We start from the raw sequence: 72089 nt of genomic DNA, 5'->3' as shown, positions 1-72089 counted from the left end.
TGACTAGACGATAAAGCACTAACACACAGGTGATGATGGGGGTTAAAATCCCCAAGAAGGAAGAGAGGGGAGAGTTGCTGAAGGGCAGCAGTTGGGGCAGCAGATTTATGTGCCCAGTTAGGGCAACAGATTTAGGTGGCTTGTCGGGAGGGAGAGGGAGACTGCAAACTGTGGCTGCTGAGTCCAAGTGGACACAGACTGCAAATGCTTCCAATGTACCATGAAGTGGGTCCCATGTACTAACAAAATCTTCATGGGCAAAAGTGCAAATGCCACCGAAAACCCTCAAATGGACGACACAGTTCCGACAGAAAGCATGGAACCTACAAAGAGTCGGTGAGTGAGCCTCAGAAAAATGAGATTTCTGGAGAACGACACAAGCTGCTGAGTAAAAGCAATAAGGGATTGTAACTGTTGGAGGTGACAGCAGTACCCATTACAGTTCGACTGAATAATCATGGAGTGGGTATCCAAATGGGAGGCAAAGAGGCTGGAGCCAATCACGCCACTGGGTCACCATCTATCACTAACGAGGATGGGGTGACGTTCATAAATAAGAGATCAGACTCAAGTTGTAAGGGGGAGATGGCACCTATGGAGACATTGGGCTGGGGGAGGTTGGTTGTCCTGAGACTAACGTTTCTTCTTCTTCTCCTTCATAGGTTAAGGAGGACAGGACATGAAAGGAGAGCAGGCTTCAGCAAGGTCTGGAATCGAAAGAAAGCAGGTGACCTTGAGCTCACAGTGTGCCCTGCGACTGCGCTGTGGTAGCAGGCCTCTAGCCTAGAAGACGCCGGGGGCGAGGGGTCCCAGGACGGAGCCAAAGAAAGGGGACACTTCTTCAGAACCTAGAACAGAGGTCGTGGGAACTGTAGGGGAGGGAGGGAGGAGAGGGGTATGAGTCTGGGATAAGGAAGAGGGAGGAGGGGGGAATTGATATAACAGACGCAGAAGTAGAAATCATCAACACAGGTTGAAGTCAGTCATATTTCTGACGAGCCTCAGAGCAAGATAAATGGCCCAGGGACTTCTACTCTTGTACTTATTCTTCTTTCTTATAGGCCAGGCAACCTGTTGAGCGTGGGGATTGGCGGTTGTGAAAATTAACACACATGGGTAGCGGAATGCAGGGGCTCCCCTCACAGAGTGGGTGTCCACATTCACCAAATAAAGGGTCCACCGAACATCAGGAAGACGTGTGCTCGAATTGCAACCACCAGAAGAATCACTTCATGGCTGGCAGGACGAACAGCTTCACATCATACTGATAACACAGAATCTTGGCTTTTTCTGGGAGGGTTTCTCCCTCAAAAGGCACAATAAATACACCAGTATTGGTGCAATTGTACTTACGACCTTTCTGCACACTTCAAACAATATGAATGCCCTGTCACTCCAGATTGGGCAGGAGTTCATCATCAGTTTGAAGGATGAGTTCCGTATGAAAAATGACTCCCTGAACCATATTCAAAGATGGGTGAGGAGTAATGCACACCTGATGGTCGCCAAGATGATCACAAGCATGAAGGACTCCAGATTGGGTGGCAGAAAAGATTTTCATCAACAGGAAGCCTGACCGCATCTTACTGGTCTTCGATATTTTCCACAAAAAATAACGGCTTTATGGTGGTGAATGCGTCCCCATCCATCCTAGAACAGACCAGGTAGCGGGAAAAGTGTTTCACACCAAGCCGGCGAGCCTGGCCCTCCTCACAGGGCGTTTCCAGGGAAGGGAAGGCCATGAAGTCATAAGAAGCAGCACTCAATGATCAGTTACCAACCAAAGAGACAACCATAGAGAAAAGGAAAGATTTTTGGAGCTTGATACGTTTCACACGCAATGTATCCACCCTAATACCACCCACTCCGATCAGGAGCTCTCTCCATGGGCGCCACACAGCCACAGCAAGCAGCCATGGCATGGCAGCCGTTGCCAGGATTTCCGATGCTCCACAATGATATGCAGACACTCCTAGGCATATATGGGGGACAACAGCTCATGTATCAGAAGTGTGATCCCTGTGTTGTCAGGGGGTTCAGCCTGAAGTGTACATAACAGCCCCACCACATGGAATGGCTTCATGTGCTGGTGACCTAGCAGAGAGGGGCCCGTGGTGGGAAGGGAGTGGGGAAGGAAGAGGGGAGAATAATCTACGCCATAGACGCTATGGAGAGAGTTCTTCCCCAACGGCTCACACTACGCAGAGAAAATTTAGTAATGGATGTCAAACCCCATAGGGGGACCAAAAATGCCAAAAATGAAGGATGAAAAAGAAAAGGCAAGAGGAACAAAACCGCAAGGCATGCAGGAATACAGGTGGATAGCCAGGTCGAACACCCAGAGATGGTGAGTAGGAAGCAGTGGGGAAGGAGTGTGGACTGGGAGGGAGGGACACGGGGAAGGAAATATAGCCTGGGAAGGAAGAATGGGTTGCAAAGGCTCCAGGCCCCATAGGTGCCACGCACGACTTTATGAAAGAGCCGTGAGACCCATGGAAAGGTGTGTAAGTGAATGTGATAATTATTAAAATTTCTAATAACATGCACGACTGTGCTTGTGAACGCATTCTCTGTGTACATGTGAGAGTACGAGTATCACAACAACTGTTTTGAGAGATGCTAAAATTAAAGAATGTAAAGCTTTTACTTAAAAGTATTTGCCACTTTAACACTCCTGTATTCTTGTGCCATCTATCGAACCAGTTTTTACACTATCCTCTCTCAATAGCTCTAACATCCCTCTCGTAGGGGCTAGCTGTATATTCACAATTGGTGAATACTGTTCTACACGTATCACTTTTAACTGCATAACAGAGACTATCTAACTAAGGGACGACCCTCACCACACTCAGTAAGACTCGGTATTCCAGAGGGAGGGGGCAGGTCTGTATAATTCAGAAACGTTTTTCAGTATAATTTCTTCCACTATACAAGCTGATAACCTCCAAGAATTGACGTCTTAATAGAACGTTTGTAATATTATGTTTACTTGTTTTCTGATTCATAAAACTGTAATTCTAAAGAAAATGACTAAAGTTAGCTATAAAGTAACTATTTTAAAACGAAATAATGAACTAATTTTGAACGAAAAAAAAACTTTTTCTTTTAAAGTCTTTAATAATTACTCAACTATGGTAAACTTTTAGATGTTGAATTTTCGTAAACCTGGACATGAAATTTATAAGTTCGTTCACTATTTTGGAGCCGCTGTCGTATGGAAGTGGACAAGTATTTCCATTAGCTAAGCAAAGTGGAGTAAATATTGATGAAAGTTTTTGCGCTACAAGATATACTTGCACATCTTTTAAGGCATGACTGTTCTATAGCTACTCTTCTTTGTTTATTTGGTCACAAGTAATTTAATGGCTAAAGCGTCATTTTCAACTATTCATGCTCGTTGAAACTATAAATAGGTGGTCACCGTATAGTCTCTTATATACTGAAGTCGGATCGTATCTAAGATGTGTTTCCTTACTAGTAAGACTATCTTAAGAGCCGGTCGATCGGAGTTCCTGAAGTTCCAACAAAACCTTTCTGTTGTATTGTCACTATATATCACTGAGCACTGACATATGTTTACTTCCATTTACTTATTTTAAGTAGTATACGTACACGCCTGCTACTTTGAAACTAAAGCAGACTTTGCCTTTTAAGTGTGTATGATATTATATTACTCTACAATTTCATTTCTAACTATTTAGAAAGTAATTTATTACATGTCAATTGCTCTGAACCACATAACAAAGAAAAGAAAAGGTCAACTTAGCCACCCATACAGAGGTGGGACAAGACGAACCAGCAATCAATTCACAAAAATTCTCAGGATCTCAGCATTTATATACGATGGGCTTTCAATAAGTAACGCAACACATTTTTTCTCTCGGACGATTTCAGATGAATAAATGCTGAATTTTTTGTGGAACATCGTGAAATATTCCCGCTTCAGTCCCAAAAGTTTCATGAAGTTCCGTTATGTATCGAAGCTGTAATTTTTCATCCTATCTATGTAATTATGTAGTTCTCAATTCGTTCGAGCAATCAATCATTCATAATAGGATACACAGTCATAACTCAGTCACTCAAAATGATTCAGAAATTTTACTTGTTAGAATGAAGTCAGGCGATGATTCTTCTTCTCTGCGGGCTCGTGCTTTGCGGCAGTCTGCTAATCTGTACAAATAAAATGCCTCGTATTTTTGGGAGCGCTGTATAATCAGTCGGGAAACCTCAGATCAAGCGGATATTTGGCTTTGATGAAGTTTAACCTTCCGAAGAAGTAATGGAGCTCTTGGATTATTAAATGCAGGTTCGTATCCAGTCTTTCGGAAGTTCCCTTCTGATTAACAACTACGCAATACATCGATGAATATCATTAATTATGAAATGTCAAGTAATGTAAATTGTTACACACCTTTTGTATGAAGGAGCAATATATATATATATTTTTTCTTTTAATCGCACAATTTCGTATCAGTTATCTTCTGTCATAAATCTCAATATTCAGATTACAATTCTTCAAACAATGCTCAGGCTAATCGGCACGAAGACAATCTCGGAAGCTTTTTTTCTAACAACCACCAGAGAGAGTACTACAAAGAATAATTATGCGCTCATGGCATAGCTATTGTAGGAAACTACTTTGCACATGGATTCTGCGAGTATGAAGATAGAAAATTAGTAAACGTCATTCAAGGGTAGAATTGTATCAGAACAATTCATCGAGTATAAAGAGATATTACAAAGCTATGCACAGCCTTCAAAATGGCATCTGTAACGGAGGTGCGTTCCAAGCAGAGAGCAGAGAGCATTTTTTGGCAGAAATCCAGAGCATCGCAGATAGTCAAAGGCGTTTGCAGAATGTCTACGGAGACCTCGTAATGAAAAAAAGCACGTTGAGTCGTCGGGCGAGGCGTCTGTCATCGTCGCAACAAGGTCGCACAAATCTGTCTGGTGCCCCGCGCGCCGGCCGGCCGCACACTGCTGTGACTCCTGCAGTGCTGGAACGTGCGGACACTCTCACTGGAGGTGATCGACGGATCACAATAACAAACCTCGCTGCCCAACTGGGCTTCTCTGTTGGTAGTGCTGACACACTCATCCACTAGTGGGGATTCTCAAAGGTGTGTAACTTCTGGGTTCGTCGGCACCTAATAGAAAGCCATCAGTGCGGAATTGCTTGTGCGTCACGGGGGTGACAATGCCAATCTTTTGTGGCAGATCGTCACAGGTTACGAGGCATAGATTCATCACTTCGAACCGAAAACGAAATGGCAGTTCATGGAGTGGCGCCACATCACCTTTCCTCTGAAGAAAAAGTTGAAAGCTGCACTCTCAGCCGGTGAAGTCATGGCGAGGATCTTCTGAGAAAGGGGTTATTCTGTTTGCTGCCCTCGCTCATGGTGCAACGGTCAACTTTGAAGTGTATTGCGCTATACTCAGGAAAATGTGGAAGCGACTTCAGTATGTTCGTCGCCACAAACATGCAAGTGAACTACTCCATCTCCACGACAACGCAATGCCCCACACAAGTCCGGGCACTTCATCCACCCTACAGCCCTATTTCGCACATTCCGACTTCCACCTGTTTGGGCGAATGAAGGATACACTCCCCAAGAGGCAATACGCGGATGGTGAGGAGATTATCCTATGCAAGCAAGACGTCGACCAGTAGCGAGGTACCATGCGGCCATACAGACCCTGTCAGTAATGTGGCGTTAAGGCCATCGCATTGAACGGAGATTATGTTGAGAGATAGTATTTGTAGCCGGCCGCGGTGGTCTAGCGGTTCTAGGCGCTCAGTCCGGAACCGCGCGACTGCTACGGTCGCAGGTTCGAATCCTGCTTCGAGCATGTTAAGTCCCATAGTGCTCATAGCCATTTGAGCCATAGTATTTGTAGCCGAAAGAGTGGGGAATAACATGGTGTATTGGAATCCCGATTAAAACCAACCTGCTCTCAGAAAAAGTAGTGTATTTCTTATCGACCACCCCTCGTAAAATAACGCTACCTAATATCTAAATTTATCAATATACTAAGTATGTACTAATTACTAAGACTCTAATCTGCTGCTAACTGCACTGTACTTCAAATAGACTGACAAGCAAAAAAATTATGACCACTGCCCACTACGAGATTGAATGCCGCCTAGTGGCGTAGCTGGTAGTTAATGCTGTAAAGAAAGTAACTTACATAAGCGGAAGAGAAACGAATGCACAATCCACGAAATGTATTCACAGTTGCGAATACGAACAACCATCAGCTGATAAGGGAGTGACGACGGTAAAAATTTGTGCCAGACTGGATATAGAACCGGGATTTCTCGCCTACAGAGCTCTGGCTGTCCGCATGGGGTTCACCACCCTGCTGGAGCAAATGTAATCTCGATGTAGTGCTCACTTGCTAGAACGACAATTCACTAGCGCTGCCTGTGACATACAATATCTTTTCCACTGTCAAAAGAGAGCTACAGTAGAGTCGCAAGTCAGAGCAGTCTCTGCCGCAGTTGCAGACGCTCGCTGCTACGGTGTAGTTGTAGTCTGTCGCTGGTACAGCGCAGTTTACAGTTAGTAGTTGTTAAAGCCACAGTGGAGAATAAATTGTAAAATTTTATTGTATGGAACTAAATAATAATTGTGACCAGCCGCAGAACTAAATGATACCATGGAATGAGATGATGATGAACAAATGAATAATTGTTAATATTATGAAAAATCAACAGTGTAATTACGTCAACCATCAATTGTAATGTAAATTTAATTTAATTATTTTTATTGGCATGCGCGTAGTTAAGTCACTTGTCTGAGATGTTAATACGAAATTGTTTCAATCTTTTGTTTTGTGATTCGTCAGCACCAGTTGACACAGATTTGTAATATATTCAATTTCCCCATGTAATGGATTGTAGATCTTCATCAATAAAATAAAAAATTTTCAGAATATAATTGTTTTTACCAGTCAACTATAAAAGTATAAATTCCCCTTAAGTCACTACCAGTCCCGATCCAGTCATTTATCTAAATTAAAATATTCCAGAATTTTTGTCAGATGATAGTCATGTGATTTTAGTAACAAGACGACCAGCTGTGCGGCTGTGTCACTAAGTAAAGTCAGTTTTTCTCGTAACCTAAGGACATCACACACATCCATGCCCGAGGCAAGATTCGAACCTGCGACCGTAGCAGTCGCGCGGTTCCGGACTGCGCGCCTAGAACCGCTAGACCACCGCGGCCGGCCTCAGTAACGCATTACAGAATTTATCAGAACCCATTTCGCATATTTCGCAGACGGATTTAAATTATGTCGATCAACGTTTTTGGAACTGTTGATATGTGAAATCAAGCGATGTTTTTCGAACTGCTAGCAGCTAGTTTTAAGGCTGAGCCTTTGAATGCCACTTAGCTCTGTGTAGCAGAGGTTTGGGAGCGTGCCTTCCCCGGAGTACAGCCACAGTATGCACAGCTTTTATGGGCGTCCCGAAGGCTGTGGTATTTCAGCCTAAGTGCGTCCTACCAACCACCAAACAATTTTCACGTTACACTGCTCACACCAAAAGAGAATGAACCAAGTTGCCGGAATGTCGCTATCGAATCCATGTGTCTGTGTAATATCTCCTTTTGCTGTAGCGCGTCATTAATTGACGTTCAGAATTATTGTTGTGATAGCGTTTAAGACAGTTTGATTTTGTTTCGAGTATCGGCTGTTCTAGCTACCGTTGGAATAAGTTTGCAAATTCTCGGCAGAGTACATTGTAGTACAGTAACGTAAGTATCACCACCTAGCGAGAGTTTCACGAATGATCAGAGAAAACAGCGGGCGAAATATAACCCTTGCGCGAAATATGTCCAGTTACTTTAGTTTCGTTGTTTGCTAACTGCGACAACGTGCGTTGTTAGCAAGTTCCCTTTAGGGAGTGTATTACGCATGAGTTTTGTGAGTACTACGTTATTGCGATTATCAGCAGCACACCACGAGTTCGATGGTAGAGCACTTTCTGGTGAAAGGCAAACGTCCCGATTTCGAGTCTCGTTCCGGCACACAGTTTCATATCAGCGCACACTCCGCTGCAGAGTGAAAATATCATTCTAGGAACATCCCCCAGGCTGTGGCTAAGCCATGTCTCCGTAATATCCTTTCTTCCAGGAGTGCTAGTTCTGCAAAGTTCGCAGGAGAGCTTCTGTAAAGTTTGGAAGGTAGGAGACGAGGTACTGGCGGAAGTAAAGCTGTGAGGACGGGGAGTGAGTCGTGCTTGGATAGCTCAGATGGTAGAGTACTTGCCCGCAAAAGGCAAATGTCCCGAGTTCGAGTCTCGGTCCGGCACACAGTTTTAATCTGCCAGGAAGTTTCATACTTTTAACTAGTTGTTGTGTGATGCTAGAACGAATGCCAGTCCAAATAGGACATATATTTTGTTGAACAACGCAATTTAAATCTTTAAACCCAAAATTTCAATAATAATTAAATTTCTTCACTTACAGTTTCATGAGAGAACTATTTCATGGAATCAACTCTTCACTATGCTACTAATTTTACTCTTTACTACGGGGATATTAATTAGCAAGAAAATCATTTCGTTACCTGGATGGTTCTGTTCTGTAGTAACTAATTTAGCTGACACAGCTGAATAAAACTGAGAAGCCACGCATGGTTAATGCAAGAGGCCACAGAAGCGGGTCAGATCGGGCCGGCGAGGCGCAGTTACATCAGGGAGCCCGTGCTGACACGGCAGCTACTGTCTCTGGGGCGTCGAGGTGGGTACCAGGCACCTAGTCCAGCACAGGGACAACAGTCTTAACATCGTGAATGCAGCAGAAACAAGGAGCCCTCTAGCAGCAGAGAGCTGCAGATATGTGAATATGAGGAATTAAGACGTAGAATGTTAATAACATCAGCTTTACTTAAAAAGCTTTAAGAGTACCCATATAAAGAATCCGGAAGCAGTTCTTTTTAGCACGTGCTCATAATTTTTACAGTTTGCAATAAACATATAGAAAATGCCCATATGCGCTTCAAAATTGTAAATTAACTTAAATGTCAAAAGCCCAAATATAGCTAAAACATAATTTACAAACAAGTGAAAGTTACGAGTGACGTGAAGTGTTGGTTTTAGAACTTGACTACGGTAACTACATGAGTGCAGCATCGTAACGAAAGAAAAACTGTAGGATGTATCACTTCCTCTGTGCCAAGCGGAGAGCTGATCGACCTGCCCATTACGCTCCTTTAAGCAATCAGATAATGAAAGATGCCAGACATAAATGAGAATTAAGGGAGCTGCACAGTTTATTGAGGAGGATCAGTTACCTTCTGCGAGGAAAACGCAAATGCAGACGAAAGGGTAGTAACGAAGCTGTGGAGGGCAGTTGGGGGCTGTTGAGCAGAGGTATGACTAACGCATGATGAGCGCCTGCTTAGTCCAAATCAGACGGCGCGTCCGACGAGAGCGGCCAGGAACGAGTCTGCCGGCGAGACGTGGAGCCCGCCAGAGGGAGGTCATTACGTAAATTAGACGCCGCCGACCGGCCACCGGAAATCGCAGCCGCCGCCACTGCCATTGCACTCGCGACCTGCCGTTTTGTTTTGCTGCTCCTCGGACGCCGTCTTAATGCGTTTTCGACGGTTTCTTGTTCTAACGTTCCACTGCAGCTTGGACTCTGTAAATCTTTCGTGTAGTTTCACAGTGTACATGAAACGCCTGGTTAAATCCGCATTACAGAACAGGTAGTTTTGATTCTGAATGGGGCCAAAAATGAGCGGCTGTCAGTTACACTCGAACACATATAACTTTATTTAGTTGCCCAAACATTACAGCACAAATTTCCGAGCTTAACTATCGACTGTATATGTCACACAGTCTTATGGCTTAAGGACACAAGCTCTTTAATTTTTAAAACGGCTGAGGCCCATTATTTAAAACTCAACTAAAAGCATACATATTCAAACCATCAGCTTTGAGCCATTAAAATACACAATCAAAACACCAATAAGAAAAGGCAGTACAGCCAGCGGCGCTCAGAAGTTTCCGAGGGTCGGTCTGCACTTGAAATATTAACGTTCGCTTAGGGGAGACAGGTAGTCGGAGGTAGTCGGCCCAACTATATCCGATCCGCCGGCAACCCAAGCAAGAGACAGTCAACGGACCCACCGACAAGACGACTTGCTTTCCACCCGACCAGTACACAAGGAACTCCAATGCCAAAACGTAAAACGCGTAGCCGCCCACAACCAGGTATGCATAAGCTGTCAAAACTACACACACGTGTTGAACAGCGACAACACAGTGAGAAAAGGACACTGCCTGAATTTTACGTCAGCGGCAGGGCAGTTAACCGGAACGCTAACGGCCACAAGCCAGAAAATTCCGCTCGTGCGCTTGGAATTCAAATAACCAAAATACAGTTAAACTCCACCGGATGGTGACCAAACTTTCGCCAACTCGAACACTCGCTGTTGCTCACGGGAATACCCCCCAACAGCCAACCATGAAAACCAACGGCACAATGTGAACAGTCTTGCTTCGGTAATTAAATCACCACTCAAATTTGATGTCCTGGGTCGGTGAGCCACGAACCTCGTAGCAATCGCAACAACTCCCACACACTCTGACAGTGCGTAGAGAGCGCCAGCGGGCCCAGCCCACTGCGCCGCGCGATTTCCTGACTGATCCACACGAACCGACCGACCGCCACACATCAGCACGGAGACAGCAGGCAGCGACTGTGCAATAACAAGGACGAATCACGAGTCGGCACACGCAGGCAACCCATAAGCGATCGCCGGCCAACATACACGTCGTCCCACAAGACAACCGACCGACGACCAACCAAGGTGGTCCGCACACAAGTGATACGTATCGGCAGCCGTCGGGCGAGTCATGGCTGTCCGGACCTCACATCAGCCGCTCCCCAACTGGACTTCTGCCGCGTCCTAAGTCAAACACTGCCAGGTCCGAACTGCACTGCTAGTGCCTCCCAACTCACTGGCAGATCCGAACTAACCCCGAACACACGACAACCAGGAAGTAATAGCAGTCAGCAAAGATAATACGCCAGGGCTTAAATCGATAAGCGCCGCTGCTGCCGCTCACGGGCAGGCAAGGCGGCAACTCAGTGACACCAGTAATTTACATAACGATGTGGCAGTACGGTAAAAATAGGATGTCAAATGAGATATGTCACGAACACGAGTTACGCACGGCTCAGTACACATTTACAACATATGTGCGAATACGGGTACGGGACAAATTATCTATGTTTATAGCTCAACAGAACAGCCAGACGGATCTTTACAGTATGGTCACGCATTCTTGACTCCTTAGTTCTAATAAATAGTAGCGAGATGAACTAACAATGGTAGCTGTTTTCACAACGACTGCTAGACAGGACTGACAAGAGCCCTCCGCCGGCCGAAGTGGCCGTGCGGTTAAAGGCGCTGCAGTCTGGAACCGCAAGACCGCTACGGTCGCAGGTTCGAATCCTGCCTCGGGCATGGATGTTTGTGATGTCCTTAGGTTAGTTAGGTTTAACTAGTTCTAAGTTCTAGGGGACTAATGACCTCAGCAGTTGAGTCCCATAGTGCTCAGAGCCATTTCAACCATTTTTTGAACAAGAACCCTCCTGAGAGCCATGTCGCAAAACGCCAGTGATGTTTCCCTTATTCGACGTCTCACGTGTTATCTACCATGCAAAGACAGTACTGGTTGCTAATAGCAACAGGGGGCGGACTGGAGGTACCCAGTGGTGAGCACAGCATGCGATTACGGAGCGTAGTTGAACTGCTTAGTCGACGAGTAACTCACAACAGTGCTACAGTGCTATTGGTATCGACACAGAGCGCAACAATGGCAACGATCAACAAAGCAGACATTGCATTATATCTACAACAGTTACCGAAGCTGACATTTCGTCAGAAAGGAATCCAAAGAATTCCGCAGAATGATAAAGAAATGGCAGGTGACATATTAGCGTTGTGCAAGATGAGTCAGTGGAATGCGTGGTGTCGTATACTGACGACTTTGCGGACAATGTACATGAGGAGTACAATGATGACGATACGTGCTCATCAAGTGAAGGTGATACTGAAACATGTGTTGTAGTTCATCTTCCTTGTCGGACAGGCAGCCACAAATTCCGCCTCCAGTGAAACGTTGTGAAGGACAATCATTACCCAGGGAGTGGGCACTAAACATAATTACGTACTTAGAAGATCATCAGCAGCATAGTAAAAAAAAAATTACGAACAGATTTAGAATAAATCCGCAGCAGTATGACCGTGTAGTGCATAGGAAAAACTACAGATATTCAAGAGTGGATAAGGCATACTGTTGTGCGCGTGTGTGCGCGTTTCAAGGATGCTCGCTACAATTTACAGAATGTGCATGATAGTGACCAACTACGTTACGTACATCAAATTGCTCACGGTGTACATTACAGCCATTTCAAGGGCAGTAGTGGATCGTTGAGAACTTCAGACAGTGCTACAGAATTACAAGACGTAAGATAACGAAATTATGACCTCGCACACGAGGGGTTTCATGTTAGAGGAAAGCCATCGACACCGCCTGTCTGTTTAAAGTTTTTGAACCACATCATTTTGCTTGCTTCTGCCGGTTGCGTCCTCCTACACTGGCGTGAATTATTCCACAGGGGCACTGTCATGGATCTGGATTCAGAATACCAGATTACACAGTGCTCCTTCTCCTGGTCTGTCCACACTCTCGTGCATTCCAAGTCAAAGCTGCAACGAAGAACTAAGGAAAAAAACTGAGAGGAGCTAAACCTTTGACAACCATCCTATCTCTAATAGTATCCAAGTTATGACTTTTACAACCTATAGTGCATGTAAAAGATATGTTAATATTGTCACCAATCATTAGACTTAGGAATAAATATCTTCTCAGAAAATAACTGTGGGACGTTATTTATTGAATGACACTCGTACACAAAAATATAAAAGCCTTTAGTACAATGATGTTTGGGAGTGTTACACTGAGGAGAGGTATCGATGTCGGTCGGTGAGGCCTGGCACGAAGTCGGCGTACCAAAACATCCCAAAGGTGTTCTATAGGACTTACGTCAGGACTCTGTGCAGGCCAGTCCATTACGGGGATGTTATTGGTGTGTAACCACTCCGCCACAGGCCGTGCATTATGAACAGGTGCTCGGTCGTGTTGAAAGATGTAATCGCCATTCCCGAATTGCTTTTCAACAGAGGGAAGCAAGAATGTGCTTAAAACATCAATGTAGGCTTGTGATGTGATAGTGCCACGCAAAGCAACAAAGGGGGAAGGCCCCTCCACGAAAACACGACCATATCATAACACCACAACCTCCGAATTTTACTGTTGGCACTACACACACAGACAGATACGTTCACCGGGCATTCGCCATACCCTCACCCTGCCATCGGATCGCCATATTGATTACCTTGATTCGTCGTCACTCCACACAACGTTTTTTCACTGTTAAATCGTCCAATGTTTATGCTCCTTACACCAAGCGAGGCGTCTTTTGGCATTTACCGGCGTGATGTGTGGCTTATGAGCAGCCGCTCGACCATCAAATTCAAGTTTTCTCACCTCTCGCCTAACTGCCATAGTACTTGCAGTGGATCCTGATACAATTTGGAATTCCTGTGTGATGTTCTGGACAGATGCCTGCCTATTACACATTACGACCCTCTTCAAGTATCGGCGGTCTCGGTCAGCCAACAGACGAGGTCGGCCTGTACGCTTTTGTGCTCTACATGTCCCTTCACATTTCCACTTCGCTATCACATCGAAAACAGTGGACGTAGGGATGTTTACGAGTGTGGAAATCTCGCGTACAGACGTATTTACAAGTGACACCCAATCACTTGACCGAATGGTTCAAATAGCTCTGAGCACTATGGGACTCAACTGCTGTGGTCATCAGTCCCCTAGAACTTAGAACTAATTAAACCTAACTAACCTAAGGACATCACACACATCCATGCCCGAGGCAGGATTCGAACCTGCGACCGTAGCAGCAGCGCGGCTCCGGACTGGAGCGACTAGAACCGCACGACCACCGCGGCCGGCTCACTTGACCACGTTCGAATTCTGTGAGTTCTGCGGAGCGCCCCATCCTGCTCTCTCACTGTGTCTAATGAGTACTGGGGTCGCTGATATGGAGTACCTGGCAGTAGGTGGCAGCGCAATGGTCCTAGTATGAAACCGTATGTTTTTGGGGGTGTCCGGATATTTTTGATCACATAGTGTACATCATAGACGTTTAAGGTCTGTAAAGGTTTCCGGAACCATGTAATTTCCTTTTGTTAATGGAAAATAATGGTTCTCCAATCGAGCTGCTATGTTCCAAGACGACAGCGCCCCTGTTCACGCATCTCGCATCGATGCTCGTTTTATGAGTACGAGGATGAATTGTCGCAAGTCCTCTAACCACCACAGTCACCAGATCACAGTATTATTGAGCCTTTCTGATCTAGTTTGTAGAGAAGCGTTCGTGATCGCTATCCACATCTCCATCGTTGTTATCTGTATGTGACACCACTTTCCAGGCCGTATTAGAGCCCGTTGAAAACTATTCAGCATCTGTATTTATCCAGTCGAAGACTACTGGAAGCTTTTCTGAATGCGAACGGTTTCCCTATACTGTAACGGGCAATACAGGGTGAAAAGTATTTAAACCGACAAACTCTGGGAGGTTGTAGGGGACATCAAAGCAAATATTTTCCCCAAATGTCTTTTTTTCCTATGAGGATTATTTAAACCGGTAGAGGCCGTATTACGCTCTTTAGTTGTTAGAGGCCGTATTACGATCTTCAGTTGTTAGAGGCCGTATTACGATCTTCAGTTGTTAGAGGCCGTATTACGATCTTCAGTTGTTAGAGGCCGTATTACGATCTTCAGTTGTTAGAGGCCGTATTACGATCTTCAGTTGTTAGAGGGCTTATTACGCTCTTCAGTTGTAGGCAACTGCTGTCCGCTAGTGTAGTAATGCCTAGTCTCTGTTCACTAATGGAGCGGTACACCTGGAGTGAGTACACTGATATGGTTGGTGCGTATCACGTAGTGCACCGCAACGGACGAGCTGCACAGCGGGTTTATCAACAACAATGCCCGAATCGCCGTATCCCACATCATACGACCTTTGCTGCTGTGTACCAACGTCTGCGTGAAACCAGGTCATTTTGCAGATTACCTGGACAGGGACGCCGTCGCACGGTAAGAACGCTGCAATTTGAGGAAGCTGTCTTGCAGCATGTGGAGCGAAATCCTTCAATCAGCACTCGTGCAATTGCACGTAACATGGGGACGAATCAGACGAATGTAAGAACAGTCCTTCGACAGCAGTTGTTACGTCCATTTCACATACAGCGTGTCCACAACCTGGAACCAGTTGATTATCCACCCAGAGCACAGATTTCGCAGTGGTACCTGGAACGGTATGAAATGCATTCTATATTTCCATCCTCTGTGTTGTTTATCGATGAAGCAACGTTCGGGCGTGATGGAGTCTTCAAGATGCACAATTCTCATGTTTGGAGTGAGGATAACCCACACGCCACAGTTACTAGCGCTCATCAAATGCGGTTCTTCGTTAGTGTGTGGGTCGATGTTGTTGGGGACTGTTTAATTGGGCCGTATCTGCTACCTAGGCCATTAAATGGCAAGCATTATTACAATTTCTTCGCCAGAGCATTGCCAGAATTGCTGGAAGACGTCCCGCTCCCTACAAGACAACGCATGTGGTTCCAACATGACGGAGCGCCGGCACATTTCAGTCGTCGTGTGCGTCGATCCCTGGATCGACGGTTCCCAGAAACGTGGATTGGCAGAGGTGGTCCTGTACTGTGGCCTGTTCGATCCCCAGATATGTACCGTCTTAACTTTTTGGTTCAAATGGCTCTGAGCACTATGGGACTTAACATCTGTGGTCATCTGTCCCCGAGAACTTAGAACTACTTAAGCCTAACTAACCTAAGTACATCACACACCTCCATGCCCGGGGCAGGATTCGAACCTGCGACCGTAGCAGCAGCACGGTTCCAGACTGAAGCGGCTAGAACCGCACGGCCACACCGGCCCGCGAACTTTTTGTGTGGGGAGAGATGCGCAACCTTGTTTACGTAACTCCTGTTGCATCAGAAGAGGATGTGGTTGTCTGGATAGTAGCAGCAGTAGCAGGAACGTGATCCGACGGTGTAAGCTTTGTTTACGTGTCAATGGAGGCATTTTTGAAAATTTATTGTAATTGAAATTGGGTTGTGTTAATGTGTTGTCTCTTGGCCATAAAAAATGGAAAAGTGTTTGTTGGTTTAATTAATTTGCCGCCAAAGAAATCTTCCTCTACCGGTTTAAATACTCCTCATAGAGAAAAATGACATTAGGGAAAAATATTTGTTTTGATGTCCCCCTACAACCTCCCAGAGTTTGTCGGTTTAAATACTTTTCACGCTGTATAATGAGTCCTGTTTGGGGTGCATCCCTATTTTGGTCCAGCCCAGCACTCCTCCACGGTGCCGGCAGCGTACAGTGAGGCGTGTTTCAGCTGACTGCGGTAGCGGGCCGTAACAGAGTCAGTGTGCGGAGCGGCCGTCGGCAAGTGCGTGGCGCGGCAGGCGGGCGGCGATTAGGCGGCGGTGTGGGGCCCCGGTGTCTGCCCGCCCCCGGCTGGCATTGAGCGGCGGCCCGGGGTCGGTAGCCTGCAGCCGCAGCAGTGGCCCGCCAGCGCTGAGGCTGGCGCCCCGGCAGGTCGGCCGCCGTGTGGCGTCGCGTGCTGGAATCCGGTCCGCCCGTGGCTGCGCGGCCCCCGCCCGCGAGCAGGAGGGGGGCGGCAGGAGGCGCCGACGTACCTGTGGTCGGCGCACCGCGCCTCTGCTACCGCCACCGCCACCGAATCTGCGGCCGTTTCCCGGGGCATTCCACGCCGGGGCACAGCTGCGCGTATCTCGCTCTCGGAGACCCTTCTCAACGCCGCACAGGCCAATCGGAACGCGCTAAATAAATCAGAGCGCTAAGGTGTTAGTGTTTAGCTGTTAAGTTGGTTAAAGACTGGACCGTGTAGTAGGAGCCACATGATTATCGTTACATAGACGGGAAAAACCAAGAATCAGGTTTAACCGCCAGAATGTTGAAGGCAAATATATAAAGGTGCATGCATTGTGTTGTACAGCTGCCGGATATCAGTGTGTGGGACAGTCGATCAATACAGGGCGATTAATGGTGTTTGTGGAAGACGCTGAGTGGTTGTTCTATGATGTCCCGTATGTGCTCGACTGGAGACAGATCTGGTGATCGAGTAGGCCAAGACCACACGTCGACACCCTGTACTGCATTTTGGGTTACATCAGCGATATGTGGGTGAGCGTTATCCTGTTGGAACACATCCTCTGGAGTACTGTCAATGAATGGCAGCACGACAGGTCGAATCACGAGACGTATAAATTTGCAGTCAATGTGCGTGGGATAATCACGAGAGTGTTCCTGCTATCATACGTACTCACACCCCAAACCATAACTACAGATGTATGTCCAGTGCGTCTAGCACACAGACAGGTTGGTTACTCGCCCTCAACGGGCCTACTAAACATTAGGACTTCGTTTTTATAAAAAAGATCTGATGACGGTCATTACAGACCGAAGCCGGTAATCTGTTAACAAACAAATTGTGACCATAGACGTAAATTAAAGGAAACTTATTGTATATACGGGCACTGTTTTATTCGCGACAATGTCTCAGCTTGTGATATTTCTAAACTTCTAACCAACACGCAGCCATCATTGGTACAGAGGCAGAATCAGCTTTCATCGGAAAACAGAACAGACCTCCACCCTACCCTCCAATGATCTGTCGCTTGACACCACAGAATTCGCAAATGGGGGTGGTATGGGGTCGGAGGAATGCACGCTAAAGGGTGTCTGGCTCGGAGCTGTCTTTGAGCTAACCGACCTGTAACAGTTAGTTGTGTCATAGTGCTGCCAACTACTGCTCAGACTGCTGCTGCCGATGTAGCAGGATGCGCCAAGCGCGATAGTCTTCCCTCTGTGCCGTCCCATGTGACTGTCCGGAGTCCGGTCTTCTTGCGAACGTACATTCTCGTGACCACCGCTACCTGCAATCATATACAGCAACGTCATCCCGCCAAATCTTTCTGCAGTATTGCAGAAGGAATGTACAGCTTCTCCTAGCGCTATTACACGACCTCTTTCAAACTTACTGAGGTGTTGGTAATGGCACCTTTGTCGTCTTAAAGGCATTCATGATCAACATCAACTCACCGTGTCCAATCTCTAAAGTAACTAATACGTGTTTTTGAAGGAAAACCGAACTGCATTCGCGTAGTGGCACTACTACAGCCACTCTTGCGCGACTGGTGCGAAATCTGAATAGATATCATAGATAAGTAGAAACACGCCTACCAACTTTCGTTTGTATGGCACCATTTCTTATTGGTGTTGCGATTTTTTTCTCTTAGTGCTCGGTTCCTGTTTGAACTAGAAATATGGGGTAAAACGTTTCTGATTTAGCACGGGAAGGTGACCCTCAGTATAGCCATTCAAATATTTCTCTTACTGTAGCTATGTTACAGTATATTAAGCAAGGTTTGAACGACGAACCGGAGCTGGGACTCACACAAATTGTGCTATTCAATTAATTTCTTTTGCAAAAGATTTTAATTACACTGAAATTAATTCTCAGCTAATGATATCAATTGTATGTGTGCCGTTCTGATTTTACGTGTAAAAACAGTCACCCTCGTTTGGGCATCAAATGCAAAACCAGTCACCATTAAACAACTTTAAATAACTCCGGACTGTAACGAGACTAATGGATCAAATTTAGTACACCACTCGGATCTTGACGGAAGGTAATTTTTTACCGTTTGAAAAAAAATCTTGCTTCGTTTCGATTTTATGTGCGAAAAGCATGTTTTTCAGGGGCTTTAAAATTGTTCGAATCCATTCAAACTTGAATCTTAACTTTTAAAAACATAGCTTAATTAGGATTTTAGCTGCTAAAAACAAGTTTTTATGAGATTTTTTACGCTTGCCGCTTTTGTATTTCAGACTTGTACGAATCGGGGAACCGGTTCAAATTTTGTACCAAAACTGCCAAATACATGATGTTTTGTAAAAGCTCTACCCGTTGCCACTGTGCCGGTTGGCTTCTTCCCCCGGCAATTTGAAATTCACGCCATCGCGTAACCTTGTGTGGTTCCTCTGTATTTCACGGACTGTTTGGCATCACGTGCGCGCGCGTTGCGGTGCGCAGGCGCGAACGGCGTCCGTGGTGATCGAGAGGTGTGGTTAAAAATGGTTCAAAAGGATCTAAGCACTATGGGACTTAACATCTCAGGTCATCAGTCCCCTAGACTTAGAACTACTTAAACCTAACTAACCTGACGTCACATACATCCATGCCCGAGGTAGGAATCGAACCCGCGACCGTAGCAGCAGCGGCGTAACGGACTGAAGCGCCTAGAGCCGCTCTGCCACATCGGCCGGCGAGAGGTGTGGTACATACACGCTTGGACTGGCTCTCAGTTCCTTTGACGCGACCCGCCACGAATTCCTGTCCTGTGCCAAGTTCTTCATCTCAGAGTAGCACATGCAACCTACGTCCTCAATTATTGGCTGGATGTATTCCAATCTCTGTCACCAAGGAAGTCATTCCATGCTGTCTTAACAGACGGCCTATAATCGTGTCCATTCTCCTTGTCAGGGTTTTCCACATATTCCTGTCCTCTCCGATTCTGCACAGGACCTCCTCATTACTTACCTTATCAGCCTACCTAATTTTCAACATTCGTTTGTAGCACCACATCTCAAATGCTTCGATTCTCTTCTGTTCCAGTTTTCCCACAGTCCATGTTTCACTACCATTCAATGCTCTGGTACAAAGGAACATTTCCAGAAATTTCTTCCTCAAATTAAGGCCTATGTTTGATACTAGTGAGAGGCACCCACATGCCTTGCTCATACTGTGGCATCAAGCAGTCAGGCCTGCAAGATGAGTGGTCTGCCAAGCGAGTGGATTCATTCTTATTTATCGAGTAACATGAACTCTCGCACTCACAATTAAGTTACAAATTATCCTCCTGTATGAATATTACGTAATTCTTCTTCACTTTCACTCAGGATAGCAATATCATCAGCGATTCGTACCATTGATACTCTTTCACCTTGAAGTTTAATTCCACTCCTGGACCTTTCTTTTACTTCCATTACTGATTCTTCGATGTACGGATTAAACAGTAGGTGCGAAAGGCTACATCCCTGTTTTACACCCGTTTTAACCCGTGCACTTCGTTGGTCGTCCGCTATTGCTATTCCCTCTTGGCTCTTGTACATATTGTATATTACCTATCTCTCTGTATAACTCACCCCTATTTTTCCCAGGGTTTGGAACATCTTGCACCATTTTACATTGTAGAAACTTCTTTCCAGGTCGACAAATCCTATGAACGTGTATTGATTTTTCTTTAGTCTTGCTTTCATTATCAGCCGCAACGTCAAAATTGCCTCTCTGGCGCCTTTGCTTTTCCTGACGCCAAAGTGATTGTCATCTAAAGCATCCTCAATCTCCTTTTCCATTTTTCTGTATATTATTCTTATCAGCAACTTAGATGCATGAGCTGTTAAGCTGATTGTGTGATAATTCTCGCACTTGTCAGCTCTTGCATCTTAGGAATTGTGTGGATGATATTCTCCCGAAAGGTATGATATTCTCCCGAAAGTCGGATGGTATATCGCCAGACTCATACGTTCGACACACCAACGTGAATAGTCGTTTTGTTGCTACCTCACCCAATGATTTTAGAAATTCTGCTTATTCTGATTTATTTGAACTCCTCCAAAGCTCTTTTAAATTCTGATTCTAGTACTGGATCCCATATCTTTCCTAAATCCATTCCTGTTTCTTCTTCTATCACGAAACAAATCTTCCCCCTCATAGAGGCCTTCAATGTGCTCTTTCCACCTATCCGCTCTCTCCTCTGAATTTAGCAGAGGAATTCCCGTTTCACTCTTAATGTTACCACTCTTGCTTTCAGTTTCAGCGAAGGTGGTTTGACTTTCCTATGTGCTGAATCAGTCCTTCCTAACATGCCTTGTTCGAACACAGCATTTGATTATGGCACTACGGCAATAATGCAGAGTTGGCATGGGCTAGGGTTGTGGATTTCGATAGCTCTGCTGCAGTCCGGTGATGAGCTCCGCCGTCTTGTGTTACTAAGCGCATCGTTGTACGGAGAGTGCTAACGTTGTTGCTCGCTGTTTCTGGATATTGCATTGGCCACAGTTAAGGTACAGACTTGTGTCATTTGTAGCGAAGAGTGGTGGTTATTTAGCAGTCGGTAGCTCCCTGTTGTCAGCAAGGTGGTTAACGGCGACTTAAGGCGGTGAAAGAGGACTCGATAGTAGAAGGAGCTGTAGAGGGTGAAAACTGAAAAGGAAGGCAGACATTGGAGTATATGCAGCAAATAACTGAGAACGTAAGAGTTGCAAAGGCTACTCTGAGATGAAGAGGTTGGCTCAGGAGAGGAAATCGCGGGGTGCTGTATTCATATTGTTGTTGAAAGTTTCAGCACCCAAAAGAGCTAGTCTGAATCACTCGAAAATCGGATGATTTGTAGAACAGCATAAACATAGTAACTGTTAACGTTTCAGAGAGGTTTCAGAGAGGTAGGTCCTAAAAGTCCTCTTTTATGTAACCACATATGTCAATGTTGTGATAAGTTCAGTCGTTGCAGAACCATCAAACGAAATAGGAACGTAGAAGTAAGTGTGAGCGGGCTTCGCTGACGTCAAAGAGCGCGATGTCACGCTGCTAGTGAGTTCGATCAGGGTACAGTGACTGGGTTCCGGGAGACGGGTTTGTCGCAGTGGGATATCGCAGCTCAGAGGCGGCACATTGCTTCGACAGTGATGCATGTGTCGAAGCAATCGTATTCAGCTACCTGTATGCAACGGGCAACATAACGTGACCACAGTGTGGGATGACCGACATCTTGTCCGCATGGCCGTAAATGACAGGACAGATTCGTCCACAGTGCGGACGAGTCGCTGTCGACGGTTCTGATGAGGACTGAACTTGTGTCTTGCGTGCCATTGCGTTGGCTTTCATTGAACAGAAACCACTAACGCGTTAGGCTGCAATGGACACATTATCGCCGTCAGTGACGAGCTGAGTGGTAAAACGTAGTGTTTTCCTACGGGCCCCAGTTCAACTTGTCCTACAGCGATAATTGCGTCTGTGCTGGATGCTGCCGTCATGAACCCATTCGAACAGACTGCATTGCTGAGCATGTAAGTGGGCTGTTTCTGTGTTGGCAGCGCTGTGTAGCGCTTTGCATTGGCTCTCTGAGTGCCCAGTGCCCTTTCTTTGTAAGAGACTCTGTGGCTATTTGGCCTCGTTGTTGGAAGTTAATCGCCAGTAGTGTTGGACAGTTGGGGGTTAGTCGCCAGCAGTGATGGAAGTACTGTTGGGCAGTTGGAGGAGAACATCCAGCAGTGATGGATGTTAGATGTGAGAAGTTAGCATTGATGGAGGGTAGAGGTCTGAAGTGTTAGCGTAGGCTAACGATCTGTACATGTTCGACTTGGAGATTGAATATTATTCATGATTATATACCTTTGTACTAGATCTCAATGACGATTTATATTCGTCTTTGAACTGGATGTCACATTATTAAGGTAAAAATAGATTATTTGGTTTGCAACACAATCTTTCCTTTGCTAACCACATGCCTATTTGTAGTTAGTGGCTTTAGTAGTTAGAATCTTTTATTTACCTGGCAGTATTGACGCTCACTGTATTGCAGTAGTTCGCGTAATGAAGATTTTTGTGGGGTAAGTGCTTAATGAAATGTATAGGTAATTGTTAAGATTTCTTTTTAGTCAAGGCCATTCTTTTGAATTAATTATTTGAAGTCAGGTTGTAATTTTTTTGAACAGTTAGATTGCGTTGCGCTAGAATATTGTGGGTCAGTGTTGACATGATAAGAAAAAGTAAAGTGAAAGTAGGCTCAGTACGTTCAGTTTTACTGAGCTGTTTCAGAATCAAATAACGTAGAAGTTTCATCTTCTAAGTCATTCTGAAATTTAAGTACAGACACATTTAAATAAAGATGTTTCAAGCAGCATAGCGGACAAACGCCAACTGCGATGGCTTGGGCCGTCATTGGCAATAACATGTGATCTCCGCCTCCTACGTATTGAGAACAATCTGAAGAGCAACCTCCTCACCAGGGAAGTTTTAGAGCCCGAGGCACTGTCGCCCTGCAGGCAGCTGCACGTTCCATATTTCAGTAGGATAATGCCCAGATAAGTCGACGAGGAATGTACTAAATTTCCTTGAAGGTCCGTGCGTTCCACTCCTTTCTTTGCCTGCAAGTTCGCATGACATGTCGTCCGTCGAAAATATCTTTGATATGGTCAGTCGATAACATGTTCGTTCTGGTCCTCCTGCAGCGACAGTCAATAGTTTTCGGACAGACCTACAAACTGCACGGCAGTCTGTCTTCCAGCTCGGAGTTGCAGCATATTCTCCATCCTTCTTCCTCCCTTGTTGGACTATAAATTTTACGAACTACTTTTCGCTCGCAGGTTCTTACAAGGGGAGGTCACGGTTGTTGTCGCGGAGGATAGAACAAAACTGTTGTTTTTTCACTGACTAGAAAGAAAAACTCTTTGTAAAGTTTTGGCTGCTATGCTGCAGCTGTATTGACAGAAGAGGGAAGAATAGGTGATGCGGTAACATGTTCCACCTCTCTACTAAATCTCTCCACTTACTTATCGTTCTGCAAACAGTGTAGTGGTCACAACACGCCAGATGGTTTGTGTTTTCTGTTAGAGTAGGTCGGATTAGCTTTTTTGTGTGTAAGTGTGTTTACAGAGCTAGTAAGTGTTTCACTTTCAACAAAGAGACAGGTGGTAATTGTGAAACTGTTGGTGGAGCACTTAAGTGTTGCAGAAGATGTGCCTACAGGAGAAGAGCGTGTTATTTATGGATAAATAAAGCATTAAATGACAGACAAGAATACTGTAATAGCAGATGTTACTACGCCTTTAATACATGAAGAGCTATCAGACGCCCGCATCTCGTGGTCGTGCGGTAGCGTTCTCGCTTCCCACACCCGGGTTCCCGGGTTCGATTCCCGGCGGGGTCAGGGATTTTCTCTGCCTCGTGATGGCTGGGTGTTGTGTGCTGTCCTTAGGTTAGTTAGGTTTAAGTAGTTCTAAGTTCTAGTGGACTGATGACCGTAGATGTTAAGTCCCGTAGTGCTCAGAGCCATTTGAGCTATCAGACGTAGGGGTATCAGATGAAAAGACATCGGATGAAGAAAATGATAGTGCCATGACAGAGAGGGATGAAGCAAGATCACCTGTGTCGGATGTCCAAGGAAGCAGTAGTTCATTTTATAAGCCATCACCTCCAAGAAAACGAACGAAATTTCCAGCATATACCTGGCTGATGCGAACATGGACAAATACAGACAAGGGAAAAAGATGGAAATATTGATCCTCCCCGTCTGTGGCGTCCTGGGTTAGCAGTTGATATGACACCACGCCTGTAAATTACAACAGTGTTTGCACTCCGAGTGGTCCTAGGCGCTTCAGTCTGGAACCCCGCGACCGCTACGGTCGCAGGTTCGAATCCTGCTTCGGGCATGGATGTGTGTGATGTCCTTAGGTTAGTTAGGTTTAAATAGTTCTAGAGGACTGATTACCTCAGATGTTAAGTCCCATAGTGTTCAGAGCCATTTGAACCATTTGTTCCCACTGAAAAGGAAAATAAAGAGCAATACTGTGTTATAAAACTTCGACAACAGGCTAAAAAAACGTCATTTATCAAACCCAGAAATTCTGCAGGATATGATAAATCGTCAAGTACGTGATCATTTTATAGCCAAGACACACGAAATCGCACTAATATATGACCGCGCATTACGTCGTTGGGCACTGAAAACAATTCACTGCAGTGCCAACTCGTTCGTAAAAAAACTTAAATGTAAGAACAAGATTGTACGTCGAATAATAATCCACAAAGCTAGCAAACGGTTGGTTGAAGGGGATGCCGATATTCAACAAAAAGCTTATCAGTTCGAGAGAGAAGTCAGGTCTTTCACTGGCGTAAAACATCTGTCACCAGTTCAAGTAATTAATGCCGACCAATCAAGATTCGGTAAAAGCTTACGATGTGGACGGACTCTAGCAGTGAAGGGAAGCAAGCATGTCTTTGGTACGTTTGGATTCATAGCGGCAGCCACATGTTCTTGTGATAATGCCTGGGGTTGTGACGGATGGTATCCCGCTCCTCCATTTGTATTTCCTCGTATCGGAGCCCACCGGCCATTCTCCCACAAATATGAATATAAATTTACCAAACATCAAGGCGTTTGCTAGCACATATGCTAATATGATGAAGAGGGATTTAATAATCTTCCTAGAACATCTACTGTGGGCAGATATACAAGAAAAAACTAAAGCCCTTCCTTTGATTGACTCCTGGGCAGCCACCAGAGATGAGGAACTATTACTCTTCAGTTCCTCAAGGCGTTGAATTCATCAAGAAGCTCATTCCAGCAAAGCGCACAGGCATTGGTCAACCTACCGACGTTCTCTTCTACCGTCCATGCAATATTCGTGCAATTTACTACAGATACAATCATAGTATCTTCTGACAATGACATTAACATATAGCATAGAGATCATTTCTTAAGCCTTCAGTCGTTTGTGTATCTCGAGTTCTCAAGGCGGTACGGTTCTCCAACTTAATCAAATTTGTAATTTTTCAATACTGTTACACCAATGACTTTCATGGTGAATTTCAAACGCCCTTGGAGTACTGATTCGAAGAAGGATTAACGGAAGTATGTTTTCATGAGAACTATGAGCAACCTACTTTCATAAAATGTGCACATTGCGAGAACTGACGATCTATTGAGCATATTGTTATTACTGACTTGCATATTTTTTGCCTAAGATAGTGTAGTCAGGTAAGTAAACTCCGTTACAGAGTGTTTCATATTATTGACTGTTTGTCTCAAATAACCCATTTGCGTAATAAATTATTCGTACTTACAGTAAGTATGCCAATTGTAACTTTGACGACTGACATATCTTGTTCTGATAATTCACAGCAGCTACAATTTCTATAGTATATGTATATTTCGTTGCTCTATTAACTGCGCTTTGTATGAATATAATTTGCGAGACAACATATCGCCATCTTCCATTCTTAGAGCCTTTTTGTCATCTTCCGTCGCGCATCCATGCTTGTGACCCTTATGTGGCAACTGGTCGAAGTAGGTAAACTACATATGAACGGATTTGTTCTCCTTGTAACAAGGCTGTTTCTGAAGAGTTGTATATTTGCAAAGTAAGCTCTGTTGCCTGCTTGTATCCTTTCTCTTACAGCCTTCTGTTATCATTTGATCTTAAGCCTGCCAAGTAAATAATAAGGGGGAACAAGGCCCGAGAATACGCTGTGACACCGAGCAATAACTATTAATAAAAGGAAGAGATGTAGCTAAACTTGTAAAATCACGATGGTTAGAACACGTGGAGAGAATCGCGGGGGATAGAGTACAAAAGAAAATGATGAAAGGTATTATCCATGCTACTAGACAGGAAATTTTGGAAATTTGTGATAAGTTCCTGTGGGACCAAACTGCTGAGGTCATCGATCCCCGGGCTTACACACCCTGCTTGCTTTAGCTGAAACTAACTTACGGCAAGGACAACAAACACACTCATACCCGAGGGAGGACTCGAACCTCCGACGGGGGCGAGCCGAGCGAACCGTGGCAAGACGCCTAGACCGCACGGCCTGCTAGACAGAAAGGGAGACCTAGAAGAAGGTGGACTGATGATGTAATAGAGTATCTCACCAGCATGGGAGTCCGGGGTGGAAAAATGTGGCCAAAAACCGAAAAGCATGGAGGAAAATAGTTGAAGAAGCCAAGGTCCACCAAGGACTGTAGCGCTACAGAAGTATTCTACTGACCATTAAAATTGCTACACCAAGAGGAAATGTAGAAGATAAATGGGTATTCATTGGACAAATATATTATACTAGAAGTGACATGTGATTACAATTTCACGCAATTTGGGTGCATACATACTGAGAAATCAGTACCTAGAACAACCACCTCTGGCCATAATAACGGCCTTGATACGCCTGGGCATTGAGTCAAACAGAGCTTGGATGGCGTGTACAGGTACAACTGCCCGTGCAGCTTCAACACCATACCACAGTTCATCAAGAGTAGTGACTGGCGTGTTGTGACGAGCCAGTTGCTCGAACATTTTCTGTATCGAGAAAGGCCCGTGCAGGACCTGCAACATGCGGTCGTGCGCTATCCTGCTGAAATGTAGGGTTTCGCAGGGATCGAATGAAGGGTAGAGCCACGGGTCGTAACACATCTGAAATGTGACGTTCACTGTTCAAAGTGCCGCCAATGCGAACAAGAGGTGACCGAGACGTGTAACCAATGGCACTCCATACCATGAGGCCGGGTTATACGCCAGTATGGCGATGACGAATACACGCTTCCAATGTGCGTTCACCGCGATGTCGCCAAACACGGATGCGACCATCACGACGCTGTAAACAGAACCTGGATTCATCCGAAAAAATGACGTTTTGCCACCCTTGCAGCCAGGTTCGTCGTTGAGTACACCATCGCAGGATCTCCTGTCAGTGATGCAGCGTCAAGGGTAACCGCAGCCATGGTCTCCGAGCTGATAGTCCATGCTGCAGCAAACGTCGTCGAACTGTTCGTGCAGATGGTTGTTGTCTTGCAAATGTCCGCATCTGTTGACTAAGGGATCGAGACGTGGTTGCACGATCCGTTACAGCCATGCGCATAAGATGCCTGTCATCTCGACTGCTAGTGATACGAGGCCGTTGTGCTCCAGCACGGCGTTCTGTATTACCCTCCTGAACCCAACGATTCCACATTCTGTTAACAGTCATTGGATCTCGACCAACGCGAGCAGCAATGTCGCGATACGATAAACCGCAGTCGCGATAGGCTACAATCCGACCTTTATCAAAGTCGGAAACGTGATGGTACGAATTTCTCCTCCTTACACGAGGCATCACAACAACGTTTCACCAGGCAACGCCGGGCAACTGCTGTTTGTGTATGAGAAATCGGCTGGAAACTTTCCTCATGTCAGTACGTTGTAGCTGTCGCCACCGGCACCAACCTTGTGTGAATGCTCTGAAAAGCTAATCATTTGCTTATCACAGCATCTTCTTCTTGTCGGTTAAATTTGGCGTCTGTAGCACGTCATCTTCGTGGTGTAGCAATTTTAATGGCCAGTAGTGTATAAGAAGAAGAGCAGTGTATTCTCCAACGGCGTATCCAGGCGCTCTCTGATTACATGTCTCACGTCTTGAACAGGCGTGGCCCAGCAGCGTTCGGCGAATGCCAGCACAGCGCTGAGTGGGACTGAGGGGCGACGAGGAAGAGGAAAGTGAAGGCTACAGCCGGCACCCCTAGCTCCCTCGTCAGACGCCAGGTATTTTGCTGGCAATACTATTTGAATTAAAGTAGATTTACATTTTGCATTAGGAGTGCTATGACTTCTGAGCACTTGTCCAAAAAAGATAAAATGGTGAAACCACATCTTTCCATGACGAATGGTAATCGCTTTACATTTCGTATAGTTTGAAGTTGACAGATGTGAAAATTACCGAACTATCAGTTTAATAAGCCACGGCTGCGAAATACTAACCCGTATTCTTTACAGACGAATGGAAAAACTGGTAGAAGCCGACCTCGGCGAAGATCAGTTTGGATTCCGCAGAAATGTTGAAACACGTGAGGCAATTCTGACCCTACGACCTATCTTAGAAAATAGATTAAGGAAAGGCAAACCTACATTTCTAGCATTTGTAGACTTAGAGAAAGCTTTTGACAATGTTGACTGGAATACTCTCTTCCAAATTCTAAAGGTGGCAGGGGTGAAATACAGGGAGCGAAAGGCTATTTACAATTTGTACAGAAACCACATGGCAGTTATAAGAGTCGAGGGGCACGAACGGGAAGCAGTGGTTGGGAAGGGAGTGAGACAGGGATGTAGCCTATCCCCGATGTTATTCAATCTGTATATTGAGCAAGCAGTAAAGGAAACAAAAGAAAAATTCTGAGTAGGTATTAAAGTCCAGGGAGAAGAAATAAAAACGTTGAGCTTCGCCAATGACATTGTAATTCTGTCAGAGACAGGAAAGGACTTGGAAGAGCAGTTGAACGGAATGGACAGTGTCTTGAAAGGGGGATATAAGATGAACATCAATAAAAGCAAAACGAGGATAATGGAATGTAGTCAAATTAAGTCGGGCGACGGTGAGGGAATTAGATTAGGAAATGAGACACTTAAAGTAGTAAAGGAGTTTTGCTATTTGGGGAGCAAAATAACTGATGATGGTCGAAGTAGAGATGATATAAAATGTAGACTGGCAATGGCAAGGAAAGCGTTTCTGAAGAAGAGAAATTTGTTAACATCGATTGTAGATTTAAGTGTCAGGAACTCGTTTCTCAAAGTATTTGTATGGAGTGTAGTCATGTATGGAAGTGAAACATGGACGATAAATAGTTTGGACACGAAGAGAATAGAAGCTTTTGAAATGTGGTGCTACAGAAGAATGCTGAAGATTAGATGGGTAGATCACATAACTAATGAGGAGGTATTGAATAGAATTGGGGAGAAGAGGAGTTTGAGGCACAACTTGACAAGAAGAAGGGACCAGTTGGTAGGACATGTTCTGAGGCATCAAGGGATCACAAATTTAGAATTGGAGGGCAGCGTTGAGGGTAAAAATCGTAGAGGGAGACCAAGAGATGAATACACTAAGCAGATTCAGAAGGATGTAGGTTGCAGTAAGTACTGGGAGATGAAGAAGCTTGCACAGGATAGAGTAGCATGGAGAGCTGCATCAAACCAGTCTCAGGACTGAAGACAACAACAACAACATAGTTTGAAGACCACGCAAAATGTTTAATATGCCATCGCACTATTATGAGTTGGAAAAACACTTATTGGAATATTACTACGCCAGCCGCAAGCATGATACGCATTTATCTCCTTACGAACAAAGCGAATGCTGGTTCAAGTGGAAGCAGTCACTAAGGAAAAAACTGAGTTAAGGGTAAGTAGACAGGTGACAAAATCTTGTATGATTGACGTAACCAATTATTCGTATTCATGAAGTGTCTTAATGAAAGGGGAAAAACACTTGGTAACAGATAACAGATAAGGCGGACAGGATCATACAAAAATTAATCATGACGTGGAACATACCCCGCATCTCAAGTTAGTCGTTTGTGGACCAAATACGACTGACAATGTTTCAGTAACTAAAACATTTCATCATGAGTTCTCAAAGAGACTCCCATACACTGAATGACTGAAGATGGATTGCGATTTATTTGTCAGACCGTTCTCACTATTGGCTGTTGATGTACCTCATAACTTCCTACCTAAGCTGATAGACAAACAGCACCCAATAATTTGTTTGCCCAGTTCAGGAATTTACAAACCTTTTATATAATTCTACCCCTAGAACAACATTCTCGACTCTACATACAAGCAGCTCAAGTTATTTCAATGTTTGGTTCAACAGGCGTGTGAACGTTCTTTTTTTTTTCTTTTTCTATTATGAGATTGAAAATTTCAGCCAACATTCGGGTTTAACAGAATTTAACCTGACTAGCTCTATGTGTTTATAGCACAAACCATAGTTCCAGATATTACATATTCTAAAATCGAAAGTTGTATTTGTAGATATCACAACTTTATGTTAAATGCCTGCATGTAAAACCACTTGTAGTTCTGTTCACCGTGTTAGTACTAATTGATGTAGTTATTTAATTAAGAAATGAAAGTTATTGCTTTGACAGAAAAATTAAAAGGTGAAAATAGATACCAGTGATAAAAATTCTGAAGTTCTGCTTGTACGAATGGAAAGGCCTCTCGCAGAATCATGTCTTGGGGGGGGGGATGGCCACTTGTATAGCCATTCGAGCATCTGTCTTACTGTACCTATGTTACAGTACACTGAACCGACAGAAGTCATGGATTAGCGATATGCACATACACAAGCCTTTTATAAAATTCTACCCCTAGAGCAACATTCTCGACTCTACATACAAGCAGCTCAAGTTATTTCAATGTTTGGTTCAACAGGCACCGCGTACAGAAAGCATAAAAAGGCAGTGCATTGGAGGAGCTGTCATTTGTACCGACACGATTATGGCCGCACGACGGAAATTAAAAGATTTTGAACGCCGAATAATAGTTGGAGCTAGACGCATGAAACATTCCATGCGAAAATTCTGAGGGAATTCAGTATTCCGAGATCTACAGTGTCAAGAGTGTGCCGAGAATACCAAACTTCGGGGTAACTCACCTCGGAAAACGCAGTGGGCGAGGGCCTTCACTAAACGACCGAGAGCAGCGGCATTTGTGTAGAGTTGTCAGTGCAAACAGGCATGCGACACTGCGTGAAATAACCGCAGAAATCAGTGTGGGACGTACGACGAACGTATCCGTTAGGACAGTGTGGCACGATTTGACGTTAACGGGCTATGGCAGTAGACGACAGACGCGAATGCCTTTGCTCACAGCATGGCATCACCTGCAGCGCCTCTCCTGGGCTCGTGACCACGTCGGTTGGATCCTAGACAACTGGAAAACTATGGCAGTGTCAGATGAGTGCCGATTTCAGTTGGTAAGAGCTGATGGTAGGGTTCGAGTGTGGCGCAGACCCCACGTAGCCATGGACCCAGGTTTTCCCCAAGGGAATCTACACTCCCTGATCCCATGCCCAAAATCAAAAAGATTCGCCAGGAACAATAAACTATATATAACCAAGTTAACTTTGCTTGACACTATGCATTATACTACATGATATGGGTACTAATATTAACAAGTAAAAAGCGCAAATATGTCAAAATGTTTTGTTTAAATGTCTTTCAAGCTACCAGAAAGTCGCAAAGCCAGTTCCAATCTTTTATATCCCTAACTATGCCCAAGACGTATATGTTTTTTTTTATGCTACGATAGGAGCATTTCTCATTCTGGTAAAGTATGGTACAGTATTCATCTCTTAGAAGCAGTCGTACTACGTTGCAAACACATCTTCCTAAATTACCCGCCTATACAGCCTTCACCACACTTCTTCTCGGAGTATCGCAGTGGTGGGGGAAGTCAACAGCGCTGAGTAGATACGGCTGCACTCGCGTAGCTCAAATCCTGGCCGTCCTGGTGTGCCTAGAACAGCGGTTCCCAACCTATCCTAGACCATTAACAGTAAATGCAATTAAACATAAGCCAGTACACCACTCCCCCCCCCCCCCCATTGCCGTCTTTGCCCCCCCCCCCTATGCCACAACCATTAACTGTAGTACCTAACTAAACTGTAGACTAAGAGACTTTTTTTGGAACACTTTTATTTTTAAAATGATCAAAGATGAATGATATTTTGTGTGTGTGCATGTGTGTCTTAGGATGAATGATGAAGCAATTCATGGTGCATCACAACTGTTGCCCAGAACTCCTTCTCAGATAAGACTTGTTATAAAACATACTTCCTCTGCATTACTCCTCTCCCTTGCGACACTTGCTTGATCTGCATACTGCTAACCTACTTAAAATCAGATTCAGATGTGTGCACTATACTTACTGATTGTAAATCACTTGATTGCTGCACTCCTTACTTTTGAACTGGCAGAATTTGGTCGACTTCAGGCTGTTAGTGTTTTTGTGTCCAACCACTCTAATAATAATAAAATAACAATAATAATAACCCTGTGCACAGTACTGTAGTAGCCCTCATGTCGTTACTGCTGTATCGTGCTGTAACTGATTAACTTGCCCGTCTCGAAGCGAGTAATTAAGTAATTTCTGGACTACTGCAGTTACTGTCTACAACTTGGAGAAGACATTACATTTTCTAAGATATTTAGCACTTGTTGCGTATGTGTCTCACTTTTATCATCAGCGATGTACCGGACTAACCACAACACACGTGTGTTGTGGGTGAACTATGTGAGGAGTCTGTAACCTACACCGCATTACTGCCGCTAATCGATAAAAAGTAATTGTTGTGGTCTTCAGTCCAGAGACTGGTTTGATGCAGCTCTCCGTGCTACTCTGTCCTGTGCAAGTTTCTTCATCTCCGGGTAACTACTGCAAACTACATCCTTCTCGATCTGCTTAGCGTATTCATCTCTTGGTCTCCCTCTACGATTTTTACCCTTCACGCTTCCCTCCAATACTAAAATGGCGATCCCTTGATGCCTGGGAACGTGTCCTATATACCGATACCTTCTTCATTCCTCGTCTCCCCAATTCTGTTCAGTAACTCCTCATTAGTTACGAGATCTACCTATCTAACTTCAGCATTCTTGTGTACCATCACATTTCGAAACCTTCTATTCTCTTCTTGTCTACGCTACTTATCGTCCAGGTTTCACTTCCATACATGGCTACACTCCATACAAATACTTTCAGAAAGGACTTTCTGACACTTAAATCTATACTCTATGTTAAGAAATTTCTCTTCTCCAGAAACGCTTTCCTTGCCATACCCAGTCTACATTTTATATCCTCTACTTCGACCATCATCAGTTATTTTGCTCCCCAAATAGCAAAACTCCTTTACTACATTAAGTGTCTCATTTCCTAATCTAATTCCCTCAGCATCACCCGACTTAATTCGACTACATTCCATTGCAGGTCTTTGCCGTCTTTGACAGAATTGCAATGTCGTCAGCAAATCTCAAATTTTTCATTTCTTCTCCATGGGTTATAATTCCTGCTCTAAATTTTTCTTTTGTTTCCTTTACTGCTTGCTCAACATACAGACTGAATAACAAAAAAAATGGTTCAAATGGCTCTGAGCACTATGGGACTTAACATCTGTGGTCATCAGTCCCCTAGAACTTAGAACTACTTAAACCTAACTAACCTAAGGACATCACACACATCCATGCCCGAGGCAGGATTCGAACCTGCGACCGTAGCAGTCGCGCGGTTCCGGACTGCGCGCCTAGAACCGCTAGACCACCGCGACCGGCACTGAATAACATCGGAGATAGGGTATAACCCGGTATCATTCCCTTCTCAACCACTGCTTACCTGTCATGGGCCTTATAACTGCCATATGGTTTCTGTACAAATTGTTGATAGCCTTTCACTCCCTATGTTTTGCTCCTGTTCCCTTCAGAATTTGAAAGAGAGTATTCCAGTCAATATTGTCAAAAGTTTTCTCTAAGTCTACAAAAGCTAGAAACGAAGGTTTGCCTTTTCTTAATCTGTCTCCTAAGATAAGTCGTAGGGTCAGTATTATCTCACGTGTTCCAACATTTCTAGGAATCCAAACTGATCTTCCCCGAGGTTAGCTTCTACCAGATTTTTCATTCGCCTGATAGTTCGGTAATTTTCACATCTGTTGACACCCGCTTTCTTTGGGATTGAAATTAGTATATTCTTCTTGAATCTGAGGTTATTTTACCTGTCTCATACATCTTGCTCACCAGATGGTAGAGTTTTGTCAGGACTGGCTCTCCCAGGGCTATCATTAGGCCTAATGGAATATTGTCTATCCCCGGGGCCTAATTTCGACTTAGGTCTTTCAAGTGCTCTATCAAATTCTTCACGCAGTATCATATCCCCCATTTCATCTTCATCTACGTCCTCTTCAATTTCCGTAATATTGGCCCCAAGTACATCTCCCTTGTGTAGACGCTCTATATACTCTTTCCGCTTTTCTGCTTTCCCTTCTTTGCTTAGCATTAGTTTTCCATCTGAGCTCTTGATATTCATACAGGTGTTTCTCTCTTCTCCATAGGTGTCTTTAATTTTCGTGTAGGTAGTATCTATGTTACCCCTAGTGATTTATACTTCTAAATCCTTGTATTTGTTCTCTAGGCATCCCTGCTTAACCATTTTGCACTTCCAATCGATCTCATTTTTGAGACGTTTGTATTCCTTTTCGCCTGCTTTCATTTTTATATTTCCTCCTGTCATCAATTAAATTCAATATCTCTTCTGTTACCCAAGGATTTCTTCTAGCCCTCGCTTTTTAACTACTTGATCCTCTGCTGGCTTCACTATTTCATCTCTCAAAGCTACCCATTGCTCTTCTACTCTATTTCTTTCCCCTGTTCTTGTCAATCTTCCCTAATGCACTCTCTCAAACTCTCTACAACCTCTGGTTCTTTCAGTTTGTCCACGTCCTACTTCCTTAAATTCCCACTTTTTTGGCGTTTCTTCAGTATTAATCTACAATTCATAACCAATAAATTGTGGTCAATGTCCAGATCTGCCCTTGGAAATGTCTTACAATTTAAAATCTGTTTCCTAAATCTCTTTCTTAGAATTATATAACCTACCTGAAACCTTCCAGTGTCTCCAGGCCTCTTGCATTTATACAACCTTCATTCATGAATCTTCAACCAAGTGTTAGCTATGGTTAAGTTAGTCTCTGTGCAAGATTTTACCAGGCGGCTTTCTCTTTCATTCCTTACCCCCAGTCCATATTCACCTACTACTTTTCGTCCTCTTCCATTTCCTACTATTGAATTCCAGTCCCTCATAACTATTAAATTTTCGTCTCCCTTAACAATCTGAATAACTTCTTTTATCGCATGATACATTTCTTCAATCTCTTCATCATCTGCGGAGCTAGTTGTCTCATGAACTTGTACTACTGTGGTAGGTAGGCGAGGGCTTATCCGCATTTTTTTTTTTTTCCATCAGTCTTCTGACTGGGTTGATGCGGCCCGCCGTGAGTTCCTCTCTTGTGCTAACCTCTTCATCTCAGAGTATCACTTGCAACGTACGTCCTCTATTATTTGCTTGATGTATTTCAATCTCTGTCTTCCTCTACAGTTTTTGCCTTCTACGTGTCCCTCTAGTACCATGGAAGTCATTCCCTCATGTCTTAACAGATGTCCTATCATCCTGTCCCTTCTCCTTATCAGTGTTTTCCACATATTTCTTTCCTCTCCGATCCTGCACAGAACCGCCTCATTCCTTACCTAATTTTCAACATACGTCTGTAGCACCACATCTCAAATGCTTCGATTCTCTTCTGTTCCGATTTTACCACAGTCCATGTTTCACTACGATAAAATGCTGTACTCCAGACGTACATTCTCATAAATTTCTTCCTCAAATTAATGCCGATATTTGATAGTAGGCTTCTCTTGGCCAGGAATGCCCTTTTTGCCATTGCTAGCCTGTTTTGACGTCCTTCTTGCTCTGTCCTTCACTCGTTATTTTATTGCCGAGGTAGCAAAATTCCTTAACTTCATCCACTTCGTGACCATCAGTCCTGATGTTAAGTTTCACGCTGTTCTCATTACCTTCTTTTTTTCTTCGATTTACTTTCAATCCATACCCTGTACTCATTAGACTGTTCATTCCATTCAGCGGATCATGTAATTCTTCTTCACTTTCACTCAGGATAGCAATGTCAACAGCGACTCGTATCACTGATATCCTTTCACCTTGCATTTGAATTCCACTCCTGAACCTTTCTTTTATTTTCATCATTGCTTCCTCGATGTACAGATCGAGCAGTAGGGGCGAAAGACTACATCATTGTCTTACACCCTTCTTAATACGAGCACTTCGTTCTTGATCGTCCACTCTTATTATTCCCTCTTGTTGTTGTACATATTGTATATGACCCGTCTCTCCCTGTAGCTTACCCCTACCTTTTTCAGAATCTCGAACATCTTGCACCATTTTATATTGTCGAACGCTTTTTCCAGGTCGACAAATCCTATGAACGTGTCTTAATTTTTCTTTAGTCTTTCTTCCATTATTAGCCGCAACGTCAGAATTGTCTCTCTCTTACCTGCACCTTTCCTAAATCCAAACTGAACGTCGTCTAGCGCATTCTCAATTTTCTTTTTCATTCTTCTGCACATCACTCTTGTCAACAACATGGTTGCATGAGCTGTTAAGCTGATTGTGCGATAATTCTCGCAGTTGTCAGCTCTTGTCGTCTTCGGAATTGTGTAGATGAGGTTTTTCCGAAAATCAGATGGTATGTCGCCAGACTTATACATTCTATACAGCAACGTGAATAGTCGTTTTGTTGCCACTTCCCCCAACGATTTTAGAAATTCTGATGGAATGTTATCTATCCCTTCTCCCTTTTCTGGTCTTAAGTCCTCCAAAGGTCTTTTAAATTCTGATTCTAATACTGGGTCCCCTATCTCTTCTAAATCGACTCATGTTTCTTCTTCTATCACATCACACAAATCTTGCCCCTCATAGAAGCTTTCAACGTATTCTCTCCACCTAGCCGCTCTCTCCTCTGCATTTAACAGTGGAATTCCCGTTGGGCTCTTAATATTTTTACCCTTACTTTTAATGTCATCGAAGGTTGTTTTCACTTTCCTGTATGCTGAGTCAGTCCTACCGACAATCATTTCATTTTCGATTTCGTCACATTTTTCATGCAGCCATTTCGTATTTGCTTCCCTGCACTTCATATTTATTTCATTCCTCAGCGATTTGAATTTCTGTATTCCTGAGTCTCCCGGAATATTTTTGTAATTCCTCCTTTCATCGATCAATTGGAGTAATTCTTCTGTTACCCGTGGTTTCTTCGTAGTTACCTTCTTTGTACCTATGTTTTCCTTCCCAACTTCCAGTTATTGCCCTTTTTAATGACGTCCATTCCTCTTCAACTGTACTGCCTAGTGAGCTGTTCCCTATTGCTGTATCTATTCCCTTAGATAACTTTAAGCGTATCTCGTCATTCCTTAGTACTTCCATATCCCACTTCTTTGCGTGTTGATTCTTCCTGACTAATGTTTTAAACTTCAGCCTACTCTTCATCACTACTATGTTGTGATCTGAGTCTATATCTGCTCTTGGGTACGACTTACATTCCAGTATCTGATTTCGGAATCTCTGTTTGACCATGATGCAATCTAACTGAAATCTTCCCGTATCACCCGGCCTTTTCCAAGTATACCTCCCCCTCTTGTGATTCTTGTGATTCCTGAACAGATATTCTCTATTACAAGATGAAGTTTATATCAGAACTCAATTAGTCTTTCCCCTCTCTCATTTCTTGTCCCAAGTAACCTTTTCTTCTACTCTTTCCCCTACAACTGCATTCCAGTCCCCCATGACTACTACATTTTCATCTCCGTTTACATACTGTATTACCCTGTAAGACTTCGTGGTCTCCTGATCTTCATTGCTTACATATTCCGCCCTCACAATCATATTCTGCACATCAAGACGCTTCATTCGAACCCAAACTCCATAAGATAAAGTCAATGTTGTATGAATTCATGTAAACGATATGCAAATAACTAGTAAATCGCAAGTGCGCACAGAGATTGAAATACTCGAGGCTGGTGTACACACACATATTTAAGACACAACGGTCGCAGGGGCTTTTAGTTCAGGAGAGGCAAAACGCACGCCGGGGGGGCCGGTCCCGTCAGAGGACCAGTCAACCTATCTACAGTACATCGAACAGTGACTGCCGATAGAGTAGACAGCATTTGCCCAAGTGAAAGGAAGAACGCCCCAGTGTTCGGCTTAAAAGCAAATTCCGCTATATTGTGTGGGAGCGCCCAACCTACGTATTCTTTACAAACATAGCATGCAGTTTCAGAGGTTTTCACAGAGAGACAGCAAACGCCAAACGCCGATTCTACAGATTTCTGGATTGGTCGCCTTAAATGAAACGTCATTCTCCCGTTTTAGAAGAGCAATGCTGATTGGCAAACGATATTCCTGACGCCTTGAGCTGAAGGAGTAATGGAAGAGACCAAAAGATATACCCCTTCACGTCTGGCTTGGAGAGGGGTCGTTCCGTTGTTGCTCTTGGAGCAAGAACACATAACGAGAGCGTGTGCGCTCGTACATGTACTCAAAGAGTGAGGAACAAGTCCCTCCTCAGTACTTCACTGGGAGAGCACCTCTGTCGAGAGCGAATTGGAGTGCGACTCTATATTGAGTCCTTGCGATTAAGCATTGTTCACTGTGTTGGCCGCCACACTTATTGTGCGGTGTGAACAGAGTTATAGTTAAACACCTGCGAGCGAATTTTTGAGTGGCATCGTGGTGGACTGGTTATCTGACTGGTGTACCATGCCAATAGTTAGACTAGGGGCGAATAGGAGTCCTTGACTTCATCAGGGCGTAGGGAGAGTTTTATTGGCATAGGTCAATCCAGGTAGAACGAGAGTTATCTTATTTGTCAGCAGCGAGCGGCGCAGACAGCAGTCATCGCAGCTTACGGTATTGTGCACTACAGCTCTTGCGAGCCCCATATTTCCTCCACAACAGTACACTTCACTGCATTTCACACACGACAGCCTCGACCGTACCTAGCAACATTCTAAAGGATAATTATTCAAGTTGAGTAGGCGCAGCTCTCAGCCATTCTGCCAAGTCAATAACAATCTTAAACTTTGTATAGAAATTTCATTAGCGAATTCTATCCTTAAGAGGTAACATCATATTCCGAAAAGAACCCGGAAATAACTTGTTTAGTTCATAATTAAAAGCGTCATTGTGATTTCTCAGAATTTGTGAAAAACAAATAATAATTTTCGTTAGTTTCATGTTCTTCTTACACTTACTAGCACTACTCCAGTACCCAAGTAACCCACTAGTTATGTAAGAAATTTTGTGAATTTTTGTGTCATTTCCTTATAGCAGACGACTCCAGAAGATATTTATTGCTGAAAGTTTTTCAGGCATTTCTCTTTAGAACGTTAGGGGCGTCTGTCTGACTTCTGTAGTAGTGGGGGGGGGGGGGGGGGTGGAAATTGCATCTTGCAGGAGCCACAGATTAATATGTTGCGCAGAATGACAGAATAGCACCCACACACTCACAACCCATTCAATATCCTCATACATTTTCTCTATCTCTTCATCTTCAGCTTGCGACTTCGGCGAACTATCGTTGTCGGTGTTGGTTTGCTTTCGGTTCTGATAAGAATAACCCTCTCAATGAACTGTTCACAGTAACACACTCTCTGCCCTAGCTTCCTATTCATAACGAGCCCTACTCCTATTATACCATTTTCTGCTGCTGTTGATATCACCCTATTGTATGTTAACCGGGGGCCTAGAAACGACAGAGAGGCTCTGTCCCCGTCACAGCCGCAGTGGTCCACAACACCACGATGACTACTGTAGTCCACTTCATTCCTCCGCCACCCCACACCGAACCTCTCTTTCAGGGTTATTGCACAGTTCGGCCACCGGTGGACCCCCGCCCCCATGGAACGTCTCACACCAGACGAGTGTAACCCCAATGTTTGCGTGGTAGAGTAATGGTGGTGTACGTGTATGTGGGGAACTTGTTTACGCAGCAATCTCCGACATGAGCCGGAATAAGGAGGACCAGTCAGCATTGGCCAAGGCAGATGAAAAACCACCTAAAAACCATCCACAGACTGTCTGGATCACCGGACCTCATTACAAATCCGCCGTGCGGATTCGTGCCAGGGACCAGGCACTCCTTCCCAGTCCAGAAAGCCGTGCGTTAGACCTCACGCCTAACTGGGCAGGCTTGATATTACCCTACACTCATCTGACCAGAAATCGTTGTCTTCTTTCCACTTCACTTCACAGACTCCTACTGTATCTAGATCGAGCCTTTGCATTTCCGTTTTCAGGTTTTCTAGTTTCCCTACCACGTTCAAGCTTCTAACATTCCACGCCCCAACTCGTAGAATGTTATTATTTCGTTGATTATTCAATCCTTTTATTCTGATGGTAACTTCCCCCTTGGCTGTCCCCTCCCGGAGATCCGAATAGGGTATTACACCGAAATCTTTTGCTAAAGGAGAGATCATCATGACATGTTTTCAATTACAGACCACAACTCCTGTGGATACACGTTACGTGTCTTTAATGCAGTGGTTTCCATTGCCTTCTGCATCCTCATGCCGTTGATCTTTGTTGATTCTTCCGCCTTTAGAGGCAGTTTTCCACCCCTAAGACAAGAGAGCGCCCTGAACCTGTGTCCGCTCCTCCGCCTTCTTTAACAAGGCCGTTGGCATAATGAGGGTGACTTCTTATGCCGGAAGTCTTTGGCCGCCAACGCTGATTATTAATCGAAATTTAAGCAAAGGCAGGATTTGAACCCGACACTGAAGACGTTTTGATTATGAATCAAAGACACTACCCGAAGACTCCTACATTACCTCTATTTGGTTTTGTATTTATAGCCGTATATTCACCTGACCAAAAGTCTTGCTCCTCCAGCCACCGAACTTCACTAATTCCCACTATAACTAACTGTAATCTATCCATTTCCCTTTCTAAATTTTCTATCTGCCCGATTAAGCAATTTGACATTCCACGCTCCGATATGTAGAACGCCAGTTTTGTTTCTCCTGATAACGACGTCCTCCCGAGTAGTCCCCGCCCGGAGATCCGAATGGGGGACCAATTTACCTCCGGAATATTTTAGCCTAGAGGACGGCATCATCATTTAAACATACAGTTAAGATGTATGCCCACCGCCGGCCGGCGTGGCCGAGCGGTTCTAGGCGCTACAGTACGGAACCACGTGACCGCTACGGTCGCAGGTTCGATTCTTGCGTCGGACATGGATGTGCGTGATGTCCTTAAGTTAGTTAGGTTTACGTAGTTGTAAGTTCTAGGGGACTGATGACCTCAGCAGTTGAGTCCCATAGTGCTCAGAGCCATTTGAACCATTTTTGTATTCTCACGGGAAAAATTACGACTGCAGTTTCCTCTTGCTTTCAGGCATTCGCAGTGCCAGCATAGCAAGGAGGTTTTGGTTGATTTTACTAGGCCACATAGTCAATCATCCAGACTGTTGCCTCTGCAACTACTGAAAAGGCTGCTGCCCCTCTTCAGGAACCACATGTTTGTCAGAACTCTCAACGGATATCCCTCTGTTGTGTGTCGCACCTACGGTAGGCGATGTATCGCTGAGGCACACAAGGCACCCCACCAACGGCAAGGTTCATGGTTGATTGGAGGGGGGGGGGGGGGGGAGTAATTATTGATAACTCATATATAGTAGAGTCTTACAAAATTGTGATAGTAGAAATGATCTTATGAAAGTAATTTAGTTTCGTGACTGAACCAGAATCGAATAGTTTAGTTTTTACCCCTCAGAAAATTTCATTTGGAAAGCAGAGGTCTAGATGCCTATACGTGGCGGCTTCACGCGGTAGTGAATTCTCGTGATCGAAGTAAATGTGCAACTCTGTAATTCTAATCATTTGAAAATTTCATGTACGTAAACTATGGAATAAACTTGATTTTAATAACATGTATCGTTCCTGGTACTGCAATTTTCACAAACAATAGTGTACGTGGAGACTAGTGTAGATTTGAAGACGAGCGTTTCCAAAACTACCTTCCGCAAAATCACGCGGTTCCGAGATCACTCAGGTGTTCCGCGAAGCGTACTTGCCTTGTTCCGTAAGAGGCAAGAAAGTAAACAACAAGAAAAATAACCACCTGTACGAAATTAAAAAAAAAAGCAGAATAACTATTAAACATCGCTTCCATTTACTAATTTGAATAGTCGGTAGGTACGCAGCATCGAGTGCGAATAAGGCTTTGTTTAACAATGACCAGACAGGCACCTTCCAGATGGCAAACCAACAATGATGAATAAACTGCGCGAGACGTGACTGTAGCACGCCATTCAAAACGCCATGTCACAATGTCCCAGCGCACCCGCATCCACAGCCGTCTATATCACTCTTGTCTTCTATCCTTAGAAAGATGAAGAACCATTTTAGCATCTGCAGCCTTAATTGTGCAGTGAATCATGAATTTAGAGAAAACGGGAGAAGGTAATCGACGAGACGTAATGTCAGAGAAGGATGATGAAAATTAGATGGACTGATAAGGAATGAGGTGGATATCCGCAGTATAGGTGAAGAAAGAAAAATGAATGAGGTGGATATCCGCAGCATATGTAAGAAAGAAACGTAGCAAACACTGACAAGAAGGAAAAATGATAATCTGAGATGAAGAGGTTCACACAAGAGCGGAGTTCGTGGCAGGCCGAATCAAACAGGTTAGACGATTGATGACTTGAAAAAGAGAGAGATATTTAAAAAAAAATGGTTCAAATGGCTCTGAGCACTATGGGACTCAACTGCCGTGGTCATAAGTCCCCTAGAACTTAGAACTACTTAAACCTCACTAACCTAAGGACATCACACACATCCACGCCCGAGGCAGGATTCGAACCTGCGACCGTAGCGGTCGTGCGGATCCAGACTGAAGCGCTTTTAACCGCGCGGCCACTCCGGCCGGCCAGATATTTAAAAGAGTGTCTGCATGTTTATTACAGAAATCTATAGTATTATTTCTAGCTAGATAAAATTTTGTACATTCCATTCTAATACGAGAGGCATTCAATAAGTATCACAACTCAGTTTTTTCCTCGGCCAGTTTCGGTTGAATAAATGCAGAATTTGTTGTGGAACATCGTGGGATATTTCCGCTTCAGCTCACATAGTTTCTTGAAGTTCCGATAGATGGCGGCGCTATACGTTGACATAAATACGGCGTAACAGAGGTGCGTGCCAAGCAGAGAGCTGTCATTGAGTTTGTTTTGGAGAAAAACCAGAGCAATGCAGATATTCATAGGCGCTTGTAGTGAGTCTAGGGAAACCTCGCAGTGAACAAAAGCACGGTGAGTCGTTGGGTAAGACGTCTGTCATCATCGCAACAAGATGGCGCAAATCTGTTCGATCTCCCACCCGCCGGCCGGCCGCACATTGCTATGACTCGTGCAATTTTGCGACGTGCGGACACCTTCATTCATGAAGATCGACGGATCTAAAAAAAAAAATGGTTCAAATGGCTCTAAGCACTATGGGACTTAACATCTGAGGTCATCAGTCACCTAGACTTAGAACTACTTAAACCTAACTAACCTAAGGACATCACACACATCCACGCCCGAGGCAGGATTCGAACCTGCGACTGGAGCAGCCGCTTGGTTCCAGACTGAAGCGCCTAGAACCGCTCGACCACAGCGGTCGGTGATGGATTTCAATCAAACACCTTGCTGCATAAACAGATATCTCTGTTGGTAGTACTGACACAATCTTCTATCATTTGGGGTACTCAAAACTGTGTACCCGAATATTCCTCGTCGTCTAAGAGAAGATCGTTAAGAGCAACGATGAATAATCTGTGCGCAAATGCTTGCGAGTTACGAGGCTGATCGTCACAACTTTATGTCGAACATCGTCACAGGCAATGAAACGTGGGTTCATCACATCGAACCAAAAGAAAACGGCATTCCATGGAGTGGCCTCACACCACCACTCCTACGGAGAAAAAACCCAAAGCTACACACACAGTCGGTAAAGTCATGGCGACGGTCTTCTGGGACTCTGAAGGGATTATTCTGTTTGATGTCCTTACTCGTGGTGCAACGATGAACTCTGAAGTGGATTGTGGTACCCTCAGGAAACATGCAACTACTTCAACGTCATCACAAATATGCGAACGAACTTCTCCTTCTCCATGACAACGCATGGCCTCACACAAGTCTGCGCATCCGAGAGGACCTCACAAAACTTCATTGGGTTGCTCTTCCTCATCCAGCGTACAGAGCACATCTCGCGCATTCCGACCTCCACCACTTTGGCCCAACGAAGTATATATGAAGACAGTTTCCGAAAGAACAGATACGATTGATGACCGTGCAGCTTCTCTAGAATAAATGGTAGTTAATCGAAACCCTCAGCTGGCGACAGGTGTTGTTGATTTACCTGAATCAGGACAGCAGAAAATGTGTGCCCCGATCGAGACTCGAACCCGGCATCTCCTGCTTACATGGCAGACGCTCTATCCAAATTTTTTTTTAATCTCATTTTGTTCGTTTTCGTTCGTTGCATCTGCTCGGGGCGGACGTCGTAAGACACCCGTTTAAATTCGCCATTGATCCATTAACTCAGTTTTTTTATTACTAAGGGCAGCTAACCCTCTGACCGAACACGCTGAGCTACTGTGCCGGCGTCCATCTGAGCCACCGAGGAACAGACGAGTAGCGCGACTGCAGGGACTTATCCCTTGCATGCTTCCCGTGAGACCCAACTGTCCACAATCTACCTGTCAGCAGCTGAGGGTTTCGATTAATTTCATTTATTCTAGAGAATCTGCACGGTCATCAATGGTATCTGTTCTTTCGGGAGAAGTTACTATCTTCATATATAGTTAAAGGCTACCCGGCCAGCCGAGCGGTTCTAAATGTGGTTCAAATGGCTCTGAGCACTATGGGACTTAACATCTGTGGTCATGTCCCCTAGAACTTGGAACTACTTAAACCTAACTAACCTAAGGACATCACACACATCCATGCCCGAGGCAGGATTCGAACCTGCGACCGTAGCAGTCCCGCGGTTCCGGACTGAGTGCCTAGAACCGCTAGACCACCGCGGCCGGCCGAGCGGTTCTAGGCGCTACAATCTGGAACCGCGCGACCGCTACGGTCGCAGGTTCGAATCCTGCCTCGGGCATGGATATGTGTGATGTCCTTAGGTTAGTTAGGTTTAAGTAGTTCTAAGTTCTAGGGGACTGATGACCTCAGAAGTTAAGTCTGTAAGGTGCCTCTTAAGTGAGGAAGACATTTTTACCAGTTTTAATAAATTATTGTCTCTTATTGATGTATTCACGATAGTTAGGAAGTACTGTAGTCCGTAGCCGGCCATGAGTCGGAGAAGCATTTCCCACACTGGCTCTCTTGGTGACGAAGGCACCATATGTCGCACGTAGTGGGGTGGGGCTCGGCGCTGGAACGTAGCAACAAGCGTCAGCCTGAGAAATATACATGAAGGGAAGTACCGCCATCTTGGCGCCAAAGTCACCGATTTTGTTTATTTATATTTAATAATTAGAGTCATTTATGACAACATCAATACTAGGACAAGCATCTAGATGTTTAAAACTATTTATCATAATTTTGCTTCGTTGAAAATTCACTTCCCATTCATTAACAAATGCATATCTTAGTAAGTACGAACTTGGTCGGAAATCCACGAACTGTGACGAAACTAGTACGAGATACGGACTGCGCGCCAAAGTCGGCAGTCGGCGTTAAGAGCTCTTCCTGTCTTGTTCGATGGTAGCCATGCTCTCGGTTACGAGTATTTTGTGACATAAGTGTTTCATTATTGATCTAATAGGAATAACAGTGATATTACGGCATTCTAAATGTTAATTTTGAGTAAATAGATACCCCAAAGTTGATCGACAGCAATTTCAGATAATTAGCTTCCACCGACAGAGACATCCAATGCGCCAATGAAGAATCTGCACGGGACGACATTTACGAGAGCTGCACCGCGCACAGGTAGGAGGAAATCCGACGACACGACCCATCAAGACGGATCAAGGAAGGTCCGACTTACACTAGCAAATTCTGAGTGGAAATGCTGACCAGTTATACTGTACGTCACAGATACCACCCTCTACGGACTCGCGGCTAAGCTGAGTAATAACAGTATCAGTTTAGAAGCGAGGGGATCTTGCAAGTCCCATAGTGCTCAGAGCCATTTGAACCATTTTTGAGCTACCCGGCCATTGACCTTCGTCTGTGCGAATGCGCACAGGTTGCCCAAACTCTTACGGGAATCTTCACCTTAGTGTGAGCGAGTAATGAATGGATGGGCAAATATCTATTAGGAACATTACGAATGTATCCAGAATGAGATTTTCACTCTGCAGCGGAGTGTGCGCTGAAATGAAACTTCCTGGCAGATTAAAACTGTGTGTCCGACCGAGACTCGAACTCGGGACCTTTGCCTTTCGCGGGCAAGTGCTCTACCAACTGAGCTACCGAAGCACGACTCACGCCCGGTACTCACAGCTTTACTTCTGCCAGTATCTCGCCTCCTACCTTCCAAACTTTACAGAAGCTCTCCTGCGAAACTTGCAGAACTAGCACTCCTGAAAGAAAGGATATAGCGGAGACATGGCTTAGCCACAGCCTGGGGGATGTTTCCAGAATGAGATTTTCACTCTGCAGCGGAGTGTGCGCTGAAATGAAACTTCCTGGCAGATTAAAACTGTGTGCCCGACCGAGACTCGAACTCGGGACCTTTGCCTTTCGCGGGCTAGAGCACTTGCCCGCGAAAGGCAAAGGTCCCGAGTTCGAGTCTCGGTCGGGCACACAGTTTTAATCTGCCAGGAAGTTTCATTACGAATGTAGATTGTGGACAGTTGGGAATGTGGATCTCATGGGAAGCGTGCAAGGGATAGACCCTAAGTCCCTGCAGTCGCGCTGTTCATCTGTGTCCTCAGTGGCTCAGATGGACAGAGCGTCTACCATGTAAGCAGGAGATCCCGGGTTCGAGTCCCGGTCGGGGCACACATTTTCAGCTGTTCTCATTGAGATAAACCAACAACACCTGTCGACAGCTGAGGGTTTCGATTAATTATCATTTACCCAACGAAATATGCCTGCTGCGGCAAGCAGTATGTGGATGACGGGAAAATTATTGAGGCAACAAGACAACGTCGAGCTGCAGAGTGTTACCATGCGGGCTTACTGGTTCTCGCAGTAACGTGTCGTAAGGCCGTCGAATTGAACTGAAGTTCTAAATAAAACCAAACGACTGTCACAAAAAAATGTGATTGCATTATTTATTGAGCGCCACTCGTACAAAGAAAGACCCGTCACTGCCTACACTAAATTTCTCAAAAGAAAAAAAAACTCCACCTTTCAATAAGCAAATAAAAATTGTTTGCAATACTTGTCATGTTTTTGCATATACTCCATTTACAGAATGATAAGTTAAAACATACTACAGAAAGAAACCAGGAGTTCCACGACACACATGAACGTTAAAAGGGGTTCTACTCACCTAGAAGATTGTGCAAATCGATACTGTCTTTTCGTATTGCTACTTTCTTATAGACAACCGCTATGAGCCACACGTATATCTCTTTCTGCTGGTACCTGACTGAATCGACGTACATTAAGTACCAGTGTGCATGCACAGTTAACATTTGCGCGCAAACAGTGATTAAGCCACCTACGCAGGATAAATGCTCAGTTAAATCGCAGTGTTACCACCAGACCAAGCCCTTCATAATATACGAGAAATGACTCAACTGGAAATTATTAGACAACTCGTTCAAAAGAGAAACGTAATAAAACTTGAGTTGCAGTGAACTAGATAAAAATATCAGAGTATGTAATATTGTTAAATAAACTCAAAAATTTATCGACAATTTGTCTTTGTACAGCATGTGAAACCAGGCTCATATTTTAAAGGACAAGTGTGCTAAAAGCATTAACTTGCATTAGATAGTCATTTGGTGAGGTGTAAAGACGGTAATAGTACGCACGATATGAGCTTTCACTAAATACATGTATTCACAAATAATCACAAAGAATCATCGGTGGAAATCGTGTCAGCTTTCTTAACTGGTGCCTGTTTTGATAAAATGAGCTATGTTGCACATTTTAACTAGGCGCGCATGAGGGGGAAGAGAGGAAAAGTAATGTCAAACACACGACTTCATTCCTCCAATCCAGATCCACGCAAAAAAAAAAAAAGACGAAGTTCGGAGGAACAAACCACCACCAATGCGTCGATACACTAACCGCAAAGATGTTTTTACGGACTGAAGGTTAGTTAACATGCGCTCCCAGCAGACGAAAAGCAACTCAACTACTAAACACAAAACAAACCCGAAAAGACACATGGAAACATCCATTCACTCGCTTTCTGGAACACAGAGGGTAAGGTAAAGGAAGGACATCACAAATGTGGTTCTGGATTACGCGAGAAAAACAAATGGATCACATCAAGTAAGGACATTCGGGTGCAAAGCGCAAGTTGCTTGCATTTAACGCCAGATGAACGCTGAATTTTCATCAGCTGCTCAATCCTCCTGGCAGAATTGACAGAACTGTCCTGCACCCAAACAGTGCAGAGAATGGCGTAAACGGAATCAGCTGGGACAAGTCTTATGAAGCGACTCTACAGAAACGTTTCACCGCGTCATCTGCGAACAGTCTTTAAGACTTGTCGACGTTTTCTGCTAGATTATTTATATGAATTGTAAACAGTACCGATCCTATCACACTCATCATCAGCACTCCATCTTTCGTAGCCGAATGTTGGTGAACCATCACACAATTCTCTTAACAGTCTGTCTCCATTTTTCTCGGTCTTCCGCATCTCGGACCATCTATCCTCATGTTTGTTGTGCTTTTCTTTAATGTCTTTCCATCGTCTCGGTTGTCTTCCCTGCAATATTTCCCCTCCGTTTTTGCTTTGCACAGCCGTATTTTCTAAATTGTCCTCATTCGTCGAATTATGTGACCAAACAACAGCGGGATTCGCTGGAAATAAACACTCGATGACCTGAGTTCTTGAGGATTGATTTTTTGGTCTGTTTTACCATTCATTATATTCTCTGCAACCTCCTACATGTCGACATCTCAAAAGCATTAGTTCTTCTGCTGTCCCTTTCAGTTATTGTCAATGTTTTAGCGCCATAAGGAAAAACTGGAAATACCAGAGCTTTCAGCACTCTCAATTTAGTATGTCTGATTAGGGCTCGGTCTTACAAAATTACTGTCAGCGTCGATGCAGCGTCCTTACTCAGAACATTCCTACGTCCTGTGTAGAGGCACCCTCTTTCTGAACTACTGAGCCCAGGTATTTAAAGAAATCAAGTTCTTCATCTTCTGATAATACATCAGGTAGTGTCTCATCTCTGTCAGTTATTATGATCTTCGTCTTTTTCTTATTAACTGAAGATCCAAGTTTTTTGCTTTCTCTCTTAACTCTTTCCACTAGTCCCTTAATTTCCATTTATGAAGCTAAGCCCAGAGTAGTGTCATCAGCAAATCTTAAATTACTGTTTCTTCGTCCTCTTTTGCGGATGCCACCAGTCTAGCCATGAAGACTTTCTCTCATTTCTACCTAGATTTTAAATTGAACCGGCGATAGAATTCACCCCTGTTTAACTCTTACAAGTTTAAAAGAACACGAAATAGTTTTTTTCTAGTCTGATTTTTGTCTTACTGTCAGAGTAGAGATTTCTGATGAGGGTAATAAGATGATCAGGATGGCCATTTCTGCTAGTACGCTCCACAGCTCTTTCCACCGAACACGGTCGAAAGCCTTACTATAGTCAGAGAAGCAGAAAACTAAAGAGGTACTGAATTTCCTTCATTCTTCATTTAGCCGTCTGACACTAAGAATCTGCTCTCGTGTTCCTCTATTATGCACAAACCCAGCTTCGTTTTTTTTAAAATTTTTTATTTATTTATCAAAGTATGTTCTCAGGCGTTCATGGATGACATTTAGAAGAATCTTGCTGGCATTTGAAATTAATGAAATGGTTGTGCACTGCAATAATAATAATAGTAATACAACTCCAAACGACTTGATATGTCCATAACTGCCTGTGTAAGATATGTGTGTAGCATTCTGATGTTTGATCACATCCTTCGTATGGTAAGTTACGGTGGATGCGTGCGGATATGTGACGTGATTTTCGTTCGCTCTGTGTTCGTCAGGTGATTGCTCGCAGATGTTCTCAGTACCTCTCCTCATATATCAAACAGCTAACATAATTCCATAAATGCAACACATTCTAGGATACATCCAGCATCTTGGCATGTCACTAAACTTCCTCCGTCTGCTCCTACATTTAAGCTATACGACTCTGGAACTAACTAGCCAGTAACCTACATTATATCGAAAACCGTTTTGCATTCAGGAGGAGATAAAAGCCTTGTCTTGTATCGGCGGCGTAACTTCCATCCGGCATATCCTACCAACATTGAAGCAATATTTAGACCAAAAGTTTCAACCTGTCAATACTTCCCTTGTTCCTATTTACATCTCCTTTCTTCCTCGGACATAATCCCCCAACATTAAATTATTATATCTTGTTTTTGCAATCAACATCTTCCCCATATCTGATTCCACCTTAATTGCTGCCATACATTTCTGTTACGTTTCATCTCTCAAATTCGACAAGAACATAATGTACAAATTACTTAACACAATTTTTGTAACACTGAAAGCTCTAAAACGCCACATAGTCATTACTATATCTGTCACCATAATCATTATTATGTAGACTATGAGACAGGCCATTATGACCATCTGCCAAATAGCATGTTGCTCCATCTTCGGACACAAGGCGTGACGTGGATCCGATGTCTATGCACAGATCACTTAATTGCCGTAAAGTACGGGCCGTTGGTTTCTGGGCAAGGAGTTGGCTCCGATACCGTGCAGGAAGTGTCCCATCGGGATCAGATCCGGCGGAACTGGTGGACAGAATGTCAACCTGAGCCCACTATCATGCTCCTTAAACCACTGTAGCATGATTACTGTCTTGTGACACAAACAGTTATCCTGCTGAAAGATACCATCGCTGTCAGGGACGACAGCAAGCATGAAGGAACGTAGGTGGCCCGCAATAACGTAAACGCAATCTACAGCTGTCATGAGGCTCCTATTACTACCGCAGGTTCTTTGGTTCAGTTCATGGTAATGATCGACACAGCATAATACTACCGCATCCCACTCACCAAGGCTTGTGTACTCGTAGCACGGTGCATTTTTCCAGCAGTCGTTCGCCTGAATCATAATGTATTCCGACAAAAAGATCGATCTGATACAACAAGAGACGTGATTCATCCGACAAGTTTCCATTAATCTACTGTCCAATCTGGATATCCCCGTGCCCACTGCGAGCACCTCGTTTGGATAACAATCAGGGTTCGTTCAACAATGTACGCCGAACGTTGTGCTTTCCAACACTGGTGTCTGCAGTCTGCAGCAGCATTTTTCTCTGTCCTCTGCCTGATCTACATGTTCGTCAGGTATCTCTCCCTTACGTCGGTCTGAAATATGGTTGGCTGGGAATTTGTTGGCAACGTTGTTTTGTAGTCCCATATACGGGGTGTTCAAAAAGTCTCTTCGCAGTGCCGTATGATTGTTAGCCGCGCGTGTCGTTTGATTGTTCGCGTGCCTGGGTTACTTCCCTTCAAGTGGACTCTCACAACATTCCACTGTTTCGTTTATCTCAGCCAGCGTCAGTAGTATCGTTGGTGTGTGTCGTTACGTGTTGACGTGAATGTTTTAGTTCCTCTTGTTCGTTTGTTTCGTTTTTGTCACTGTTATAATGCTAACCATTGAAGAACGTGTGTTTTTAGTCGAACAAGTGTTCAAAGCTGGCGGTAAACACACAATTTCAGTTCGTCAAACATTTAATTCAGTTTTCCCAGAGACATCGCGACACTGGCGAGATATGATTAACAAATTTCCAAGTACGGGTTCAGTAACAGATGCACCGAGAAGTGGTCGTCCTAGCGTTTTGTCTGAGGATAAACCACTCGATATTTCCGATAAAATGTCCACGAGTCTGAACAAGTCTGTAAGAAAACTCGCCCAGGAAATCGATGTTAGTGTCGGAACGGCCAACACGGCTGTAAGGAAAAAATTAGAACTTTTCCAATACAAAGTGACAGTCGCGCAAGAACTGAAAAGTACTGATCATTGGCAAGAGACTGCATTACTGTCAATGGTTCAAACACTTCGTTCAACAAAATGGAAGCCGATATTCTTAACGAAACGTTTTTCACTGACGAGACGTGGTTTCATTTATCCGGGTACATGAACTCGGAAAATTCTCGTTTGTGGAGTACTGCAAATCCATTGTGTATTCATGAGGAACCACTACAAAATGGTTCAAATGGCTCTGAGCACTATGGAACTTAACTTCTGAGGTCATCAGTCCCCTAGAACTTAGAACTACTTAAACCTAACTAACCTAAGGACATCACACACATCCATGCCCGAGGCCAGATTCGAATCGACGACCGGAGTGGTCGCGCAGTTCCAGACTGTAGCGCCTAGAACCGTTCGGCACAATGGCCGGCGCTGATTTTTTTTGGTAATCGCATAATTTCACAGGAACTTTGGCCTCCACGATCGCCTGACCTAACACCACCTGATTTTTTCCTCTGGGGTGCAGCGAAAGCAACTGTCTATAAAAACCGTCCAAAATCCATCGATGAATTGAAAACTGCAATATCCACTTTTACTGCTTCTGTTACAGAAGAAATGTCACAGCTTGTGTTTGGAAACATGATTAGACGAGTGTATTCAACAACAGGGGGGCACTTTCAACATTTAATGTGAAAATTTGTAAGTAAACATGAATATTCAATAAATTAATAACTTGTATTTCACTGAGTTTCATTTCGGTATATTCACTGCGACATACGGCACGCGCGTCTAACAATCATAATCATACGACACTGCGGGGAGACTTTTTGAACACCCCGTACAAACGCAAGTAGATTAACAAGTTTTATCCGTGATGTTCACGCTGCCCTTCTCTGATGACCGTGACTTGTTATTTTGTTGTTTTTGAGGAGAAATTTTAATTGGTCAGAAACCAAATTGCTTTGTTTTAACGCACTTATTCAACACAAGACATCTTCCAACAACACAAGATGTAAGAAGGCTACATCTGGAATGAGATTTTCACTCCGCAGCAGAGTGTGCGCTGATATGAAATTTCCTGGTAGATTAAAACTGTGTGCAGGACCGAGACTCGAACTCGGGACCTTTGCCTTTGCAGGCAAGTGCTCTATCATCTGAGCTACCCAAGCACGACTCACGGCCCCTCCTCACAGCTTCACTTCTGCCAGTACCTCGTTTCTGCCATCCAAACCTTACAGAAGCTCTCCTGTGAACCTTGCAGAACTGGCACTCCTGAAAGAACGGATATTGCGGAGACATGGCTTAGCCATGCAGAGTGAAAATCTCATTCTGGAAACATCCCCCAGGCTGTGGCTAAGCCAATCTTGGAGCAGCCGTTTTTTCCACAAAAGGCTCTACTATGATATCGGTTCACGTAAGTGCCAGCTATAGACCTAGTAAGTCACGCCATCCGGCCATCAAGTTCCAGCTACCAAGGCGTCTAGTACCCAGAAGACAGCGATTAAACATCGTAAATTCATGGAATAAATAAATGAGCACTGATTTTTACGTTCAATTATCTTTAAAAATGAAATAGCTAAGATCAGATTAACTAAATGAATATTTATAATTGAGCAACCTGTCTAGGCTCAATTAGCACTTAGAAATGAAATATTTAACCTTCGTGAGCAAAACTGTCTGGGCCCAATAATCCTAATCAATATACTTGATAATACCTAATTGAACGCTGTATTAAACTCACATAGTTTAAGAACTAAATAATTAAGTAAAACCGTTTTCGAGAGCTTATGAAATATTTATATATTGTAGTGCTTCCTTCGGGAATGGGGCCAGTGAAGCATACATTCCCTGCCCCCAGTCCGAGGGGACGGGGGTGGAGCTATGAAAACACTATTAACTTGTCTTACGCCGTTCAGTTAATAGAAGTCAATGAACATTATGATGAATTAATGATTTTGAATAAGTTTATTAAATCTTATATAATAGAGGGTATTTAAATAACTAATAGGTCATAACCTACAGTAGCTAAAATATGTACTATTTTCTGTTTTTCTAACACTATAGATAGCATGGAATCTTTTGTTTCATGCTCTGTCTGTAGTTCGCCTTCCTTCGAGGTGTTCATGTTGGCTCGTGTGAGCACTGATGTATGTTTTTGTGCTGTCGGAAATATACCGAAAAAAACAGTTTCAGCATTTCATTTGCAAAATGTATACCTACTGTCCTTTATTTGTGTGTACGAAAGAGACGAAACCCAACAAAATACTCAGCTAATGTGGATGGATTACATAAAAAATAGTGAGGGAATTGTTTGTCCACTAAGATGGTCTGTGACTTATAAACTGAGATCATTTGTAAAGAATTGACGCATTGTCGTATGACAAGCTGCAGCGCTACAGTCAGTTGTGTGAGTCATATCTATTGCATTCAAATCAGGGAGCTACTTCTCGATTGGACTGTTCTGTTGAAAACCTTGCGTAAAAAAAGAAAAAAAAGAACACACAGCCGCAAATGATAGCTATCTGCATATAATATATCAGACTTAAAATTTTAGCCAAAGATACAGAATATTAACATGAACATTTGGTGCCAACTGTGATAAACCCAGAACATTGCGTAAAAATAACTGTGTGATTTCTGTCAACATATACGATTATCCATGACTTCCTGGGCTGGAACTTCACTAAAGGCTAACTAGAAACCACGCACGAAGATTCTTCACTAGGTCAGGCTTGGGACGTCTCCTTGCAAGGTATCTACGTAGAAATTATGTGCCTGAGATACAATTCAAAAAGAAACTTCAAGAAGCGAGATATCGAACGAGCTACGTGTAACATTATGGCGACTTATCTATTAAATCTTAGTTCAGGAAGGTAGTCGGTGAGTCAAAAATTCTCGTTGTTGTTGTTGTTGTGGTGGTCTTCAGTCCAGAGACTGGTTTGATGCAGCTCTCCGTGCTACTCTATCCTGTGTAAGCTTCTTCATCTCCCAATACCTACTGCAACCTTCATCCTTCTGAATCAGTTTGGTGTATTCATCTCTTGGTCTCGCTCTACGATTTTTACCCTCCACGCTGCCCTCCAATACTAAATTGGTGATCCCTTGAAGCCTCAGAATATGTCCGACCAACCGGTCCCTTCTTCTAGTCAAGTTAGGCCACAGATTTCTCTTCTCCCCAATTCTATTCAATACCTCCTCATTAGTTATGTGATCTACCCATCTAATATTCAGCATTCTTCTGTAGCACCACATTTCGAAAGCTTCTCAAAGATGTAAATTGGAATGATGTCTACATGGAGTACTCATGGAAAAAAGTTATCTAGGAAGATTAAAAGGATACTGTCCGTCAGTCAGGATTAGCTTTGATGTTAATGGTATGGCTCATTAGAAGACGTACTGCAAAATATTGAAGATAGCAATACAGACATCAAAGAAAATACATTATGAGAAAAAAGTAACAAAATAAACACAGTGTTCAAAAATGGTTCAAATGGCTCTGAGCACTATGGGATTTAACATCTGTGGTCATCAGTCCCCTAGAACTTAGAACTACTTAAACCTAACTAACCTAAGGACATCACACACATTCATGCCCGAGGCAGGGTTCGAACCTGCGACCGTAGCGACAAACACAGTGTGTGGTATAGTGAAGAAAGAGATCGATTACAGCAGAGATGAAGAAGTGCAGATAGCATTAAGAGTAAATGATACATCAGCAACAAATGTATGCAGTGATAAAAAACTTTTTAACAAGCATTTCATAACTCTCAGTGAGATGGTGTGGTTCTCTCCTTCAGTGGATGCTGTCGTGGAATATCACAGCGATTGCCAATAACTCAGGTACTGCCAATACGACCCCAACCATTGTTACACCAGAAAAAGTAATGACCACCATAAAATTTTTAAAATGCAGAAGTTATAGCGGTTATGATAAAATATCAACAAAGTTGATTAAAGTGTGTTCTCAGTATAGTGACTTGTTACATTATTTATGTAAAAAGTCTGTCACTGCAACATTCCCGACTGGCTGAAATATACCGAATTTGAACATCTATATAAGAAAGGGAGATAAAGAAATACCACTGAATTTCAATTTTATTTTTTTCAGTATTCACGAAAATTTTAGTAAATGTAATATATAAGCCGCTTCCTAACCATGTAATTACAAATAACATATTGTCAAAAAGACAGCTGGGATTTCTAGAGGATTCCGATTCATTAGAAGAATAGGTACAGCGGGGATGTACTTCATTCGTTAGGCGATAAATTACAGGCTAATGATATATTCTATGATGTGTCTAAGTCATTTGAATGTGTAAATCACAATATCCTTTTAAGCAAGTCATAATATTACGGTGCAACAGAGAATGCCACAGAATGGTTCAAATCGTATACCTCTGCCAGGAAAAAGGAAGGGATTTACTAGGGAATATTCCTGTTCATTAATGAGTCATCATCCACCTGGGAACTAATTATATACTTTTCAATGCCTGTAAACTTTATACCAATAACCGTACACTTCAAGATATTTTGTTTTATTCTGAGTTGCTTAAACTGATTGATTTCAGAATAAAATGAAATATCTTGAGGTATATGCTGTTGGTAAAGTTTAATGACACTGAAAAGTGCGTACCAGCCCATGTCCCCTGGCAGTAATGGATCAACAGAAATTTAATTATATATGGTCTCCCACAAGGTTCCGCCACAGGGCCCTCACAATTTCTTTCGTGTACTAATGACCCATCATTAGTAACTTACATGATGCCAAGTTTACTTTGGTTGCAGCTGATACAAATATTGCAATGAACATTAAGCAAATATAGTTCTAGAAAGGTCCGTTAAAATAAATTTCATGGACATTAATTAATTGTTCTTAGCCAATCCTTAGTCGTTAAACTTTGAAAAGACAGCTTCATGCAGTTCACTGCCAGTATATATCTAAAATTCGACAAACAGACAGATTAGGCTGACACTGTTAAATTCTTGGAATACAGCTTAATGTGAGGAGCATAACACAAAACCGATGAAGCACCAGAACAAATAATTATTTGCAATGTATATATGGTAAGACATAGATTATATAAAAAATAACGCTTGCATACTTTCTTCATTTTAATTACGTAATGTAATACAGGACCATTTTTCTGTAATAACTCATCAAGTAAAGCTAAAATTTTGCGAGTCCTGATGTGTGTAAAACGAATTATTTTTGGGTGAACTAAGGAACGTCCTGCAGAGACCTATTCAAGGAACTGGGGATACTGACTAACTACTGCTCCCTAACTTATTTATTTCTTAAGAAAATTTGTCGTAAATAATATATATATATATATTTCCAGGTCAGTTCATGTAGTCAGCGTCAGAAACAAAGAGTCCGCAGCTCGTGGTCGTGCGGTAGCGTTCTCGCTTCCCACGCCCGGGTTCCCGGATTCGATTCCCGGCGGGGTCACGGATTTTCTCTGCCTCGTGATGACTGGGTGTTGCGTGATGTCCTTAGGTTAGTTAGATTTAAGTAGTTCTAAGTTCTAGGGGACTGATGACCATAGATGTTAAGTCCCATAGTGCTCAGAGCCATTTGAACCATTTTTTGAACCAGAAACAAGAATAATCTTCATGAAGATATGAGATCACTATCTCTAACTTTGATCCAGAAAGTTAGGAACATACATTTTTCATACCTCACTAGTAAACAAAATTAGGTCAAAAACTAATAATGTAGGAAGGGTCTAAAGGGCTTATGCATGGCTACCTCCTTCTACTTCACTGACGAATTTCTTAGTAACACCGACTAACGTGTATATATTATTAAGAACATGAAATAACTTGTCATATACAATCTGACTTCTGACCATCTTCATTGCAGTAATACGATCAGTGTAAATAAGTGTTGTAAATTGATTTTCGACGCCACGGGACACTCTCCTTGAAAAGATGTAGTCTGTGGCACTCAACTCGCGACTGCAATATTTACCTGACTGTGCGTAGGATACAGCCTTTCTTCTTGTTGTAGCCTAAGAAATATCATATGCACTTCAGTGTATTGTACGTTTCCATGTTTTGGCTTATTCCACATCTACAAGGATCATTTCACTTAGATACGAGCAGGGTACATTATCGGAACAATAAGTAATCGTCCATTTAAAGAGCAAAGTAATTGACTATGGCCTAAGTGCAGAGGATACAAGGTGCTGACTGTAAATGAAAAACCTTTTTTGAAAAAGAGAAATACGTCAACATCGAATATAAGTTTAAGATTTCTGAAAGCATTTGTCTAAAGTATAGCTATGCCCGAAAGTGAAAAGTGGACGGTACACAGCACAGACAAAATGAGCTTTTGAAATGTGTTGCTACAGGGGACTACTGAAGTTTAGATAGGGTTATCGGATAGCTAATAAAACATACTGCTAAATCGAACTGAGGAGGGAAGAAATTTATGACAACGTGACTAAAAGAAGGGATCGATTGATGGGACACATTCTGAGGCATAAAGGAATAATCAGTCTGATAGTGAATGGAAGTGCGGGGGGGGGGGGGGGGGGGGGGGGGGGATAAAATTGCACTGGAAGACCAAGGCTAATTCGTGCAAGCACGTTCATGTGGTTGGAAGGTGCAAGAGCTATGCAGAGGTAAAGAGGTTTGTCAGGATAGACTCTGGTAGAGAGTTGCATCAAACCACGTTTCGAACTGAAGACTAAAATAATAACATAATCTTCTGAAATATTTAAACTATACATCGGTAATAGTTGGAATGTTTCTAGAACCTGTTCCTCTGCTTTATTTCAAATATATTACCCTTTCTTTTGTATTATTATGAATTCAATCACTGGCTGTTTCAACGTAGACGTTGGAGGATGAGGAAAAAATCGTCTGTACCCTATTCAAAGGGATGATTCCGAGATTCGACCTAAGAAAAACGGAGGGTAACCAGAATCTAGATATTATGATCATATAAACACTGCTCCATTTTATAAACGGTTTTATCGCACAATGGTACTTTATTGTCAATGCTTAGGCTACCTGTTCACTTGTACTCTGTTCTCTCTCTCTCTCTCTCTCTCTCTCTCTCTCTCTCTCTCTCTCTCTCACACACACACACACACACACACTCACACTCACACTCACACACTCACACACTCACACTCACACACACACTCACACACATGCACGTACATAACTACACAAAAGGAACCTAAGGATCACAGCAGAAGTGAATGTCTATGAGAAGCAACACAAGGTCATGAAAGGTGTACAATACTGCTGCCCACCATTACCTTATTGTGGAACATATGAACAAGATAGTCGAGATCCCCCGGGCCCTTGACGATATATATGACACATTCAAAATAATATAATAACGAAACCGAAGCAGAGCTAGCATTTCGTAAAAACTTCATGGATGTAAAAGAAAAACAGATTTGTTATCTGGACAATATCCTTGCTTTGAATAAATACACTCCTGGAAATGGAAAAAAGAACACATTGACACCGGTGTGTCAGACCCACCATACTTGCTCCGGACACTGCGAGAGGGCTGTACAAGCAATGATCACACACACGGCACAGCGGACACACCAGGAACCGCGGTGTTGGCCGTCGAATGGCGCTAGCTGCGCAGCATTTGTGCACCGCCGCCGTCAGTGTCAGCCAGTTTGCCGTGGCATACGGAGCTCCATCGCAGTCTTTAACACTGGTAGCATGCCGCGACAGCGTGGACGTGAACCGTATGTGCAGTTGACGGACTTTAAGCGAGGGCGTATAGTGGGCATGCGGGAGGCCGGGTGGACGTACCGCCGAATTGCTCAACACGTGGGGCGTGAGTTCTCCACAGTACATCGATGTTGTCGCCAGTGGTCAGCGGAAGGTGCACGTGCCCGTCGACCTGGGACCGGACCGCAGCGACGCACGGATGCACGCCAAGACCGTAGGATCCTACGCAGTGCCGTAGGGGACCGCATCGCCACTTCCCAGCAAATTAGGGACACTGTTGCTCCTGGGGTATCGGCGAGGACCATTCGCAACCGTCTCCATGAAGCTGGGCTACGGTCCCGCACACCGTTAGGCCGTCTTCTGCTCACGCCCCAACATCGTGCAGCCCGCCTCCAGTGGTGTCGCGACAGGCGTGAATGGAGGGACGAATGGAGACGTGTCGTCTTCAGCGATGAGAGTCGCTTCTGCCTTGGTGCCAATGATGGTCGTATGCGTGTTTGGCGCCGTGCAGGTGAGCGCCACAATCAGGACTGCATACGACCGAGGCACACAGGGCCAACACCCGGCATCATGGTGTGGGGAGCGATCTCCTACACTGGCCGTACACCACTGGTGATCGTCGAGGGGACACTGAATAGTGCACGGTACATCCAAACCGTCATCGAACCCATCGTTCTACCATTCCTAGACCGGCAAGGGAACTTGCTGTTCCAACAGGACAGTGCACGTCCGCATGTATCCCGTGCCACCCAACGTGCTCTAGAAGGTGTAAGTCAACTACCCTGGCCAGCAAGATCTCCGGATCTGTCCCCCATTGAGCATGTTTGGGACTGGATGAAGCGTCGTCTCACGCGGTCTGCACGTCCAGCACGAACGCTGGTCCAACTGAGGCGCCAGGTGGAAATGGCATGGCAAGCCGTTCCACAGGACTACATCCAGCATCTCTACGATCGTCTCCATGGGAGAATAGCAGCCTGCATTGCTGCGAAAGGTGGATATACACTGTACTAGTGCCGACATTGTGCATGCTCTGTTGCCTGTGTCTATGTGCCTGTGGTTCTGTCAGTGTGATCATGTGATGTATCTGACCCCAGGAATGTGTCAATAGAGTTTCCCCTTCCTGGGACAATGAATTCACGGTGTTCTTATTTCAATTTCCAGGAGTGTAGAAGGCGTAAAATAGAACTTTCCTTGTAAAGTGTATCAAATGTGAGGAGTTCTTACTGACTAACACATGAATACAGGACGTTTCAAGAAAATGTCACATGTTCCTACAGGAGGTAGTATTGGCCAAAACTAAAAGAAAAGTTCCTACAATGGTGTGGCCGGAGGAGACCAGTACCTGTTGAGATATGAGCCTACGTCCTCTCACTCTCATCTGCCTCTTAAGTAGAAGTAGACACTATAGCTAGTGCTGGCTGTAGTTACCATACATCATGACACACCATAAGTTCTTCTTCGCCATGCATCACGCGCTCATTCAAATACACCTGGTTCCATTCGGATTGCGTCACGTCCATTGATCACACGTATCTGTAACGTCTACACTTTGTCGATGGGGTCCTCTTGAAAGTCCTCATAGCCAGAAATCCAACGGAATCAGGTTAGGTAAAAGGGGAGCCCACGATATCACAACACGTCGATCAATCCATGGCACGTGAAACGTCGTGGTGAGGTCGCTATTGTCTCACGATTCGTAGAAAATGGTACGGTGCCCCGTCGTGCGTACACCGCAATCGTTGTCTTTCTGCAAGGTCAGTGTTCTCCACTGCTGCTCTTCTTATAGTTTTGACGAATAATAGTACCTGCAGAAATACGCGACACTCTTTTGTAAAACCCCCGTATAGGAAACAAACGTCGCTTGTGAAAACATTTACAAAGCTGCTTCTGTAGAAGAAGAAAAATGATAACGTGTTTCAGATCCTTGAGGGAGAATACATTGAGGAATTATTAACAGTACCAATATGATGCCTGAAATGGAAACCCATAAACTTTAACTGTGTAGATTCGTTGATATTTCGTATTTTTTGCTGCAAAGTGCAGTGACGTCCTTTTATGTAATTACAATTTCACAAAATTAATTCTTCTTTTGTCATGGTATTCTCAATACTGTCCAACGCTGGCACAGAACACATGCAAGAAGTATTTCCTATCTGGTGATGAAGTATTTATTAATTAGTCAGGTCTTCCTTCGCTGCTGGGTAGAAAGAAGTTTTATTTGAGAGTGAGAAACGGAAACTGAGCATTTTGTAATTGCCTAATTTCAACCTACAAAGGAACAAAAAGGAAGTAGAACATTTTGTTTTTCATTTTTAAAGACATCTGTTCCCGGACTTACACACGTAAGCTGCTTAACGATAAACTCGCAGATGAGGAAGTGTTACCTTGCCATAAAACGATAACCACTGGCAGGTATTTTCTAAGTGATATTCAGAAAAAATATAAAGAAATGATGTATCAGACTTGCAAGCAAACCGTGCTTACAGCTTGTTTCTATGGGCCTCCCATTAACTACACTGCACTTTGGAATGAGGATACGGCAAATATAAAAGAGAGAAATAGATTTTCTAAAGGGATTCTGTAAGGCCGCTACAATTTATAACCTGTCTCCACCTTCTCCGACCGGTTCCAGATGCAAATGGTATGTAGAGCTTTTTTGCAATGCACAGGTTCAAGGAAACTTCGTTTTTGAAAAATTGGAACAGAAGATCGACTTATAAGATATTAACTGTGTTCATTTCTTAATTGAATATATCTTGTCATACCACGAAATTCCGTATCCTGCATTACTCAAGTTAAAAATGAAGTGTTCGAATATCATTACTTGAACTATATTACAACGAGAGGAGGCGACGAAGAAGTGTAATAGTGCTAATTTGTACAGCGCCATTGGATTTAAGCGTCCCTCCCGCGATAGAGCAGTTCCTGGTCCTTTATAACCACGATTATGCAGCCGCTACTGTTGATTTTCCATTTGAGCAAAAAATAAATAAATAAATAAATAAATAAAAATGAACAGTGCGCTGCGGTCATTTTTGCCTCTCTCCTTTAATGAATGAAACTGGATTCGGAAAGAGAGCCAACGACTCTAACAACCAACAATTTCGCACATTACAGTAAAGTTTTGAGTGCATGTACAGACTTAGAGGTGAATCTTTCTTTCGTCGATGACGAAACCTTGAAAATGTGCACAAATGCCTTACGTGTATTAGGGAAAGCACGGAAAACCTAAATCTGGACGCCTCAATGTGAATCTGATCCGCAGTACCGAATACGAGTCGAGAGTCTTCACCACCACGCGCGGACGAACTTTCATTACGTGCTGATGACAGTACTTCTAGGCAACTATGGAAGACACCTACATACGCGCTTCATCGGTGCTGAAATGAAACAGAGGTTCATTTACGTTTTTCAAATGGCAAGTTGCTTCATAAAATTAATACCACAACAGAAGCCTTTTTCATTTCTAAGCTCATGCTTACATCGTTGGGAGTCGAGCTCGGTTCTTCGTCCCGCGAGAAAGGTTTCTCTCGGCTCTCTAAGCCCAGCTAGGAGAGCTTCTTCTACACGACTACGGCAAATGTTTTCTGTTCTTCATATCCAGCATATCTCGCCTTCGGCGACTTCAAGTCCGTTTTAGATGATCCGTTGCACCCTAACGTACAAGGAGTAGACAAAAATTTGGAAACATCATAAACATTACAATGCCTAACGCGGCGCAGGAAAACCGTTGACATTCAAAGCATATTGGAATGGATAACAACAGGCCATTTATCGTTTCAAAGAAAAAGAATACCGGTGCCTTTCTTCCTGCAAAATAGTGGCAAGTTAAGGTAGCAATGATGGAGGTGGAAAGCGATCACAGGCCCTTCTCTCCAAAGCATCCCAAAAAGGCTCAGTAATATTGATATACGGTGGCTATTGTTGTCATGGAAGATGCGACAATTCGTCCTCGTCCTCACAAATTAGGCCCTGAACTAAACGACCATTGTTTCGTCTAGGAACACGGCATCACCATTGGGGAACAAATATTGTATCATACGATGGACCTATTCAGGCAAAATGATCACTTAATGCTTGGCAATAATGGTACCTATCAGAGTAAACACGGGCCCATGGACTACCACAATATGTCTGCCCAAATCATCGCCGAACCTTCACCATGTTCCAGTCCTGGGACGTAAATTCGGGAAGATTATGCAGCAAGACTCAGTCGACTAAAAGACTTTCTTCCATTGCGTCATAGCAGGTTTCGTGGCATTACCTGTGACTGTGCATTAGCATCACTGATAAGCGGTTCTGGAGTTCCCTGCAATTTCCTTCTCATGGAGTTCCCTTGGTTTTGTTTTGGTTTATTAATTTATTTCTTCGTCAATTTTCGTAGGACCGAATTGAGGAGAAAATCACCAAGGTTATGGAACGTGCCAGTACATGGAATTACCACATAAAAGTAATAACAGATAAAAATAAAAAAGTTTAGGAACCCGAAGAAAGTCAAGCCATAAGTTAACGTAAACGCAACCAACAATACAACAAGAATCAGCTTGTGTTTTCAAGGAATTCCTCTACAGAATTAAAGGAGTGACCCATGAGGAAACTCTTCAGTTACTATTTAAAAGTGCGTGGATTACTGCTAAGATTTTTGAATTCCAGTAGTAGCTTATTGAAAATGGATGCAGCAATATACTGCACACATTTCTGCACAGGAGTTAAGGAAGTCCGATCCAAATGCAGGTTTGATTCCCGCCGAGTACTGAGTGAAAGCTGCTTATTCTTGGGAATAAGCCATTATTGTTAACAAGAAATGACAATAAGGAAGCCGTGCGGTTCTAGGCGCTGCAGTGTGGAACCGCGAGACCGCTACGGTCGCAGGTTCGAATCCTGCCTCGGGCATGGATGTGTGTGATGTCCTTAGGTTAGTTAGGTTTCACTAGTTGTAAGTTCTAAGGGACTAATGACCTCAGAAGTTGAGTCCCATAGTGCTCAGAGCCATTGGAACCATCTGAACAATAAGGTTGGTTGGTTGGTTTTGGGGAAGGAGACCAAACAGCGAGGTCATCGGTCTCATCGGATTAGGGAAGGACGGGGAAGGAAGTCGGCCGTGCCCTTTGAAAGGAACCATCCGGGCATTCGCCTGGAGCGATTTTAGGGAAATCACGGAAAACCTAAATCAGGATGGCCGGACGCGGGATTGAACCGTCGTCCTCCCGAATGCGAGTCCAGTGTCTAGCCACTGCGCCACCTCGCTCGGTGAACAATAAGGAATGTTTGTATTGAGAGGCCAATGTCAAAATACCCATACTCATGAACAGGGGTCGAGAAGAGAATCGTGAACTTACACCACTTAGTGCCCAAACCGCCAGTTTCTGAGCCGAAAATATCCTTTTAGATTAGGAAGAGTTACCCTAAAACATAATACCACACGACAAAAGCGAATGAAAATAAGCAAAGTAGACTGGTTTTCGTTTCGAACGATCACTCAATTCAGATACCGTTTGAATAGTGAAAATGGTAGCATAAAGTCTTTGAACAACATTCTGAACGTGGGCTTTCCACGACAGTTTGCTGTCTATCTGAAGATCTAGAAATTTTAACTGTTCAGTATCACTAATCATATGCCCTTTCTGTGAAATTGAAACGCCATGTTCTGTTGAACTGTGAGTTAGAAACTGTAAAAACTGAGTCTTACTGTGATTTAGCGTTAATTTATTTTCTAGAGCCATGAACTTAGTTCATAAACCGAACTATTTGAAACCGAGCCAATGTTGCACTCAACATCCTTTACTACCAAGCTAGTGCCATCAGTAAAGAGAATTGTTTTAGAGTTAGCTGTAATACTAGAGGGCATATCATTTACATAACTAAGGAACAGGAGTGACCCCAACATTGATGACTGGGGCACCCCCCCCCCCCCACCCCCACTCCCCCACTTGACCATACCCCACTCAGACCCCACATCACAGCCATTCTCAACACTGAATAATGAATGACCTTTTGCTGTCTGTTGCTAAAGTAAGAGCGACAGTGCTGACAGTTTTCGCGAGTGCTACAATCTGTTCTGCAGTGACTTTTGCAGATGTCGTCCCCTTATTTTTCGACAGTTATCTTCAATGACTGTCTATCACGACCATTCGACACACGCTTTCGTCCCCGTTTTAAGACCTGAGTTTCTCCCGGCGTATCGATATCCAAATAACTTAAGGTGACGTCGTCGACAGCCGGCGATATACAGACCGGAGCACACCCTGCCATTTTAAGGGAAACAACAAGTTAAAAATCGCAGGGACGAAATATCGGGAGTTGTCGAGGACGTCACCCGGCTGCATTCCGTTAGTTTTTTGAATTTCGTGCTCGTTGTTTACGTAAGCACCCACCATACGAGCACCAATAGTTTCCCAAATTCGAATGCACTAAGGTCCAACACAACGCAGTCACGTCTATACGGAACACTGTTCTGATTATGAATGACTCTTTCAAAGTGTTTAGAACGTTACGAAGGTAACGTTCCTGATCAAATACAACAGCAAAACTTGCAGGTTTGGCTGACATCAGCATTTCCGTTCAAGCATGCAGTTCTCGCAGTGTTTCCATATTTTTCTCCAACTCATCTAGAAACGAAACGAAAAGTGAAGATAGATTCCTGCAATCCAATTTACATGAAATGACTTATGCCCTATAAAAACACTAATTTTAATTAATTTTTCTGATATTAGTCTATTTATATTTGTTGAAAAAATAACAAAAATATCGTTCCTAGAAGTAGTGATCCTAGTCTCACTAAGAGGATGTAGCACCATTAATATAGACAAGCGATTATCGTGTTAAAGGTCGCAAATGATTTAGTACGAAAAAGTATATATACATGGAGTCAGGAGTGAGTAAAGTGACCGTGGCAGTCTAGCGGGTAGAGTTCAAATGCTTCAAATGGCTCTGAGCACTGTGGTACATAACTTATGAGGTCATCAGTCCCCTAGAACTTAGAACCACTTAAACCTAACTAACTTAAGGACATCACACACATCCATGCCCGAGGCAGGATTCGAACCTGCGACCGTAGTGGTCGCGCGGTTCCGGACTGTAGCGCCTGGAACTGCTCGGCCACCACGGCCGGCGCTGGTAGAGTACTTTACTTTGGTCTTGGTGGTCCCGGCTTCAATCCCGGATAATCGCGGGGATTTTTCCTCCTTCCAGTCCCTCCAGCATGGGCTCAGGTCCACACAGCTCGCTATCAAATGAGTACCGGGGTTCTTTCCCCAGGATTAAAAGCGGCTCAGGGGATGGGTCCGCCACTCTAAATTTCCTAGTGCCGTTACGAAGAAAGGGTGTATCCTACGCACAGTCAGGTAAATGTTGCAGTCGCGAGTTGAGTGCCACAGACTACATCTTTTCAAGGAGAGTGTCCCGTGGCGTCGAAGCTACATTTGGCACAAAATGTAAAGTACCTGCCGGCCGCGGTGGTCTAGCGGTTCTAGGCGCGCAGTCCGGAACCGCGCGACTGCTACGGTCGCAGGTTCGAATCCTGCCTCGGGCATGGATGTGTGTGATGTCCTTAGGTTAGTTAGGTTTAAGTAGTTCTAAGTTTTAGGGGACTGATGACCACAGATGTTAAGTCCCATAGTGCTCAGAGCCATTTGAACCATTTTGTAAAGTACCGGACACCGAGGCAGGCCCAGGACGGTAGTCTATGCGGTTACTGTGTGTGGTATTTCAGGTGGTGTGCTGCACCACTTTTGGGTAGGCAAATTCGCTATAAGTGTTTGCAACACTGTACTCAGATGTAAGGTAAATTTATCGACAGTCACTGTACCTCTTCAGGCCACTTTCCTTGTTAAGGAGCTGTACCGGATACCGGCTACTCTTTGTTTTATTTGTTACAGAATCAGTACTTCAATGCGTCCTTATCAAGCAACACTTCCGCCTGGCGTAGTGTAAAACAATGTTCAGTGATTGGGTAGCAGACGATACTTTAAGAAAGAACTTCCACATTACTAATACCGAATACAATGAACAAATTTTCTACGCCGGATGTAGCAATTCGGCATACACCAATACTGGTACCTCGTGTTGTGTCTTTAATTACTCACGTGACTCCATTTCATCCACTACCAGCGATCAAAGTGATTAGCGCTTTACAAGATGTCGTGTTAAAATAAAACCATCCGGCTCCAAGATTGTGTTAACTGAAGAAGCTACACTTGAGCACTGGCACCACCAACTTCAAATGTAGCGCGCGTTCGTATAACTCCTTTTTTTTTTTATTAGAACATCGCGGACCTTGCGATTCGACCGCTCCTACAGTCCAACTATTTCAGTAGCTTGGTTACTTTGATTTTACCCTTTTCTGTGCTTAACTTCCAAGATAAATTGTACTTCAACACTGACACAGTTCGTCTACTAACTTCGTAAAAGTATTCAAGAATAGTGGCACACTATTGCAAAAAAATTAATCTGCTCGTAAGTACATTCGCCACTTACAACGAGAATTCTGTAAAGAATACCTCTTGTACAGTTATATTTTCCAAACAAATGAAATAATAATTTGACGATATCCTGATCTATTAATGCTACTTGACGTGATCGGTTAAATAATATGAGTTTCCTACATGAAGCCCGTCTTGTGAGTAAATAACTTAATAATAAATAATACACGTTAAATGGTTGGCAGCCATGTACTTTTAAATCTCGCTGTATTATATTGATGTCAGTTCACGAACAAACAAACATTTTCCATCGTGCATAGTGGCGCACAAGATATGATGTGTAGAGTGCATTAGACTCTATGGAAGAAAATTAAAATCATTAGATCAGACCATGGCTCAGAATATGTAAACAGACGGTTTAAGGAACACTTGAATGGAATAGGTATTAGGCATCAGACTACCATTCGCTACAGTCCTTCTCAGAATGGAGTTGCAGAGTGAGCCAACAGAACCATTGTAGAAAAGGCAAGAAGTGTGTTAAGCGATGCTGAACTACCTAGGTGTTTTTGGGCAGAGGCTGTGTCAACAGCAGTGTATTTAATTAACAGATCACCTACCAAAGCTGTGAGACACAAGACACCTCACCTCATGAAGTATGGACTGGGAAGAAACCGGATCTAAAGCACTTAAAAGTCTTTGGATGTGAAGCCATGGTTCAGAACCCAAAACCATTAAGAGGAAAGTGGGATGCAAAATCTCAAAAATATATTTTTGTTGGCCACTGTGAGGATTCAAAAGGCTACAGATTTTATAATCCTGTGAATAAGAAGATAATAAGTAGTAGAGAGGTAGTATTTTTGGCGGATTATACACCTAAAATAAAGGAAAGTATTCAAAATGACACAGTAATGCAACCAAGCATAATGTGTGATAGTGCTAAAACAGAGATGGAAACTGAAACAGAAGAAGACGAGAATAAAGAGGAAGCTGATGTGCTACCCGAGAATCAAACTGAGGAAGAAGGAGGTCTTCACATATAGCCAAACCGAAAGAATATCCAGATTATAAAATGTATGCTGCCCAAACAATCAACAATGAACCAGTCACAGCTGATGAAGCTTTAACAAGTTCAAATGCTCAAGATTGGAAAAAAAGCTATTGAAAAGAGCTGCAATCATTTGTGGATAATGATACATATGAATGGGTTGACAGGCCTGAAAATTCGTAAAAAGCCACTAAGAACAAGGTGGGTGTTTAGTATTAAAAATCCTGAGAGTGCAATACCAAAATTCAAAGCCCGATTGGTAGTTAAAGGATATTTCCAGAAAGAAGGTATAGATTACAATGAAACTTTCTCACCAGTGGCGAAGTATTCATCATTAAGATACCTTTTAGCTCTGGCCGTAAAGGAAGACTTATTACTTCATCAAATGGATGTGAAAACAGCCTACCCGAACGGAAGACTGGAAGAGGAAATATATGTGATTCCACCTGATGAAGTTAAGCGACCTTATCAAGGGAAAAGGACAATTTGGCGTTTGAAGAAAGGCATATATAGATTAAAGCAAAGTGGCCATTGCTGGAATAAATGTTTGCATAAAAGTTTGATAAAACTACGCATGTTACAGTCAAAGGCAGATCCCAGTATATATCATGAAAGGAGCAATGAAGAAATTGCAATCGTGGCCATATGGGTAGATGATTTTTTATTTTAACCAATAGTGAAAGCCAGATGGACTTTTTTAAAGAACAGTTACGGTCAGAATTTAATATGCATGATTTAGGGGAAATTAATCAATACTTAGGCATCAAGATTCTAATAAGTGCCAACAGAGAAGAATTATGGATTGATCGATCTCTGTACACAAGGAAGATCTTAGAAAAGTTCAATATGGAAAATTGTAAACCTGTTTCTACTCCTATGGAAAACAATGCAAAACTGTTAATAACTGATGATGACAAGACATGTAAGGAAAGTGTACCGTATTTGGAAGCTGTAGGAAGTCTACCGTACTCAGCACAGACTTCCAGACCAGACATTGCATTTGCCACAAATGCAGTAAGCAAGTTTTGCAGTGATCCGAGAGAAAAGCACTGGATGGCAGTCAAGAGAACATTCAGATATTTAAATGGAACTGCTGATTATAAGTTAAAATATTATAAAATTGGAAATATAAATTTGGAAGGATACAGTGATGCAAACTGGGCAAATGAGTTGGAAAGCAGACACTCCATCACAGGAAGTTGTTTTAGACTAATGGGAGGATTGATATCATGGTCATGTAAGAGAAAAAAATCTGTTGCTTTGAGTACTGTAGAAGCTGAATATATGGTCTTGTCCTCCACTATCCAAGAAGCTCTTGGATCCGTACACTGCTGAGTGAAATAGAATCTCCTCCTACATTAAAGCCGACTGTGATCTTTTGTGACAATATGGGAGCTATTAAACTTGCAAAAAATAATGTCACCAGTGTAAGATCCAAACATATTAACATAAGACATCATGTGGAACAGGGGAATATAATCCTCAGTTATCTATGCACGGAAGAAATGTTATCTGATCTCCTAACCAAGCTTCTCAGTACGGACAAATTTCAGGAGCTGGTAAAACATTATGGTTTGACCTGGGATGTATAGTGTTGAGCAATTAAAAAATATTTGTTCAAGGGGGAGTGTTGGGAATATGTGAACAAACATTTTCCAGGGTGCATAGTGGCGCACAAGATATGATGTGCAGAGTGCATTAGACTATATGGAATATACATGTTCTGTGTTTGTTGATGGGGCAACGTAATATAATTTGGTAGTCAAATGTATTAATATGTGTTGTGCGAATAAAGCATAAGTTTATTTTGTCCCTTAAATAGTTGTTACCCGTCATTTAGCTGCGTTAACCTGCATAAACTACGACACGTAATGTCAATACATCACAATATTAATTGGCGGACAGCCATGTACTTTTAAATCTCGCAGTATTATATTGATGTCAGTTCACTTCATATAACTTATCAATCCACGGGTTAAACACATACAAAAACTTGTACCAATGAAGTAAAGCTCTTCGAAATAACCAAGCGTGATATTTTTATTCCAGTTTTTATATGATGATTCAAGGCTATAATTCGCGTTTGAAGAGCACAAATCTTTTCGCTTCGTTCAGCGATGGATGTAACTACACGTCAGAGATATAACCCTTGCCAGAGTAACTCTTTTTTACTATCATCAAAGATCGTTTCGTAATATTAACTGTTCAAAATCTTATTTTCTTTTCATAAAACCCAAATTTTTCCTGATCTTTCCTTCCGAATGGTATATTTCTGTTTTAGACTAGTTTTGGCAAATTTAATTCTTTCGTAATTAATAACCACATTTTAATATCTTTGATTATTCGACAAACTTTAAAGCTTCTATCTATTTTGGCAAACCTCTCTATTTCGCAGTTACTCTTTAATAAATTATTACTTCTTTAACAAT

Source organism: Schistocerca americana, chromosome 4 (assembly GCF_021461395.2).
Source record: "Schistocerca americana isolate TAMUIC-IGC-003095 chromosome 4, iqSchAmer2.1, whole genome shotgun sequence".
Lineage (NCBI taxonomy): Eukaryota > Metazoa > Arthropoda > Insecta > Orthoptera > Acrididae > Schistocerca > Schistocerca americana.
This window is presented reverse-complemented; position numbering follows the sequence as displayed.